Source organism: Panthera leo, chromosome C1 (genome assembly GCF_018350215.1).
Source record: "Panthera leo isolate Ple1 chromosome C1, P.leo_Ple1_pat1.1, whole genome shotgun sequence".
Taxonomy (NCBI): Eukaryota; Metazoa; Chordata; class Mammalia; order Carnivora; family Felidae; genus Panthera; species Panthera leo.
Genome location: NC_056686.1, coordinates 88,414,875 through 88,486,963, shown reverse-complemented (window position 1 = coordinate 88,486,963; position 72,089 = coordinate 88,414,875).

The window sequence follows — 72,089 nt, the reverse complement described above, 5'->3', positions numbered from 1 at the left end:
ACTATATCAAGTAGTTATAATATAGTAATAGCAGCAGTAATAATAATGAGTAGCAATAAAAGTCTAATTAATAAAAAATTAGAATTCAGTGTCTTATAACTTAATCTAATTTCAATCCTGCTGTTACCTTACCTCTACCAGTAATTCTAAGATATATGGACCTAAAGAGTAGCATGCTGACACATGGACAAAGGCCTGAGGAACCCACTCTGGCCCTGCTCTGAATATTTGACTCCTTGTAGAGAAAAGAGTCTCAAGAGCCAAGGGAATTTTCACCTGGATACCATACTCCCACTTTAGGCCATGTCCAAAGTATCTAGGCTCCCTTCATTGCTTGTCCAAATGACCCCAAGCCTACTTCCAGGACCTGCCCACTTCCCATGTTCAAATCACTAAGCATAAAAGCCAAACAAGGTGTAGTTACTTGCATGGGTATTGATAGAGCTTGGACTGCAGAAACAACGTAGCCATAGACATGCACATGAGTATAAATATGTACATCAAGATCAAGATGGAGTGAGGAGTTGGAAGACAAGAGTGGCAGACTTGGGTAGGGAACTGGCTCCCTCCGTGCAATAGCATACTAGTGAGGAAAACACAGGAGTCAAATTCTGCATTTTAACCTGGACTTCTTTTAGATGTTATAAAGAGCAATTTACCAAGGTCAGATCAGAACTTTTTAATATTTGGAAATATAGGATGAGGATCTTTATTGGCACTCTTGCCCTGGGCCCTACAAATACAGGTCTGGATTCTGATTGTCTATAATTGGGTCACAGTCTAGGTTATAGGTTCTGAAGTGATGATATTGTCCACACATTGAAAAACCAAAGAAATAAGAAAGTGACATACAGTGAGGTAGATGCCCAGAATCCATCATGAGTATTTCCAGTCAGCAGCAAAAGCTCAGGCATCGGAATGGCTGAAAAAGCTACACTGATTATAACAAATGGTCTTTTAATTTGCACCCTGCTTTTGAGGAAAGTCTGTTTTTTAAAACAAAAATGTAGTATTTTGTCACTTTGATGATTTCAACCATGATATGTGTGATCTTTTCACAAGTTAAGCTACTAATAGTCTATCACCAAATTAAAATAAATCTTAAAAAATTCAACATATGGAGGTGTTCATGGGAGACAGAAAGATAGAATGAGGAGTGCAGTGAACTGAAATCCTTTCTATGGGTGATTGAAATTCTGCTCCACAGTCACTGTGTATGGAGATATAATTTTGTTAGGAACATTTGGATTTGAAACATTCTTGTGTTTGTTTAAAATGCTGTTTCGAAATGTATTTATCCTCATTAAAACGTACAGGTTATGTTTTTAAATACAAACTAGATACAATTATAAGACTGGAAAAAAGTGTTGGGATTCTGCCAATATCCCCTAAATTCATGTGCTCATAAACTGTCTCCTGGCAAATAGGAGTTTAATAAATCCAAACTTAAGATAGATGAGGAACCCAAGTTGTCTTGAACATAACATAAATTGAGTGGACCCATATTTATTTTTTGTACTTGGCCTTTCCTTATTCATCAGTCCCAAAGCTCTCTTGCACTAGGTGGCCATATTCCTTATGTCTCTGTTTGTCTCCCATACTGGAGACAATCTTCCATTTTCCAAACATGTCTCAGAGTTTGTGCTAATTGCTAACCATAGGTCTTAGAGTCATCAAACTTTTGATGCTCTTCTGAGCATCTGAAATTTTAGAATTTAGAAACAGTGTCTGAAATCTGGTACAAGTATCCCCTCATGTTCAAAATCGGAAATCTATACCATGCTTCCCCAGAAACCCACAGTGGCTTAGTCTGACCTTCTTACCCCTGTAGTATACCAGCATTACTTATTTCTTTCTTCATTATATTGAACACTTGGAACATTTATGTAATTAGTGGGAAGTGAATCCATTAAATCATGTAGTTTTTGTGTTATCACTAGGGAGGATGGCTGAACTCATGGTCACCATGAGATCCGCCTCCCCCCCAATTTTGCTCAACGATTAAAGAACTGTTTATGTGTATTTAAAAAGTGTTACTATTGTCATTGCTTTAGTTCTTAAATTAATCCCATGTGAATTAGATATACATGAAATGGACTTCTGAAGTGCTATATACTTGCAGAAGGTGAACTACAAGTCTAACTGTAAGTCCTGTATTAATTAACAAAAGGGAGAAAAGATCATTTTGAGCCATAGATAAAAGCATCCATCCCCTAAAAATATCTAACACCTAGTCTCCAGTTTCTGCAGTTACATTTTTTAAAACACCCAAGATAAAGTAAGAAAATCCACTATTTTACATGCAGTACTATAATCAATATTTAAGATGTCTTCCAAAGCAAGGTGGGTGGTGGTGGTTAAATTGACCTCTCAGTAGCTTCTTATGACTCAATTCTTAGTCTCTTCAGGTCAATTTAGCAGTGCTGCTACATGCTTCTTTCTTATCTCCAAACCTTGGGATTAACATGGCCCTCTAATTCATTCTCCAGTAGGGGAAAGGAAAGCAATCTTAATTCTTAGATTAATGTGTGATACTTTCACAGATTAAGAGAATGCTCTATTTTTTTCTTCAGCATTCTCATCTATTCATTCATTTCATTAATGTATTTATTAAATAAGTGGTAAGTGAGTGTGTATGGACATTGTTTTAGACATGAGCAAAGAAAACAAAAATCCCTGCCCTTAGAGAGTTTGTGTTCTAAATGGGAGGTAGGAAGTGAAGTTGGGGATGAAATGCATAACAAACCCAGAAGCAAAATATACAGTTAATCAGATGGCAATGACATAAAATGTGACATAAATAAATAAATAAATAAACAAAATATGACATAAAATATGCAGAGAAGAGAAGTATAGAGTGCTGCTGTGGGTAAGTCTGAAGTTTCCAAAACTATGGTCAGGGAAGTTCTCATTGAAAGGAGTAACATGGGAGGAAACATTTTAAAGAGTAAATGAAGTTCAGAGGGAACAGAGGTAGGTAGCAGCACAGAAGTAAGCAGGAGCTAGATGGTATAGGTCACTGTAAACATTTTGGTACTCACCTGGATAAGAAGTTGCTGAAGTAGTAAGGAGTCAGAGTATGAGAGGAAGATGGTCACCTGGTGAGATAGTGGATAAAAATCTGTGTGCCAGAAACTGAGATTATGGAACAGTGCAAATATTTTAATGACCAATTTAGGACATCATTATAGATAGGACTGAGTAACTCAAGCAGGTTATGTAACTAGGACAATGAGTAAAGAAAATGATGTGCCTGGATATTGAAATTGAGAATTATGGCAAGTTTGGTATCAGAAATAAATACAGAGCCAGCTACTAAAATCTTCATGGAATGAAGGGAAGTCCTGGTCACTTAGTCAGAAATAATGCTATCAGAATGCTAGTAGGTGATATGGTGTGATGATGCAAGATTACAAGTGAGGAGACCTCATATTGCACCCTGGGAGACAAGATCACAAAAGAGAATTAGCCATATAGGGATTATAAAACTGAGTTTTTCAGAATAATTGAAGTAAATGAAAAAATATTGTAATAGCTGAGGTAAATTTGATAAAGTCTGAAGTTACATAAATATAAAAGAATGAAAAGAAGATAGTAAAATGTATATATTTAAAAATGCACTTGACAAAATTATGTGACAGAATTGAATATGGCTAACTAGAGCATGATGAATAATCTGTCCAACTTGGGACATGTCTAAGATGCCTGTGGTACATCCACATGGTAACCAGTGCATAGCCTGAAACATGTCTCTGGAGCTCAAGCAGGTGATACAATATTGGGAATCAGTGGTTATAGCAAACCAGAAACACCAATGGACAAATCTTTAGGTGAATCATGAGCTGTGAGGCCTTAGCAAAGAAGAATGGCCCAATAAAAATTTTGTTAAAGTAATTCCTACTATTAAAATAATATCAGTAGCAATTGTGGTCCTGATATACAGGTAGTGACTGGTACTAGTAGTAATGAAAATAAAGTACTCATTATAAAGAATTTTAAATCAAGAGCTATTATTGACAGGTTTATTAAAAATCATGTCCTGTATTTTATTCAATTGTGTTAATCTTAATACCAAGCACATTGCCTGGCTTCCAGCAGGCATGCAGTAAAAAATTGTGGAGTGGAAAAAAAAAATCTGAATATTTTTTTCCTGAATGAGCTGACCAAATTTGTGATAACTGAAATAGTTTAAATAAAGTTCAAGAATCTTTTACCTGACTCTTTGTCCCAAAGTTATGCCATTTTATGCTTAGAGTGATTTAGCAATCTGTATATGGCTCAGATCTTTCCTATTTTCTTAAAACCAATCACTAGAATGATCAGGACCATGTAAGGGAGCTAGACAAGAAGACCAGGGTAAAAATAACAAAGATGTCAAACCCACCATTTTCTGGTTGTAACAATTGTAACTAAACAAGTCCACGTGTCTAATGTCCTTCTACAATTTGTCCTATATTTTTCCTTATGCTACATCTCCATACCTATGGAAATCCCAGTAGTGACTAGTTTTGGCTCAAGACGAAACTCTCAGCACATGCAGTTTGCAGATGGGGAAAATCAAATTCAGAAGAGTTGCTACTTATAGAGAGCCAGATAACAAATAAAATTGTGGAGATTTGATTTTCAGTTATACTTGCTGACATCAAAGCACAAGTTTTGTCAATAGAATACATGCATTTAGAACTAAACAATATTCTAAAATATACCCAATTTATAGTGACTTAAAACTTTCCTGATTTTTTTTTCTCAAACCATAAACCTAGCAACTCTGTTGACGAGTAGCACTAAGTCATAAAGAGTATAAGCTGAGTGTAAATTATCTAAGTTCCAGGGTATGAAACCATTTTAGAAATCCTGCTTTTATGCAATAGGATTTATCATACAAATTATGCCCATGATAGAATGTAATGAACTGACATCAGTAATTAGGAAAGGATACAATTTTGAGTCAATTGTTCATGTTTCCATTTTGTTATATAATGTAGCAAACTGCCACAATTCAAAACAACATGCAAACTATGTTAAAGTCCTATTTAAATTAGATTCAAATTATATTATAAATTTATACTCTGCCAATATGTGTGTGTATGCTGATAACTTTTATTACCATCTACAACATACTGGATTTATCAGAGTTTAATTCATTTTTAAGAACTATTAAGAGTGTAGTTAACTGGGACATGTTTTAAACTGTTTTGATAAGATGTTTTAGATTGCTTTTGAGAGACATTTCACAAACTAAAAACAGAAAAATGGCACTGATTATAATAATATTAAAAGAAGCATGCCCTATATGCAAAAACAATTTAATATATAAAATGAAGTTTGCTATCCATTTGGCATTTTTTAATATTTATTATTAAAACTCATGGAGATAACCTCTAACCTTTATATCATGAAAATGAATAAAGGAAACCTCATCAAAAATGGGATCAGGAAGTCCTAAAGGGTGTGCACTCACACATTTCTACTACTCAATCTCAAACAAGAGGAAGGTTGCTTTACACAGTTTAGCCAGAGGAAGAATTTCTCCTTGCCCAGCAACAGCTCAACCAATGAGAAACTGCTACACTAGGCCAATGAGAAGCTGTCACCGTCCTGAACTCTAACAGCCTCTCCCAATTTCCTCCTTCCTTCCATAAAAGCAAGCTCCTATCCTCTGTTCTCCAGATTTACCTATGGTTTGCCATAGTTTGCTTGTCCTGAAATTCAATTCTCTGCCATCTCCAAATAAACTCATTTTGCTGGTAAAATAACCAGCTCTTTTGTTTTCTCAGGTTATCACCACCTTGACAAAATTCTGCTCCAAAGAGTGCTACTTTGGTTTTGATAAATTATTAAGCAGACTTCTAAAACTTGGAGAAAAATATCCAAGAGGGTTACCCCAAATCAGTAAATTAAGTATTATCTATATTTAATATCTAGGGGAATAGTAGATAAATTCATTCCTCTTTTTCCCAACCACTATAGTTTGGTTAATTTTCTGGTATCATATTTCAAAATGGTGACATTTCTTTTCCAATTTATATCAGGCCAATCCAGGTAGTCTAATCTATCACAAAGGTGTTTAAAGCCAATGGGTAACAACTGGATGGATTGAGATAGAAGGGAGGGGAAAGGATCTGAAAGGAGTTCCAATTTGATAGATGTTGGAATAAAAACTTCTTTAAAATCTGAAATGTGCAGACATGTTTAAATGGAGTAGCTTTTATAAATGAGTGTGGTGATGTGATTGAACACAGTGGGAAAACACTGTTCTTTTTATTATGATCCTCATTAGAAGGAAAATAGCAAAGGCTGTTACCTGGTAAAAATATATCAAACACATGTGCCTCTGTAAGTTTTTAAACTTGATAAGGGGGAAGGAAAAAATATGTCAGTAATGAAATGAATCTTGAACTTTGACAAGGAAGGTAAATTTGATGCTTTGAATGAACAGACATCTTGTTTGACTAGAAATGATCATGGTTCCAATTGCTTGTCAAACATGTTAGCTTCTTGCTGTCAGAGAATGCTATTCCATTTCTGATATTTCAGCATCAGTCTTTTGCTATTACAAAACCAATGCCGTTGGCTGTCAGGACTTTCCAGTTTCAATTGGCAGACTTATCTGTCTTCAGCAGGATTAGACAGAAATATTTCTCATTCAGAGGCTGCTCCTGTGGAAGACAGCAGCAGCCCCAGGAAATTTGAGTACATTAGCTTCAAAGGACCTGTCTGCCACCCTTCTGACAGTACGCTCTGCAAAGTACCTTCCAATCTCCTGCTCCTTGGGCGGTTTTCTCTGCACTTTAAATATGTATTTTTGGCATTAGATAGAAACTTCAGCCATTTCTATGTTGTAATATTATTTACATAAATACAAGAATAAGCCATAGATTTTCACTCAATTGGTACGAGTCATTTCTGGTAAATTGCATTAAAAAAAAAAAAAACATGAGGAAAGATGATAGACAATGTGTCTCAGATAAAATTAATGTCAGTAGAATAGATTTAAAAAACCAGAGTGAGTGAGAATTTTATAATAATGGCTTGCAGCTCTAAAATCATGTTCTCATTTAAAAAAATGTTAAATAGTAGCTTCAATTATTTAATATTTACAATACAGACGAGTTGTCAGAAGAATTCGTGGTGCGTTAGTTACTTGGGGAAAAAAATGGTAGTGAATTCTGTTCCTCAGAAAAGGTGCTAACTGCTTCCAAGGATCATGTCTATATTTTCCCTTACTCTTTTGTCCCTTCTTCTGCTTGCTCCACTCCCTGCCCCCCCCAAAAAAAAGACCAATGATGCTGCTAGAGTGTGAGGGTGTGCATACATGCACATGCATTTTTCCTCTTCCCAATAGACTACATCTCTTGGTATTTATATGCCTCTAAAATTGTATCAAGTACTTTAAAATCTATTTATGGGATATTTTACTATTCCATAAAATCTGCAAATATCTTTGCTCAGAAAATCCCAACCCTTTCATTAGCATGGGAAAATAGCTTGTAACATTGAAAAATGTCAGTGACCACAACTGAGTTAGCTATTTTTGTGAAGGCAAATAAAACCTATAGCGAATATTCCTTTAATTCTCATTTTTAACATACTGTGTCAGTAAATCTTAGGATTTATTTGGTTGATTATTTTTGCTATTATTTTGTTTGCTTGTTTTGACCACCACACTTTCAGGAGGATACCAACTGATGAGTAGGTAGCCTATCTCACTGTCTTACTCAATGTCTTTGACAGAAACAGTTAAGGTTCTTCTTTCCTTGTATGGATATATTTTAAATAGCTTTTAAGTTGTAACCATAAAAAGCAGTTCATGGAACAATGATAATCAGAAGCTCTTATGATAGGAAAAAAAGAGATCATTTTGCATCCCATAAGCTTTGTTTCAAAGAGAGGCAAAAGATAGTCTTTTAAAATTAAGACATAAGTTTAATAGCATAAGATATACTACGATCTATAGATTTATAGCTTAAATTAAATGGAAATCTAACAAACAACTGCTTAATTTGATCGATGAAAATAACTATCCTGGATAATTGTTATTTAACACTGATTTATTTCTCACAAGGGTCCAAGAAAATATATAATGGAGACATGTGGCATTGTCTCTAAGGGCTTACTTCACGTTCACAGATTTGATTATTATTAAGTACCTTGCCCTCACACACATTTGTAGTTATCCCCACTAAAACACAGTTGCTAATTACATTAGGCTTTTCTCATAGGAATTTTGTTTCTAATTTTATAATTATCTTTAGTGCTTTTCTCTGTCAAAGTCTTACACAGCTCAGTCAAGCTGCAGATGCTAAACTAAAAACAGCACAGTGATGTCATCATCATACTGTCATTATGAAGTTTTCATATCTCTCTCCATTGTGTAACATGGATCCAGGTGACTTATTGTGAAAGCACGTATCAAGTTTGGTTGCTGCTAGGTACCAAGTATTCTGTCCATTTCTGTAAGGAGCTCACAATTTGTGAATGAAGGAGAACATACAATGTCTAATTGTCATAAGGTTTATGTAAAACTACCATTAGGAATTGTTGGGAGCAGAGAGGGACACCAATGCATTCTGAAAGGGTTTGCAAAGTGTTACACAAAGTGCTATCTTAAAGGAAAAGTATCAGTGAATTTAAAGTGGTGTTCTATCTTTGTTTGAGTGAAATTCCCTTAAAATAGAATTTCTCTTTTTTCTGATTTTATGTGTGTGTATTCAAACAAAAAATATTATTGAACAAGAGATCTAAGAAAAGTATTTTTTTCTTTATGGACCATAAATAGGTTGTATACCTAGTATCACAAGAACAGTGGCTTTAGACTGAGACCCTGGTACACTTTTTTGTACTCCTAGATAAATAATCAAGGAATCAGTAGACTATCCAGTAAGTGGGGCAGTGGGATTTAATAAAGCACCAAATATTCTGGAAATTTGACACATTTAACTACTTCATTTATGTTTCCCTGAACCTACTACAAATATGTTTACTCAAACTCATCATCAGGAAAGAAAACACAAATGAATTAGAGGTGTTTCACTCTCATGTTTATCTAAATGTTCTATGCTTGATTACAGAAAAGCTCAAATTCAAAAAATTAAATATTTATCAATCTGAACATTATAGTATGCATACTGCTAAGCTTGCTACTTTTTATAACCATTTATGTTCATTGCCTTTGATTTATATACTTCTAATTTGTCTATTTTAGAAATTGACATTGCAGTAAATTAAATCTTTGGGTAGGATGGAATAAAAACTGAAAAGGAAGCAGAGTTCCAGTATTATCACAGAAAATGATCTATTTTCATTTATGACATGATGATCCAATTTTTCCCTAAGTATCATTCTCTAAATAGTGAAGCATCTTATTCTCTAATATTTAATGCCTCTCTAAGTTGTTTCTTATTAGAAATTGTATTGCTTAAAACTGACATTTTCCTAATAGTAGTATGGTTTTTCCTACATTTTATGTCATTAAAATTATGCATGCTCCAACAACAGCATATCCCAGTTGAGTCATATCAATGTAAATAAAAATGCAAAGAGGCAAAGTCGATAATATTACCAAAAAATTGGTGTTTAGGGTATAATATGAAGATTCATGCTGCACAGATGTTCAGCAGAAATGAGATCCGCACCTCAATTGAGTAAGAGTATTACCTGTTTTATTGCTCTGCCTGTGTACAGCAGGCAAGGGTAGAGAGACTGTGACCTTGAATGCAGTGCAAAAGAACATGCTGCTTCAGAAAAAAAAAAATCACTGCTCAAAGGCAAGTATGTTCAAACGGTAAGAAGAAAAGTAATATTAAAAAAAGGAAAAAAAAAGGTAAAAACATTAAACTAACAAACAGCAATATATAGTGTTTGGATCTATGGTTAGTGTTTGGATCTATGGTGGCAGCTGTGAATGCATAAATTTATCAAGATAAAAAGAGTGAAAGACAAGATATTTTATTTCTTCAGTGAGACTGGGTATTCAAAGAACATACTAGTCCCTATAATTTTTACTATTATCCACAATGTGACTATTGTCCTGTTTGTCTGGAAAGGTCTGATTTTGTTGAGTTTATAACCAATTTTTTCTTCCTGATGTATTTTTATCTCTCTCTCTCTATATATATATATACTATATTACTTATATCTATACCTATCATCCATCTATCTACTTCAAGTTTAGATCTCTTAATTGCTAACACTTTGAATAGAAACAATAGTTGCCAATTAACTTCAAAAGGGAAAAATCTAATTTCTATAAAATTTGGGTAACATCACCACCACTACTACCACACACACATGCACACGCACGCACACACACAGACACACACATGCACGCACACACACACACACACACAGCCTCTGGTATTTCCCTAAATCAAGAAAGGTCACCTTCCCAACCTCCCTTTTTTATTTCAACAAGCCCTTCCTTTCAATAGCTAGCTATTTAAGGGAAATGTTGTATTAATTGGGTCTTAAAGAAAAATATTTCCTTCAATTTGGCATCTCCTTCAATTATAGATATAGGCTCGTCACCAATAGACATATAGACATGACCAATATTTTTATATTACAATACAGATATATCTTGCCAGAATGAGAACCGAACCCAGGTATCTTCAACCAGAAATCAGACTTTTTCTTCCTCCCCCCCAAAATTTATTTCAATAGCTATAGTTGTCTAAAAGAATTTCAACAAATATCTTACATATTTCCTGCCTATGTGAATATAAATAATAAGAAAGAACTTGTCACATCATCAGAATACGCAAATGTAGTTTATGATGACACACCCCAATGTGACCAACTTTAAAACCTTCCCTAGCCACATCTAATCTCCTTCAAATGTAGAATTTGAAAGAAGGTCAGTGTTCCTCTGAATATCCTCTCCTTTTCTCACACTTCTACCATGATGTGTCAGTGAGCCTGATCCTCACTTTCTAGAACAAATTAATTTTGTTGATTCAGTTCCATGTGAATATAGGCTTGTCAAAGCAACTTTAAAAACAGACATATTTCTTCCTACCATAAGTCTACATACTGTTTGATAAGAAATGTTTTTTTCTTTGTCCATAGTTTTATTAAAATTTTATGTATTAATTTTTATTTATAAAACAAGTATCTCCAAGGTATTATAGGGATCACATATGAATTAATCAAGGCAGGCTTCGAGGAGTAGGCCACACTTAGGTTCTAAGGGTTAAAAAATAAGCGTGATTCAGTAACTGGAGAAGCATTAGCCAAAGGCTCAGTTCTGTGTGGCAGAGAATTAATGTAGAAGGATCCTAGGAAATATGACTGGATGGAATGCAAGATTTGGACGACAAATTTGAAATGCAAGTCAGTAGAGACCTATAGGATAAAAGAAAATACATAACTAATTTATCTCTACGAAAAGTAAGTGTCTGCTGTTTGTGTATAAGATTTATTAACTGGAAAAAATGCAAAAATACCAAATAAAATGTTCCAGAAGGCCTTTCTGAGACACCTGGGTGACCCTGGACAAGGAGGCATGCTAAAATCCTTCCCCATCCATGTGATGAGTTCCTCTGGGCACTCTTAGCTCCAATGCTGAAATAATTCTATGTATTAGAAATAGCAAATACATGAGGACCCAATTCAAGATAGTTTTTCTTCATTCTCCCATTCCTAGTACAAGAATGAACGTCCCCAAAGTCTATATCTTTACCTTTAGCATGTGTAAGGCAAGATACATGTGATGAAGATGTGTATGTATAAAAAATATATATACATGTACATGTATATTATACACATATGTATTTTTACATATTTTATGTGTATGTGTATGATAAATACACACACACAATGAGGGAAAGAAATAGATGAGAGAGAGAGATTTCTGGTTCTTTTGCTCCTGCTTTGGGCCAAGCAGAAAAAACAGGGACTAGATTTATTTCCCATCTAAAACAACTAAAAGCAGTAGCAAAATATATAAAACACTGATTTTCAACATCAAGCATCAAAGCAGTGATCCCTGAGAGAAGCAATCTCGATGAAGCCTGTAATTACCCCAGCTCACTGCCTTGATTTTCCAGGCCACCGCACATGGAGGAGGAATCTATTCCTAGCCCAGTGAACTCCTTGAATGAAGATGGAGCTAAGTGTCTGAGGAGACCAAAGCAGCTAGAGTAGACCAGAGTTAGCATGACAGACTAATGGAGAAGAGAGCTGCAGAGAAAGAGAACTCCAGAGATCTACAGAGAGACCCCCACAAGTATTTAGCCAAGTACTGATCAGTTTGGACAGGTGAGAACAAATACCTATGGCTAGGGAAAGAACAACTACACAACAAACAAATATTTGATAAGCTGAATGCTATTAAAACTAGACCATAGAGGGGCGCCTGGGTGGCTGAGTCGGTTAAGCGACCGACTTCAGCTCAGGTCATGATCTCGCGGTCTGTGAGTTCAAGCCCCGTGTCGGCTCTGTGCTGACAGCTCAGAGCCTGGAGCCTGTTTCAGATTCTGTGTCTCCCTCTCTCTGACCCTCCCCCGTTCATGCTCTATCTCTCTCTGTCTCAAAAATAAATAAATGTTAAAAAATTAAAAAAAAAAAAACAAAAAAAAACAAAAAAACAACTAGACCATAGATTTGGAGAACATATTCACAGTACTTATACCTAACACAAGATTTATATCCAAAATAAACAAAAAATTCTGTGAATCAATGGCAAAAACTCAGAAAAGTGTATTTGAAAATAGGTAAAATATTTGAGAAGGCACTTTACAAAAGAAGTAATAAATAGCCAGCAAACTTGTAGAAAATTTAGCAAAATCATTAGTTATCAGAGAAAGGGATATTTGCACAGATATGCAAAATAAAATATGTTGTGATTCCATTCACATGGATACCAAGATACATATTCTTTGAGTTTTAAACTTAGTGTTAAATTTTCTGACTCTGTTAAACTTCAGTATTTTACTGAAGAATATTGGGAAAAATTATTCTACTAGAACAGGAATTTATTAAACAATAAAGGTAATCATAACATTTGAACTCTGATGATTGTCAAATACTAATGAGAATAGAATGCTGTTTAAACAAGTGTACTTAAGGGTAGGAGATTTCTAGTAATGGAAGAAGGAGGAGGGGAAGAGCAGTGGGAAGAAGGAGGGAAAAAGAAAGAAGGAAGGAAGGAAGGAAGAAAGGAAGGAAGGAAGGAAAGGGAAAAGTAAACTCAAAATATATAAATAGGCAAAACAATCCTGATTTAACAGAATGTTCCTATTAGAAAATACACATTTCAATTTCCTTTGAGATATTTTGGGTCTCTTTATAGAGTATGCCAAATCACTGAAATCATGATTTCTCTTGCTCTCGATGTCTTAAGTATGATCTTTTTGTATTACACTTGTATTATATCATCCTCATGCACAGACATGTTTTTGTCACTTTTAGAATTTATTCTTTGGTCTATATTACGGTTATGTATAGTTTGGTAATTGTAACTAGCTGGATATTTCCTTGAAATTTTTATGGATGAACAATTGTAACACTGTAGCTAGGAAAAAAATCATAGCACTTTAAAAATGAACCACAAAGTTGGACCACAAAAAAGTCTAAAAACAAAATGCTAAGTTTGTGCTTGACAATTTACCATTTCTGCCACAAATAAAACATTACTTACATGCTTATATACGTTCAGAATTTGTTTACAAATTCTAAATAACACCTGGACACAAAATGCATTTTTAAACTTCAATCCTTTATCTATTACTGTCTCCTCATGCTTTGAATATCTTATACATCCTTTTCATCATATTGAATTTCTATTCATTATTCTATGTCTAGTGAAAGTGCTATTATCGCTATGAAGTCTTCATTGAAGCTCCTGTCAAAATGAATTCCTCTCTCCTCTGGCTTCACTCAGCGTCCTACATGTGTCCTGGTTCAGCATTTATATTAATTTGATTTTTAATTATTTTATTTATGTATATCTCTGTGTCTGTCTCATGTATTCAAAGATAGTAGGATTTATCATCTATGACTATTTTACATCCATTATTCATACAGCATTCAGAATATGTTTTTAAAATAGATTTTATTTTTTAGAACATTTTCAGATTCACTGCAAAACTAGAAGTACAGCACATTCCCACATATTCCCTGCTCCTCTCACACACAGCATCTCCCCACCCACATCCCACATGAGTGGGACATTTGTTACAATCTACGAAACTACATTGACACATCATTGTCACCCAAAGGTCATAGTTTACATTAGGGTTCACTTTTGGTATTGTACTATCAGTTTTGACAAATGTGTAATGATATACATTTACAGTATAATACAAAAATAGTCTTACCTAAAAATTCTCAGTAGCCAGTTTATTCATCCCCCCAAACCTGTGACAACCACTGATCTTTTTACTGTCTCCATAGTTTTGCCTTTCCACCATGTCATATAGTTGAAATCCTATAGTATGTAGCCTTTTAAGATTAGCTTTCTAAAATATCCATCTAAGTTTCTTCCATGTCTTTTCATGGCTTCATAGCTCATTTTTTTTTTTCATTACTGAATAACATTTCATTACTTGGATGCTCCAAAGTTTATTTATCCATCTCTTTGCTGAAGGACATCTGGTTGCTTCCAAGTTTTTGACATTATGAATTAAGCTGCTGTAAACACTCATGTGCAGGTTTTTGTATGGACGCAAATCATCGATCCATTTGGATAAATACCAAGGAGGTGACTGCTGTATGTTATAGTAAGAGTATGCTTAAGAAGCTGCCATACTGTCTTCCAAACTGGCTGTACCATTTTTCATTCTCACCATCAATGAATGAACATTCCTGTTATCCCATATTATTGTCAAGTTTTGGTGTTGTCAGTATTTTGGAATTTAGCAATTGTAATAGGTTATCTAATAACCTACAATAATGTTATCTTCTTGTTTTTTAATTTGCAATTCCTTAATGAGATCAAAAGATGTTGAACATCTTTTCACATGCTTATTTGTTATTTGTAAGTATTCTTGGTGATGTCTCTGTTCAGGCCATTGGCCTATTTTTAAATTAGGCTGTGAAGTGACTGGGTGACTCCATCAGTTAAGCATCCAACTTCTAATTTTGGCTGGAGTCATAATCTCATGGTTTGCAAGATTGAGCTCCATGTCTGGCTCTGTGCTGACAGTGCACAGCCTGGTTGGGATTCTCTTTCTCCCTCTCTCTCTGCCATTCCCCCACTGACTCTCTCTTTCTTTCTCTCTTCCTCTCTCAAAATAAATAAATAAACATTAAAATATAAATTGAGTTGTTCATTTTATTACTGTTAAGTTTTAAGAGGTCTTTAAGAAATTTGAATAAGTCTTTTATTAAATATTTCTTTTGTAAATATTTTCTCTCAGTCCGTGGCCTATCTTTTCATTCTCTCTCTTTTTTTTTTTTTTTTTTGTGATTCTAATGTGGTTCTCAAATTTTTTTTTCAATATATGAAATTGATTGTCAAATTGGTTTCCATACAACACCCAGTGCTCATCCCAAAAGGTGCCCTCCTCAATACCCATCACCCACCCTCCCCTCCCTCTCACCCCCCATCAACCCTCAGCTTGTTCTCAGTTTTTAAGAGTCTCTTATGCTTTGGCTGTCTCCCACTCTAACCTCTTTTTTTTTCCTTCCCCTCCCCCATTGGTCTCCGTTAAGTTTCTCAGGATCCACATAAGAGTGAAAACATATGGTATCTGTCTTTCTCTGTATGGCTTATTTCACTTAGCATCACACTCTCCAGTTCCATCCACGTTGCTACAAAGGGCCATATTTTATTCTTTCTCATTGCCATGTAGTACTCCATTGTGTATATAAACCACAATTACTTTATCCATTCATCAGTTGATGGACATTTAGGCTCTTTCCATAATTTGGGTATTGTTGAGAGTGCTGCTATAAACATTGGGGTACAAGAGCCCCTATGCATCAGTACTCCTGTATCCCTTGGGTAAATTCCTAGCAGTGCTATTGCTGGGTCATAGGGTAGGTCTATTTTTAATTTTCTGAGGAACCTCCACACTGTTTTCCAGAGTGGCTGCACCAATTTGCATTCCCACCAACAGTGCAAGAGGGTTCCTGTTTCTCCACATCCTCTCCAGCATCTAAAGTCTTCTGATTTGTTCATTTTGGCCACTCTGACTGGCATGAGGTGATATCTGAGTGTGGTTTTGATTTGTATTTCCCTGATGAGGAGCGACATTGAGCATCTTTTATGTGCCTGTTGGCCATCCGGATATCTTCTGTAGAGAAGTGTCTATTCATGTTTTCTGCCCATTTCTTCACTGGGTTATTTGTTTTTCGGGTGTGGAGTTTGGTGAGCTCTTTATAGATTTTGGATACTAGCCCTTTGTCCGATATGTCATTTGCAAATATCTTTTCCCATTCTGTTGGTTGCCTTTTAGTTTTGTTGGTTGTTTCCTTTGCTGTGTAGAAGCTTTTTATCTTCATAAGGTCCCAGTAATTCATTTTTGCTTTTAATTCCCTTGCCTTTGGGGATGTGTCAAGTAAGAGATTGCTACGGCTGAGGTCAGAGAGGTCTTTTCCTGCTTTCTCCTCTAGGGTTTTGATGGTTTCCTGTCTCACAGTCAGGTCCTTTATCCATTTTGAGTTTATTTTTGTGAGTGGTGTGAGAAAGTGGTCTAGTTTCAACCTTCTGCATGTTGCTGTCCAGTTCTCCCAGCACCATTTGTTAAAGAGACTGTCTTTTTTCCATTGGATGTTCTTTCCTGCTTTGTCAAAGATTACTTGGCCATACGTTTGTGGGTCTAGTTCTGGGGTTTCTGTTCTATTCCATTGGTCTATGTGTCTGTTTTTGTGCCAATACCATGCTGTCTTGATGACAGCTTTGTAGTAGAGGCTAAAGTCTGGGATTGTGATGCCTCCTGCTTTGGTCTTCTTCTTCAAAATTACTTTGGCTATTCGGGGCCTTTTGTGTTTCCATATGAATTTTAGAATTGCTTGTTCTAGGGGCGCCTGGGTGGCGCAGTCGGTTAAGCGTCCGACTTCAGCCAGGTCACGATCTCGCGGTCCGTGAGTTCGAGCCCCGCGTCAGGCTCTGGGCTGATGGCTCAGAGCCTGGAGCCTGTTTCTGATTCTGTGTCTCCCTCTCTCTCTGCCCCTCCCCCATTCATGCTCTGTCTCTCTCTCTGTCCCAAAAATAAATAAAAAACGTTGAAAAAAAAATTAAAAAAAAAAAAAAAGAATTGCTTGTTCTAGTTTTGAGAAGAATGCTGGTGCAATTTTGATTGGGATTGCATTGAATGTGTAGATAGCTTTGGGTAGTATTGACATTTTGACAATATTTATTCTTCCAATCCATGAGCAGGGAATGTCTTTCCATTTCTTTATATCTTCTTCAATTACCTGCATAAGCTTTCTATAGTTTTCAGCATACAGATCTTTTACATCTTTGGTTAGATTTATTCCTAGGTATTTTATGCTTCTTGGTGCAATTGTGAATGGGATCAGTTTCTTTATTTGTCTTTCTGTTGCTTCATTGTTAGTGTATAAGAATGCAACTGATTTCTGTACATTGATTTTGTATCCTGCAACTTTGCTGAATTCATGTATCAGTTCTAGCAGACTTTTGGTGGAGTCTATCGGATTTTCCATGTATAATATCATGTCATCTGCAAAAAGCGAAAGCTTGACTTCATCTTTGCCAATTTTGATGCCTTTGATTTCCTTTTGTTGTCTGATTGCTGATGCTAGAACTTCTAGCACTATATTAAACAACAGTGGTGAGAGTGGGCATCCCTGTCGTGTTCCTGATCTCAGGGAAAAAGCTCTCAGTTTTTCCCCGTTGAGGATGATGTTAGCTGTGGGCTTTTCATAAATGGCTTTTATGATGTTTAAGTATGTTCCTTCTATCCCGACTTTCTCAAGGGTTTTTATTAAGAAAGGGTGCTGGATTTTGTCAAAGGCCTTTTCTGCATCGATTGACAGGATCATATGGTTCTTCTCTTTTTTTTTGTTAATGTGATGTATCACATTGATCGATTTGCGAATGTTGAACCAGCCCTGCATCCCAGGAATGAATCCCACTTGATCATGGTGAATAATTCTTTTTATATGCTGTTGAATTCGATTTACTAGTATCTTATTGAGAATTTTTGCATCCATATTCATCAGAGATATTGGCCTGTAGTTCTCTTTTTTTACTGGGTCTCTGTCTGGTTTAGGAATCAAAGTAATACTGGCTTCATAGAATGAGTCTGGAAGTTTTCCTTCTCTTTCTATTTCTTGGAATAGCTTGAGAAGGATGGGTATTATCTCTGCTTCAAACGTCTGGTAGAACTCCCCTGGGAAGCCATCTGGTCCTGGACTCTTATTTGTTGGGAGATTTTTGATAACCGATTCAATTTTGAAGTTTATTTATTTTTAGAGAGAGAGAGAGAGCACGAGCAGGGGAGGGGCAGAGAGTGAGGAAGAGAGAGAGAATCCCAAGGAGGCTTCTTACTGTCAGTGTGGAACCCAGTGTGGAGCTTGAATTCATGAACCATGAGATCATGACCTGATCTGAAATCAGGAGTCAAATGCTTAATTGACTGAACCATACAGGTGCTTCTATCGGTGAATATTTGATGTGAGCTTGAGAAACACAAGTATTCTACTGTTGTTGAAGTAGTTCATAAATGCCTTTATATTCAGTTGATTAATGTCGCCGCGTTCAACTATGGCCTTGCTGATTTTCTGCTTAATGGATTTGTTCATTTCTGATAGAGGGGTGTTGAATTCTCCATCTATAATAGTGGATTTATCTATTTCTTCTTAAAGTTCTATAAATTTTACCTCACATGGTTTGACTTACTGTTGTTTAGCACATACACGTTAAAGATTGTTATGTATTCTTAGAGAACTGAGTCCTTTATCATTATTTAATACCCTTATTTACCCCAAATCATTTTCCTTGCTCAGAAGTTTGTTGTCTCTGAAATTAATATAACCACTCCAGCTTTCTATTAGCATTAATATGGTATATCTTTCTCCATTCCCTTACTTTTAATCTATGTGTTTTTATTTTTAAAGTGGTTTTCTTATAAACAGCATACAATTGGATCTTGGTTTTTTAATCTACTCTGACAAATTCAGTCTGTTAATTTGTGTTCAGTCAATTGACATTTAAAGTGATAATTGATGCTGTTGGATTAATATCTACCCACTGTGTTGTAACTGTTTTATATTTGTTACCCTTGTTCTTTGGTCTTATTTTTGTCGTCCATTCTTTTCCTGCCTTTTGTGGTTTTAATGGAATCTTTCATATGACTCCATTTTCTCTCCTGTGTTAGTATATCAACTCTACTTTAAAAAAAAAAAAAAACACCTTTTTTTTTTTTGATGTTTACCCTAGAGCTTTCAATATATATTTGCAAATAATCCAAGTTTACTTGCAAATAACATTATACCACTTCACAGGTAGTGCAAGTACCTTACAATAACAAAGCATTTCTAATTTCTCCCTCCAGTACATTTATCATTGCTGTTGTTCATTTCTCTCATATATAAACATAATACATATCCGGGGTGTCTGGGTGGCTCAGTCGGTTAAGCGTCTGACTTCAGCTCAGGTCAGGATCTCATGATTTGGGGGTTCGAGCTCCACGTCTGGCTCTGGGCTAACAGCTTGGACCCTGGAGCCTGCTTCATATTCTGTGTCTCCCTCTCTCTCTGTCTCTCCCCTGCTTGTTTTCTGTCTCTCTCTCTCAAAAATAAATAAATATTTTAAAAATTAAAAATAACACATATCCAAATATATCATCGCTATTTTTATTTATAGCAAACTGTATCACTGGATCAATGAAGAATAAAAAAAAATAAAAGTTTTATTTTATTTTCATTTATTTTCTGATACTTCTTCTTTATGTGGGTCTTCTTTTCTTTATGTGGGTCTGAGTTTCTGACCCATATCATTTTATTTCTCTCTGAAGAAATTATTTTAATATCTCTTATAAATCAGCTTTCCTGGTGATAAATACCCTCAATTTTTCTTTGCCTGAGAAAGTTGTTTTTTTCCTTCATTTCTGAAGGATAACTTCATAGGGTACAGAATTCTATATTGGTGATTTTTTTTTCTCTCACTTTTTAAAATATTCTATTCTACTCTCTTCTTGCAGGCATGGCTTTGAAGAGAAGCTGGATGTAGTTCCTATCTTAGGCCCTCTATAGGTAATATGTTTCTTTTTTTCCTTTGCCTTCTTTCAAGAGTTTTTCTTTACCTTTGGTTTTCTGGAGTTTAAATATGATATGCCTAGGTGTTGTTGTTTTTTCACATGTGTCCTGCTTGGTACACTCTGAGTTTCTTTTACCTGGAATTTGGTGTCTGACATTAATTTTGGGGAGATTCTCAGTTGTTTTTCTTTCAAATATTTCTTCTATTCCTTTCTCTCTTTTTCTCTTTCTGGTATTCCCATTATACATATGTTACATTTTTTTTGTTTGTGGTTGTCCCACAATTCTTGTGTTTTTTGTTTTTTGTGTGTTTTTTTTCTTTTTTTAAGAATGGCAGACTGCCACATGCAGCACCTCATTTGGATGTGTCTGGAGTCTTGGAAGCTTGGCTAACCTACATTCTCCTACAAATGGAGCTTGGGAGCTTATTTGGAGGTTCTAGCAGAAGAACGCAGCTCCTCATATACTCTTGCTGAAAAAGAGTCTTCCTCTACCAGGGAGGGTGATCCTCTTTGATGAAGCATGCAGCTTTTGGAAGGGACACATATGAGGTAGTGAGGGAGGAAGGGGATGCCCACCTAGCCAGCCAGATCAGCCAAATCCATCTTGGTGATCAATGGGTGACAGATGTCACAGCTGGATCACCTTCAAATCTATGTTGTTCCTTTTTTCCCCTACTCTGTGTTCTGTTTGCTTTTCAGTTTTGAAAGTTTCTCTCTACCTATCCTCAATCTCAGACATTCTTTCCTCAGCTATATTCAACTTACCAATGAGCCCACTAAAAGGCTTTCTTCATTTCTGTTACATTTCTTATTAACTTTTAGTATTTCTTTTGATGGATTCCTTCTTATATTCTATCTCTCTGCTTATAATATTTATCTATTATTGCATGTTGTCTACTTTGTCCATTAGATACCTTAACCTGTTAATCATAGTTATTTTAAAATCTTGATCTGATAATTCCAAAATGTCTGCTGGATATGACTAGTTCTGATGCTTGCTTTTTTACCTCAAACTGTTGATTTTTGCCTCTTAGTATGTCTTATAATTTTTTTTATTGGAAATCAGACAGTAGGTATTGGGTAAAATAAACTGCACTAAATAGGCATTTGATACTGTGGCAGTAAGGTGTTAGATGGGAAGTTTTCCATAGCCTGTGATTAGGTCTCTGTATTTTAGAGAGTCTATATCCCTAGACTGTAAATTTCACAAGTGCTGCTCAGATTTTTGTCCCTTTAGGTGGGACAGAATGGTCAGAGAAGCTTGAGTTGTGTATTTCTTTTCCTCCACTTGGAAATCTGGATCCAGCCAGAGCTTCCCTCAGGTCAGTTCAGCTCTGATTAAACTCCAATAACGTAGGCTCTGTTAACATAGTTTCTCTTTAGGGCATTTCTTGTTAACAAGAACAGAAAGCTCTCGGGGGGTTCAAATTAGCTAGTTTCCCTCTCCCCCTGCCAGAGCATGAGACTATAGTAGAAATCCAGGAGGTAAAACTCAAGAGTGTGCTTGCCTTTCCCTAATAACTGGGCTCCTATAATTCCCAACTCTGAGACTTGTCTGCACTGACACCCCAGAAATTCAATTGTAGATCAGGTTTTCCTACTTCAGGACTGGTTCCCACACAGGCCTCTGCCTGTGGCTCTCAACCCTGACAATTTGTGAATTTCTACACCTACCTGCCTGTCTCTCTAGTTTGAGGAGCAGTGGTTTTCCCTGTGACCTCAATTTTTTCCAAAATCTAAGAAGAGTGTTTATTTGTTTATTTAATTGTTTTTCTCAGTTTTCTCAGCTGTTTACTTCCGAGATCCTTACGTGCCAACTGGAAACCAGAAATCCAGAATGATATCATTAATGTACAATAACTGAAAGATACTTCTGTGCATCAAACTCTTCACGGTGTCTCCTTTCATCAGAATAAAATCTGAGACCCTAAACAATAACTTCAAAGCTTAACATGTTCTGTTTCTTGCTTAATGCTGTAATCTCACTTTCCAATCTTCAAATAAGCCGGTATCTTTAATACATTATGGCCTTTGCATGGGTTCTTGATGCTGTCTTCAAAGTTCTTTCTCCTTATCTTCAAGTCTTCTTCTTTTAATTCTTGCATTCGTTCAAATACCAGCGCCTCAGAAAACCATCTGATCTAACATACCACTCACTCAGTTTCTGTCATACTAATCTGTTGTATATCTTACAGCATTTATTACTGATATTTTGTTGTTTATTTTTTTACTGAGTTTAATTACTAACATATAAACTCTATTAAGCAAAGATCTTTTCTCTTCTGTTTATTGCTTTATCCTAGTACCTAGAGTTGACACTCAAAGAATATTTTCTGTAAATTAATTAATTAATTAATAACATCACTGTGGCAGATTTATTTCATTAATGGTCTAATTTCTTCAGTCTCCCCTCTATTTACACCATTTTCATGTGATTCAATGCTTCTTATTGATGAGACAGGGTTTATTTCCCTCCCTTTGACTTTGGTCTGATCTTTAATATACTTTGGCCAATAAAATATAGGACTCACTGTACCAGTTCTAAGCCTAGGTCTCAAGAGGCTGTGTGACTTTCTATTTGATTGATTTTGTCCATGCAGCTTTGCCATAAGGACATGCCCAGACTAGGCTGCTGAAGGATGAATCACATGGAGCAAAGATGTGTCTCCCCAGTTGTCCTGGCTACGGCCACCTTAGACCAGGCAACAACCATTTAATTGCTAGAAATTTGAGAGTCCAGTCAAGGTCAACAGAGGTTGCTCTGTAGCCAATTGCAAATATATGAGTGAGCCCCACCCATATTAAAAGAGCTACTCAGCCAATCTACAGATTCAGGAGCTAAATGAATGACTGTTCTAAACCCCTGAATTTTGAGGTGGTTGGTTTTAGAGAATTATGGCAAGAGATAACTCATACAATCATGTACCACGATATTTTGTATATCATAGATTCTCAATAAGTATTTATCAAAATGCCTCTACGTTCTCTAGATATAACTGGGCTAAACCTATTCCTTTAGTTAAAATTTTGCATGTCTACATTGACTGCTGTATTTCTAAACTGAAAGGAACATTTTCAGCAAAGTCAGCCTCTTTCCTCCATTTACATTTCTTTTAGCACGTTATTGCCTCAGGCATTGATCCAAACATAGTAATAGCATTCACTTCTTCTTTGTTATCTCCATATTCAATGTCACTATGTTTTATCAATTATTCCTACTTGGAAACGTTCCAATCCATACCTTCTTATCTACTTTTATTGCCACCATGCTACTGCAGTGCCACCAGATATCAAACTTAATAGAGGGTAAATAGTAACATACTGCGCAACATTTTACAATTGTCAAAGCATTTTCACACAGTGTTCTATTTAATGGTTGCAACCATCTTATGAAGTGTTCCACACAGACCCTCTTATCTTCATTTATCAAGTTCTAGTTCAGAGTCCTTTCCACTGTGCTGTACTGTATGTTGCCAAATTCCACAGTCTGCTAGCTTATCTACCCGGTTACCCTTTCTATTCATTCTGCCTACAAAATGTCACCAGATGAATAGCCCTCAGAATACCTTTTCATTTCCCTGTTCAACAACTTAAATTAAATATCCATTATCTGTAACATTGAGGTCAATCTTCTTAACCAAAATTTAAGGTTCCCATTATCTGTTTTCATTTTTCCTAGTGACCATCAAGATCTCAAGAATCATTACACTAAAATATGTCTTTCACCTTAATAAGATATATTTTACCAAACACTGCCAACACTTCTATTAATGGTCCCTTTTATCGATGCTTCCTTTTTTAAGTGAGCTGGGAATGTATCTTGGTTATAACCATAGCACATGATTCCCCTGGACCTATCTAACATGTTTTCCTTAAATCTTTCATTTTTCCTTCTCCTTTGTTGCTTCATTCTTAAAAAAATGTATTTAAATGGAACAAAACACATATTGAAGGACCTGTCTCAAAATTCTAAAGACTTTGTTTTCTGTTTTCTAACAGGCCCTTACTAAAACACTGCCAAAGATGTCTCTTTAGTTCTAACTCTTTAATGAGGAAATTAATATATATTACGTTGAGAACTCAGGTACCAAATGTAGGAGAAGTCATGAGAAGTGTCAGAGTTAGTATCTCTTTTTTTTATTTCAATATTTATTTATTTTTGAGAGGCAGAGACACAACATGAGCCGGGGAGGGGCAGAGAGAGAGGGAGACACAGAATCCCATGCAGGCTCCAGGCTCTGAGCTGTCAGCACAGAACCTGATGCAGGGCTCGAACTCACTAACAGTGAGATCATGACCTGAGCCAAAGTCAGATGCTTAACTAACTGAGCCACCCAGGCACCCCAAGGTTAGTATCTCTTAAAGGTTAACAGTAAGCTAGAGAACATAGATGGCAAAATCTATAGGTTGCAACTTTCCTGGGCACATAGTAGAGCAGAGAAGGATGAACACATCAGAGTGTAAACATGAAATACCCAACTCAGCTTACCGTTTTTATAACTTGGCATCAGTTCTTTTTTCCTTTCATCTGAATTATTTCTTTTCAGAACATGGAGAATACCGAAAACGCTTCAGCAACTATGTCATCACAGATAATACCAATCCAGTCACGTTTCCACACCAACATAAAATGTGCATAGTTGCCATATTCCAAGTTTCTGTAACGTATTTGAGGTTAGGATGAGAATTATAAGCTCCTTCTTCCATATACGTCCAGGGTTCCTGAACAAGCACCTCACCAGCTAGGATTTTACCAGAAAGATTACCCAAAGGTCTTTAGAGATCCTGTCTTTATGAAGTAGTTACAGTCTTCCAATGAGTTTGTTAAACATGAAATATTAAGCAGGGCCCTACTGAAGCCTCAGAGTTCTAGACATAGTTCTTATTGCCTTCAGTGGGGAGTATCCACTCAATTTACTCTAGATAATTGAAACAAATCACCCAACTTTGCATAATAATTCCTTTTTATGATGGTTGGTTTAAAGATAGGAGATGTTCTTGACTTGTGGACAATCTCAGCTTCTAAATAGCTGTGTCATCACTGATGTGCTATTCTCTGAGAACAAGGACACCCAAACCAACCAAGCTCCAGTTTGCAGAGAGGAGAAACAACCATTCCACAAGGAATTTTTAAGTATAATAATAAAAGGAGGAGCTCCCAGAATATGCATGTTTTGTGTATGGAAAAACAACAACAACCCAGCACTGTATGTTGACTATTGATTAAAAGGAGATACAATATTCTGATCTCATACAGGATCACTATTAAACATCTAATAAGCCATTCTATCATGTTATCATTTCAGTCTCTTCCCAGCAATGGAGTACATGTTAAGACAACTGAAGTCCATGGGCCTTAAACTGAGTCTCTTGGTCTAAAATGAAGTTGCATAGAGCACCATGACTATGAATAGGACAATTTGTAAACACATGATATTATTGACAGGATTGTTGCAGACAGGATTTTTTTAATACATATCTATAAAGTGACTATCCCCTTCCTGAAGAGGCCCAATATAACTATCTTGGCTTTAGCTTTCTGATCCTCTCCAGGAGTAATGCTATTTCACTGACCTCTGAAGGCTAAGCATGCAGCAGATCTAGTAGCTATATTAGCCTGGATGAGAGGAAGTTGAGGTTTTCAAATGCGTACTTTGCCTCTACCATCCCTGTTGCAATGGTCATTCTGTACATGAGTCTTTGATCAAGCACCAAGTTGATTAAAGAAAGATCCTGACTGACAGCTATAAAATAGCTACCTAATCACTGACAGCTCCCTCTGGTATGCATTTACATTGGACCAAATAACTTCAGGCTTTGTGCCTATTCCAAAGGTCTTTCTTCATAACTGTCCCACAGAAAACACTGTCTCCAAGTCTGCAAATCTTGTTCTTTCAAAATCCCAGATGATGGCAGGCAGGAGAGCCCAGATTGTGTATTCCACAGAGGCCAACTTTCCCAGGCACAGAGCAAACCATAGAAGGGCAAACATAGATTGGAGAATGAGGTAGGATGGCTGGAGGATTTTAAAAAGAATAATCACAACAGCAAGTAATTGCATTTTCTTTACCCCAAGGCTAACCTCTACTTCTGCTTAGTTCAGGCCATACTAAATTATATTGCAATGAGTAAGACTAATAAGGTGGAAAATCAGCCCAGGTTATCCCCTTCTGGCTACAGGTTCAGTGGTCTTTTTCTTTCTTTCCTGTAGTTCACTTCTAAGTGACTTAGCATTAAGACATTTTAGATATCAATCTATACATTTACTCCTAGCAGCATCCTACTATTTCTATGACTTAAAAATTTTAGACCCTTCAGAAAAAGTTTTTGGGAAAAAAAATTCTTTCAGGCATTCTTTATTTTCTTAAATGATTAAAAATATCACTCCCTTCCCTTAAGTATTCACTTTCATCTGCATTTGCTAATTTTGAGGAATAGCAACCACTAATTGAGGGATTTCTAGGATTCTTAGAATGATATAAAGGTAGGCATAGGACTACAGAGAAGTTTGCACATAAATCTTTTCTCTTTGAGACCTTGACTGCTTACTGAAATGGTTCTCAACCAGGACTACACATTAGAAGAAACTAAGGAAATATATATATCTATCTATATATAGACATATATATAGATATATATATGTGTGTGTGTGTATATATTATATTATATTATATTATATTATATTATATTATATTATATTATATTATAATCTGATTGAACCATAACCTCTGGAAATGGAATCAGGTGACAGTATTTTTAATAATTACCTAGGATTTTGAAATGTTTGACATTATTGATCCATTTAGAAACCTTCAAATTCTCTAGTTCATAAGCTAGGCTTCTCAATTCACAAACTTATTTCTAAATTTATTTTCTATGTATATATTGTATATTTTTGCCTAAATTATGATGTTCCTAAATTACATCCATAATTGTATTACACAAGCTATTGACTCTTTAATTTTACAAACTGATCTTCCTACTTGCATATACTCTGATGTAATTTCTGGATAGAAATATAATGACAGTTGTAGAAAAATGATAATTTACTTATGGATGATGGCAATATGTAATTTTCTTTAAAACTGATGAAATTCATGATAAATATAATTATTAATTTGAACTATAATGTACATCATGGATAGATTATTTTCCTGAGATATGTTAACAATTAAAAGTTCCTAATTCTCTTTTAAATGATATATTTAAAATGTTAAAAGTTTAATCTTTAGGTTAAATATTTTTACCATAACTTAAAAAACTCATAATTTTTATTATAAATATAATGATTGTTTCTTAAAAAAAACATGAAAAGCATAAGAACCAAAACACACAAAAACCATCCAAATTTCCAAAATATACAAAGACATTTTTATAAGTTTAGTATAAATTATTAGAATATTTTAATTAGGTGATAAAGTTCCTAAAACCTCTAAAAGTTTTTCACAGGAGTAATTACTAAAGATTTAGAAAAGTATTTTGACAAATATATCCCTACCAAAGCTATTTATTCACATCATTGGACTCTAGTCCTCATTAACTCTTTATTCAGTCACCAATGACCACTCTCTGGTAGTATTCTATAAAAGTCCTTGGTTATTTTGATAACTGCATAGATAATCACTTAATACACTGTCTTCTCAGATACTTAATCTCTTCCAGTCAACCTTTTCTCACCTTTCCGCACTCATTCATTCCAATGCCCATATGCTAGACCTCATGACTACCGATAACTACAACCCCTTCAACATATCAGTTTTAAGTATTTGATACATAAGGTACCATCTCCTATGTTTCCATTTTTACACTTTCTTGTAGCCTAACTCCAACAATTCTTCAACTTTACCAGGATCTATATTCCAGTGATCTACCAATTTTTATATTGTACTAATTTTTGTTCATCCTGTTTCCCTCATACACTGAAACACCTATCCTCAACTCCAGTGCTCCTGACCCACTTTGTACTCACTTGACAGAAACCCAATATGTGTTAATTACCATTTCCCTACACTTATGCTTATATAGTTAACTCTGCCTATGAGGGAAAAATACAAACATGCTGACTGCTCTGACTTTGAATACATGGTGGTCTAATCTCAGATTGTTCCTCAAGACTGTCTGGCAGTCCTATCCTATTTCCTCATTTTATTCACACTCCTATTCTCCTTGATTATTTCAAATATCCTATCTCTCTTCAAATGTCCCATACCACCTACCATGCTCATTTTCAGTTCCTAGTTCACTAGAAGACCAGAATTATTTAGAAGAGAACACAAGCAATATGATTTTCACACATCTGCCTATCTGTATGTGTATCCTACCTCCATTCTATTACCATGAATTAACTGTCTTTCATCTTACCTAGGACCATATCCTTACTTCACTCTGGATCCATCCTCTATTATATTTGCAAGGGCTTTGTTTCTGAAACTGTGCCCACGTGGACCTGAATCATCAACGTTTATTCTTTTCTTCTGATTATTATAATCAACATTCAAGTATGTGGTTATTATCTGTAAAAGACTCGGTCTTGACCCCACTTTCTCCTCCAGTTACTAGCCCATTGCCTTATTTCTTTTCACATATACATACACACAAAATCTACAAAGAATTTCTCTTGTCTATATCTCTACTTATTTCACCCTCTTCTCTCTTGAACCACACTGGTCAGGTTTTCACCTTCCACTTCACTGACATTGCATTTGTAAATGTCACAATGGTATTCCCTGCTAAAATCAGTAGGTAGTATTCAGTGCTCATATTACAGAGGCAAGAAAGAGTTTATTTAATATTATGATGGGAAAGAGAGAGACTGAACTCTCTAAACTCCACTAAAATGAAAGGCAGGAGAAATTTTAAACACTGGAATGAGCTAGTGGAAAAGTACTAGAGGACTTTGCAGGGGAGAGATGGATCAATGGGATGTGCCTAGCACACTGAGTTATTCTTGAGTTTGCAAATGTTTTTATCTGTGATTAGACCAGTTGTATTTACTAATTGGCACCTATTGAAGTTATGCTCCTACACTCCCACAGACACTGGGAGATAAGGATGCCATATCTTCTGATATTTATATTTCAAAGAGATTTTTCTCAGGTTCTTTACAAAGGCATAGTTTACAATATTACAATATTGGCAAGAAGTTGGGAGAATAGCTACATATATTTCAAATGGGCAGAGAAAGAAAATGTAATTTCAAGTTTTCTAAATTAAATGTTATAAGAAAAGCGAGATTGAAGGTTAGACAGAAAGAAACCTGTCTAAAATTTAGTCAAGCTGATGGAAATGTTAAGGCTATCTTGGTCAGTTGCTATTATATAATGGGCACAAAAAGCAATATTTTTTTGTACCATAGTGATGTTTTGAGCTCATTTTGATATTCCTTGGCCAATTTTGATAAAGGACAACTGAAGAATCTCAGACCCTGCAGGCATAGAGCTCAAATTTATGACACCAGATAAGCTATCCAGAGCAGCACAGGTGCCAGCTAGAAAACAATCTAGAATGGATAAAGAGAAGGTTAATAATTAGGATCTATTGCATCTTTGAGAACAGCAACAGAACAGGACCATAATTTGTCTCACTAAACTTTCTATTACAGAATTTCAGGAGTCTGTGTTCTAGACATGGCAACTTGCAACATTGTTCAATTTTCACTGTTTTCTTCACAATTCCAACTCTCCTAATATTATCCATATAATAAGTAAGAATATTCATCAGAATACTATTTTGATTATGGATTTCCTTTGTTTAATTATTTATATTAATTCTTCACTGTATAGAAGATTGTATTCAAATTCCTTCACTAAAACTGAGGTTCTCATAGTCTGGTGCCTTGTTTTGGAAGTCAACTTCAAAATCCACTATTTTATAACCATGTCTTCTACTTTAACTTTCTACTTTAATTTTCACCATCTATTCTTATATATCAAGGTCATCTCTCCTATGCAGTTACGACTTTGTTTATGATGATTACTCTGGGAAAACACTCAAACCTATTCCTTTCTTGACCCTGTCTATCTTTTATTAACCTTCAAATCTTTTATTAACCCTCTTTCATTATAATTAGCTAATAGTCATTCTTCATTTTACTCACTGTTCATGATTACCATCTTTATTATTCATTAATCCACTATGAGAAACAATAACTGAACATCTTATACACAACTATTGCTTTATTAGATGGAGTGAAAAAATAGCTCAGTCAAGAAATATAAAACCGTTTATAAATAGCATAACTTTGTCATTAACATTTTTAGTTAGCTCATGGTTTGTACTATGCCATTTCTTTTCTAAATTTTTTAAATCTGCATGAATATTAGATTTCCCAATGTATTAATAATTACTTTAGGTGCAATAACAAATATGATCTCTCTCTCTCTCTCTCCCACTCTGCCTTACTCTCTCTACTCTTATGAAATTACATTGACCCCAAAATATGCATTCAAAAATTGTTTGTTGAATTGAACTGACAGAATATAAACTAGTTTGCATAATATATTTATGTTTTATTAAGGAAGAGGAAAATAATCCTATAATATAGCCACCAACAACTTTTTCATGTATTAAAAAATTAAAATTAAAAATAATCTATGAAGAATATGCCTAAAGGCTCCTTATGATATAAAACTGAAAATGAGAATCAGAATAATATAACAATAGTCAGAATTTGTTCTCATAAAATTTGTTAGGTATAGAACAAGATGACTGTCACCAAAGATAAACACCTTTTCATATTGCAGATATTTTTTACAGTGCTAGATGATGCCATTTCAAGTTTTATCTTCAATAAAAAAAATAAGTACAAGAACTGAGTGTCATCAATAAGTTATATTCCTTCAACCCACCAAAGACTATTCTAAATAAGATGACAAGACATAAGGTAGCAGCAGCAAAAAAAAAAAAAGAAAAAAAAAAAGAAAAAAATTTCCTTAGTGCTTACTTCACAACTGATCAAGCATGTTTAATATGAACTCCCTAAACAAATATTTTACTATCATTTCTACTACATCACTATGAAAAAAGTAAATTTATTTGTAACAAAAGGAGCAACAGAAAAAATAATAAAAAGAAGAATCACCAAAGGAAGGGAGAAAGGAGAGAAGGAAGGAATGAACGGACAGGAAGGAAGGAAGGAAGGAAGGAAGGAAGGAAGGAAGGAAGGAAGGAACAGAGGGATAATAAGAAAGGAGAGCAGGAAGACAATTGCAGAAGGTTGACCAGCACTAAAACTTCCCTGGGACTGCCAGGAATATTACTTAAGTTGATCAGTGCATTCTGTGACTTTAATTCTTAAGATGAATATAAAGGAGTACCAAAGAAATTCACATTCTTTTTTTTTTTTCTATATAATGAGAAGCCTGACTACATTGTTTTTCCTGATATATCACTGCTGACAGTTTTTAAGCCTCGCCTCTCTCTGTTCCCCTTGTGTCTCACATCTGGACACTGGGAAGAAAGTCTAGGTATCCCCTCCCTCAGCATGGTTAGGGTTAGGTACTTTAACTCCAGCTGTGCTTAAACTCTCTTACCTGACCCACCTCCCAACCATGATGAAAACCCAGACCAATTTCCTTTTTTTGCTGGCTCAAATCATTTAGGGCCAGCTTGTGAAGACTTCCCTGCTCACCCCTGAGACATCCAGTATAAAATGTTTTATACCTTTTTGGTATGTGTTGCTTCATCAGTCTCAACATCCAAACCAAACCTTGGGTAGGGGCCCATCTGCCTCTACATGTGCCCATGACATGCTGCCACAAGTCATGTTTTTCTTTGCAAAATTTATGGCAAATATGCTCAAAATGAATTGTGTTCACATTTTCTAATAAATTAAAATGAGGACAGACACTCCAGCTAGGGATTAGAAATTTGGATATTTATGAATCTTATCTACCCTGAATCCTTAACAACTGATACATGACTTGATATTTAGTTTTGTAGTCTGGTAACAGCTAACCATGTTGGGGCACTGAGTACATGCAAACACTGTGCTAAGAACCCTGTGCATATTATCTCACTTCATCCTGTGATAATCTTCCTGTATGGTAGTGTTATTCACTATTTTCATTTCCTGATGAGAAACTGAACCACAGATAGATTAAGAATTTGTCCAAATACCCTGATCAGAGATTATGTAATTCATTCAAGTTTACCAAACTGGTTAAATTTTGCCTTCCTGACTTTAAATTTTATGCTATTAGTCACTCTGCTTTGTTGCTTCACCGTAATCAATAGATAGTTCAATAAACATCCAGCAATACAGAATTCTAGGGATATTTATAAAGTCACACATTCATATAAAGAATTGATATATTTTTCAAAAAATACCAAAGGCTAAATGTACTCTTTTTATTTATAATGATGCAATTTAAATATAGTCAAAAGCAAAATTCATGAAATTAACAGATACATCAGTTCCTATCCATATTTTAAAAGTCCTCAAAGAATCATAAAGTTTTAGGATCATAGTAATCACCCTGTCTGTCAACAAAAATTTCTTTTGTTGTAAGAAAGTCTACTAAACATAGACATTCACAATTGGATTATTATAATTCTTTGCCTTAATGTCACCAACAATACTATTTCTGTTTTTCTAGATGACTAGCATTCTTTAAAACACAATCTTTAAAAAGGATTTTTTTTTCCCATAAGAAACAGAAGCTAATATTTACTTAGTACCTGCTATGGGTGTTCACACTGATATTTTAAATGTTAAATTCATAAATTGGAAAACAATAACATTAGGTTTTACTCACAGTAAGAATGTCTTTTATTTATAATATGTGTTAGTCAACAGGTCTTTTGATAGATCTTAATAATGGAAAATTTATTTACATTTAAGTTTAAAATTGCATTATTATATAGGTAAGCAGTTGAAGCATCCTCACTAATTCTTTGTAGATATGTTTTAACTTTTTCAGTTTTTGCTGTTTTAGATCTATTTGGAACATCATCCAACACAATTTAAATGTATTTTTATAGTTACATTAGGTTTTGTCACCAAAAGTATTTATGTACATCCATATTATAATTCAAATTATGCATGTACTTCAAGGCAAGGAAACCAGAAGTCAAAACTGATTACAAGGTGAGGATTATATCAAGGTCACTGTATTTGTACCTGTTATGAATTGTTATATGATGCTTTCTTTTTTTTTGCTATTTTGCCTTTTCAATTACTGAAAAACCACATTTTCTGCTATATTGCTTGCATCTACAGTAATCTCTGTCTTATATTTGCATAGTTTTTTCTCTTGATGTGCCTTTGCATAAAAAACACAATTTTTCAAATCAGGCAGAAATTAAATTCAGGCTTCAGAAATAACATTTGTGACTACACATTTAAAAAGCTTTATTAAACATTTAAAAACATGATTTCCTTTGGGAGTAAAAAAAAATAAACCTGGAGAATTCAGACACTTTTGTAAATCTATCTATATTATTTTAAACTAATCGAAGGCTTTGTTATAAAGTAGCAGAGAAAATTTATAAAAGAGTATAACCTGAATGTATTTTCCAGAGTGCTCTACAAAACCTATATTAGAGAGGAATAATCATACTTTTTTCTAAGATTAACAGTGTAATTTAAAGAAGCTCTAATACAGCATGATTTGGTAAGTCTATATTTTGTTTTGTCTTAAAAAATAAATATGTGTAAGACTTAAAATAATCCCTAAATTAAATCCAGATCAGATTAATCTGTTCATATTTTATGAATTATTTCACATATGTACTCAGATATGCATGTACATAAATACAATTTGTGAAAATACCCAAAATCCATTTCTACCTGGTATGCATGTATGTGTGTGCTTCCTTTTTTATTTTATTTTATTTTTTGATGTTTATTTATTTTTGAGAGAGAGAGAAACAGCAAGAAGGGGAGGGGCAGATAGAGGGAGACACAGAATCGGAAGCAGGCTCCAGGCTCTGAGCTGTCAGTACAGAGCCCGACACAAGGCTTGAACCCAGGAACTGTGGGATCATGACCTGAGCTGAAATCGGACGCCCAACTGACTGAGCCACCCAGGCGCCCCTGTGTGTTTGTTTTAATAGGCACATTTGTACATGTTTGTGTATGTATCACAAGAAGCAAAAATATATACATAACTACAAATGGAAAAATGACTGCATTCTCTTCCCACCATCAGAAACTGCAGACCTTTGACTAATTACCAAATATTTACAAGCAGTAATTTAAAGAAGTTGGGGTCTTTGTAACAAAGAAACCAGTTATTACAAATTAATTTGAATCAATAATGGATTTGAATTTTTCTTCTTTCTGGCACTTATATAAGGACAAGATCTGAAAGCAAAAGTGAAGTTTCAAAAAAGCTAACTAAGTAGTTGGGGATTTTTGGTCTGCCTAGCAGTAAGTCCTTTTGAAAGCTGCCTCATCTCAAAGCTTACCCCAATTCCACCATTTGGTGGGGCTGACCTCCCTTTTCCTGCCTCAGGGGCATAAAAAATAGAATTGCCTAATCTAAGAAGTCAAGGCCTCAGACATAGCAATTGGTTCATAAATCAATGCAATCCAAGTAGAAATAATAAGGGATATTCTTAAGAACTTTTCTGGAGCTGTATGAAAACAAAATACTGACCTTTCTCCCTTATTATTCCTGAAGTTTTTTGTTTTGCTTTGTTATTTCTCATTTAAGATTCTGACCTGTAAAGATGATACAGGTTTGGGAATTTCAATGACCCTATAGCCCTGATAAAGAAGGGAGCCTAAGAATAAGCTGAACAGGAAAAGCAACAGCAAAAGAAAAAAAAACTGAGACATAAACAATCTCAATGACATTTATGAAGATTGTATCTTGTCATCTTTAATCATACCCATCATTTGAATTTCCCAATTTTATAACACAAATGAAATTCAATAGAGAAGTAGATTATGGATGATAGATGATAGATAGATAGATAGATGATAGATAAGGACTGTATGTTTCCTTTAGGTATCTATAATTTACAAAGGTCTAATTAATGGGAAAGAAAAAAAATAAGTGAGCTACATAAAGAAATATCCAATGCTACTCACACTATAAAAAATGAGTTTACAAATATTAAGAAGATATTTCCTATTTCTGTTTAGGGATTTAGATTATACTGTCTCTGAGTTAACATTTGTCTTTGGGAAATATATGATGTGAGCATGTCCTTAATTAATTAATTTTTTATATAGCAGAAGACTAGGGAATAAACAAAGCATTTCTGGAACTGACATAGGGAGGTCTGGAGACAATGGACTTAGGATGCCTATTGCTATCTTCACGTATGTTCTAAGACCTGGGTATATCACACTTTAAGGATATTCTCTTGGACTTTAAGGGTGAAAAGTATATACCACAAAAATGAACTTCCTATACTAAAGTAGGGAGTAAAGTTTTCATGATGACATGTATTGCAATTCTCTTTAATTATATGAATAATTAATTGAAGTCTGATATATTTGTCTAACATCTGTGATGCTTTTGTGTTCAACAGCATAACCTTCTAAAGAATGGAAGTATTTTACCTGAAGAATGTGCAGCATTTAGACGCAGGAATCAGGAATCTATGTCATAAACAGATTAAAAAAGTGCTCTATTTCATTCATAAACAGAGAAAAGTAACAAGCACTGACTGACTGGAGCAGAGATATGTGTAATATCCATTGAGTCATCTTGAATATAAGTCTTAAACTAAGAATGTATATGTCCTTCAACTCAGCAATTTCTTTTTTTTAAATTTTTTTTTATTACATGTATTTATTTTTGAGAAACAGAGTGAAACAAAGCGTGAGCAGGGGAGGGGGGCAGAGAGAGAAGGAGACACAGAATCTGAAGTAGGCTCCAGGCTCTGAGCAAGAGGTCAGCACAGAGCCTGATGCAGGGCTCGAACCCACGAACTGTGAGATCATGACCTGAGCCGACATCAGATGCTCAACTGACTGAGCCACCCAGGCACCCCAACCCAGCAATTTCTGATAGGGAAAGATTTTCAAGGCACACACACACACACACACACACACACATAATTTGGATATATTCAATATTGGAAAAGTTGGATATATCTTGTGCCTGTCAATTTTTAAAATTGTATACTTTTTCTATTTATTGTCTTATGCATATATTACTTTTTCGAAATAAATTAAATTTTTAAGGGAAAGAAAAACATAGAAATAGGATGGATGTTGTCTTGGAATAAAAAAAAACCCACCAATCAAGGGCTCTTTCTCACTCTCCTTGAAATAAGGAGACCACTATTATTATTTGTGTATGTTTTTTTTTGTCAGGCTTTTTTTTATAGGCATTTGGAAACTCTGTTACTTATCTTTTAATGTTTTTGTGATTTTTTTTCTGTGACACAGAAATTTTCATTTGAATAGAGTATAATTAAACACTAAATTTCTGGACCTTTTAAAATAATATTGAGTTAAAATATATTCATTGCTTATTATGTTCAGTAATTGTATATGCATTAACTCCTTTAATCCTTGATACAACGTATACTAAAGAATTGATTTGTAATCTCATTTTATACATGAAGAAACTGAGACACAAAAGGATGAAAGAACTTGCCCATCTTCTAAGAGCTGCTGGGTGGCCAGGCAGAGATTTAAACACACAAAATATTTTATTAGATGTCCTTCTAATACCTTATACTTTTGTTTGTATACATTTTCTTAATTTAAACAACTTGGAATTTATTTTTGTGAATAATGTGAAGAGATTAGAAGTATTCTTGTGATCAGTGCACCTGGGTGGCTCAGTCAATTGAGTGTCCTACTCTTGATTTCAAGTCATGATCCCAGGGTCATGGGATTGAGCCCCACATTGGGCTCTGCACTGAGCATGGAGTCTGCTTAAGATTCTCTCTCCCTCTGCAACTCTCCCTTGCTCGTGCACTATCTTTCTCTGAAAAAAAATTCTTTTAATTAAAAAAAAAGAAGTATTCTTGTGATCAATGAGTATACTTGCAACTAAATACTTTTATCACAAAGCCCATTTAAATTATTTCTTCCAAAATTAAGTTTGGAAAGGAGCTTTGCACTCTACATAAATTGCCATATTCTCTGATAATGATATTTTAAAATTTTAAGACCTTTGAAGTGCTCAAATAATTTGAAAAATTCATTTATAATATTTACGTTGTTTCATAAGTTGTGTGTGTACTTGTGTATGTGTTTCAGAATTTTGGCTGATCTTGACTACCTATTATATTGGGAGGTATATGAATGAACATAATCAGCTGTTCATTTCAGGAAAAGTAAGTTAGAAATTAACACTATGATTTGATGATAAAAGCATGGGATTTAACTAAGATAAAGCTAGGTTTTCATCCCAGTTCAACCTCAACTTACCTATCCAACTATGTGTATTCAGGCTCTCTAGAAGAAGATTCCAAGACAGAATTTGACTTGCATGATTACTGAAGAAATCACCTTAAAGAATAAAGGGGAAAGGAGGCAGGAATAAGCAGGAAGAGACTCAGACTATAGTGCAGATCTCATGACTACTTAAAAATATAGTGAAAGATGAAAGCCATAGAGAGATTCAGATTACAGTGTAGCTATAAGAAAGTTTTCACCAGGAGGACGGGCAGCCCCCAAACAAAGCTCATTAGAGGAGTCTCAGGTAAAGGTATGGATGGCTGGTTCTAAGGCCAACTCTTCACCAGGGTCAATTCCTTCTGCTGATCTATGAATCTTCTTTTCCAGAACACAAGGAATCCAAATGATATTGGCAGCAGCCTGAGCTTGTATTTCAATGGGATCCTATCTGTGTCCCCCCTCAAGAATGTGCCCCTGTATGGGGTGCCTGGGTGGCTCAGTAAGTTAAGTGTCCATGATTTCATGGTTTGCGCCCTTCTTGGGCTCTGTGCTGGCAGCTCAGAGCCTGGAGCCTGCTTCAGATTCTGTGTCTCACTCCCTTTCTGTCCCTCCCCAGCTCATGCTCTCTCTGTCTCTCAAAATAAATATACAAACATTTAAAAAAATGTGCCCCTGTGGTGACTATGACTTCTAACCTGATAGAGCTTAGAAGTCTTCACCTGAAACTTCAGGGACAATGATATGTAAGATACTCCTACCTCTACTTCTTGTTCCTTAACTCATATGTCCTTCTTTTGGGGGACATAGAGCCATATAGAGGTCTCTGGTTTGGTGCATATGCTGTGTCCTGAAGGATGACAACAAACAGTTGCAGGGTATTTTGCTCCTGAGCTGGAACTTCAGCTTGCCTTTCATAAGGCAAACCAATTCTCTTAGGCCTACCCCCTATGGCTGGTGCAGCATGGGATGTTATCAGCAGATCCCATGATATTAGCCCATCCTCATACTTTTTCACTGTGAAGTGGGTCTTTTTGTCAGCCGCTAGGCTGTGTGTGATTCAATACCTGTGTGTCAGACAATTCATAAGCTCTGGGATAGTGTTGCTGGCTGAGACTATGTGAGTGAAGAAGAAAATTCTGTATCTGTAATATATTTCTATCCTGGGAAGAACTAACTGCTAGTCCTCTGGGATAAAGGAAACCCAATATGGTCAACTTGCCACCAGGTAGCAGGATGCACTCCTGGAGGAATAAAACCAAATCAGGGGCTCAGAATTTGTCTCTGAGATTGTCAGGTTGTACATTTGATGGCAGTAGTAACAACATTAGCTTTGGTAAGTATAAATCTATGCTGTTGGCATCATAGGTGGCTTTTTTTCTCCACCACTGTGATCATTCCATGCATTTACCCTCCATGCCATTTCTGGGGTGGCTTTGTTCATTGTTCCCTCCATCATGATTGCTTTCTGGTGGCATTAACATTTAATTCAAAAATCTGTACATCCATACCTACTCCCATATATGTGTTCATACACACACATAGCAGACCTCCTTGTTTCAGGTTTTCTAATCCTTCTATTCATAGACCCCTGACCAGCAATTCTCACAACGCACCACTGTTCCCTCCATACAAAGTAGATACCTTGCATGCAGCTGCACCTGATGAGAAGATTTTCTTTGAGGCCTCCACTGAGTGTATCTCTAATGCAGCCATTTTCCACTTTTGCTTAAAATCACATTCCAAGTTGACCTCAAACTAGGCTTGAGTTTTCCTCCTCTTTCAGTTGACTATGCCAGATCCTGTATATTGTCATAGAAACCTAAAAACATTCTATTTACACTGCTCTTAATATATTAATTTTATTCTATCTTTTATTATGGTAAGTTTTGTATCTCTCTTATCTCTAGATATAATCAATAATTGAGGTAATATCATGTAGTCATGGTTATGGAGTCAGACTTGTGCATAAATCTCAGCTCTACCCGTTTCTCAGTATTTAAATAAGAATCACTTTCTTCACCTGTGTAGAAAATGCCCTATAATGAGCAGCATCTGAAACTGCCCCAATGATTCCGCCTCCTTCCATTCACCCTCTTGAGAAGCTCCTTGGTTGGATCTAGTGACTTGCTTCAAAGGAGAAAATATGAAAAAAGTAATAGGATGTCACTTCTGAAAATATTCTTAAAGTGACTGTGGCTTCTAGCTTATTGTTCTTTTTTACTCCCTTCTTGTCTTCCTCACTCACTCCGAGTGAAGCAAATAGTGCTCCATGGTGAACTGCCTGAGAAGAGGCAGCGTAGTAAGAAGCTGATGTTCCACAGCCAGCAAAGACCTGAGACCTGTCAATGATCAAAGCCAGTTCTCCTCTAGCTGAGCCTTGAGATGACTGTAGCCATGTTCCACAGCTACATTACAGCTCTGTGAGAGATCCTCACTGAGAGGCAGATAGCTAAACCATGAACTGTGCCCAGATTCCTGATCCATAGAAACTATGATGTAATATATATTGTTTCAAGTGCTAAATTTTAGGGTCATTTGTTAAGCATCAATGGGTAACTAATACAATACCTATCAAAGTGTTGAAATGATTAAACAAGTAAATTATACAGAATAATACACATCTGTTTTTATTTACTTAATTTACTTAATTGTATTAGTTTTGCTTAATTTCCAGGTACTAAACTGGTCATAAAAACAGTTTTGTTTGCATAAACTGTTATCCCAAAAGACTATATATCTATATCTATATCTGTGTCTATATTCATATCCATACAGTATTATTTAATAATGTAATATAGGCATAAAGTCACATTAAAATTACTTTATTCTTAAATATAATGTATTAATTAGCACAAACATTTAATATACACTAAAATCCTTTCTAATGTTTGTCTGAGATTCATATTTCAGGTGCTCTGAATTCAAATAAAGGGACTTCTATTAGTGTTTCTGTCAAACTTTAATGAACAGGTCCAAGAAAATCATATAGTGTACAGTAATGTGTCTTCCTTAGCGATATTTTCCAAAATATGCACATAGCAACCAAGAAGGCATTAGAAAAAACACTGATTAGTTCAGAAGTACTTTTCTTTTCTCACCACTCCTGGTTGTGACCTTGGGTAAGTTAAATTATCTCTCTTATCTCAGTTTTCTCATCTATAAAATGGGAATAATAATTGTACCTTATATTGTTGTGAGAATTAAATGAGCAGATACATGTAAACTGCTTAGAATACTATTAGATAAGTAGAATGCAGTCAATACACATTAACTGCTATAGTTGTTGTTCTTTGTGTTATTATTATTGTTATAATTGAGAACTAGGAAACACTTGTTCATGTGTATAAATATGACAGATCTCATGTGCCAAAACGAGTAATCATATGTCAAGTGAAAAGAGCATCTGCTGATTTTGTTTAGTTTGTTAAATGATCTGTTTGTTATTTATTTCTGATTATGAAATAAAACAACTTTATTGGGGAAAAATCAAAATGTATAGAAAAATAAAAAGAAGGTAATTAGTAACATGTTTTAGCACTTTTTTCCAAATTTGTTAAAGTCCTCAATGTACTTTTCTAACATATTTGTATGGATTTTTATAATATTATTGCATTTGTATACCACATGTTTTATATATGATACATTTATAATGAAGAATGAAGTAAATGCAATTTTGTCAAAGCTTAGTCATATTTTCAGGATATGTTGCTAGTTAAGAGAGGAGTCACTACTGTATCTATAGTATGAAATACATGAATTAAGGACAAGTTCATAAACTCTCCTTCTAATCCATAGCATTCACCTTTCAAATTTTATATAAAATTTAAATAGAGAAAAATTAAATTATTATTTTTTGTATGAAAATAAAGTACTCCTTTGAAACCTTATATCTTTAAGGAAAAAATTACTATGGTTGCAAATATTTACAAGTTAATGTTTAAAGTGTTTTGACTCTGTACTCAGTTGGCACGGATTATTATTTTCCAAGCGCTAATGAAAAAATGGAATTGTTTGATTCTAATTAAGTAACGCCCAAATAAGAATTCTCTGCATAAACACAAATGCCAGATGTTTGAAGAGGCTTATAATCCCTCAAAAAGCAAACATTAAGTTGTGAAAAGTCATTAAAATTATTTTCTTGGGAGTGATTTTAGATTTTCTCTTTTTGTGTTACATTGATAATTGTTTTTGAATAAACATTTGTTATTCAAAGTAGACATTAATGTTCAAATTTACTTTGTAAAATATGCCTTTTACAGGAGTATAAATATCTGAGAAGATCACTGATGACTTCCAAGCAAAGTTGAAGTCCTACTTCTTTTGGCCATTGAACTCTACTATGCTGAGTATGCCACCAAATGTCTAATTAAGCAGGAAGTCCAGTGTTTACCTGTTTGAACAAAACCAGATTTATACTGCCCTTAAATTTGAAACCCTAAGGACCTGAAGAAAGGAGAATGTAGGTGGGAATTTTCAAACATTTAAAAAAAATATTCATGTGGTGCATGGTAATGATATCATCACTGGTTTCCAGATATCCTTTTCCTTTTGTAAAGGGACTTTGACTCCTCCCACCACTAAGAGGAGCCCTCTTTGCTAAGCCCTGAATCTGAGCTGTCCTTGTGATTTCTCCTGACCAACAGGACACCACAGAGGTTATGGCATGACATTTCTGAACCTGAGCCTCAAAAGGCGCTGTGGGATTTCATTCTCTTTTGGAACTCAGCCTTTGCCATGAGAACAAGCCCAAGTCAACCTTTTAGAAAATCAGACACTCTGTGCAGTGGAGACAGCTTGCTTTAGTTAACCCAGCCATGGGTTAACCATGTGTGATAGTCTAGCCAACATCAGCAAAACTGCCTAGCTGACTTGTGGTTGACCACAGATGTGAACAAAAGCTTGGTCCCTGATGTTAGCGGAACCCATCTTTCTCTGGTCAGCAGAATCTCCCAGCTGAGTTGTAAACTTGTGAACCAAATAGATGTTTATTGTTTTTTATGCATTTAAATAAATGCTTGCTGTTTTATTGGAGCGTTTTTTAAAATATAACAATGTCTGATATACTTTATATAAAAATGTTTATGTGAAAAAAATTAAGTAGAGACCTTTTTTTTAATAATTATGATTTCTCTTTGGAAGCACATTTTCAGTGTTCAGAAAATAGTTCCATTGTGATGGTAAATGTGCAGTAATAATTTTTTATTATACATGGGTTAGTTTCTGTAGTATTTTAAAGAGAACACAACTTGTCTATTACATGATATGTAGTGTAGCCAAGTTTTACTTTTATATCTTTCCTCGAGAAGAAAATGTATTGTTTACAGAACATCCAAGACTTTGTTGGGAAAGTGGGTAGCCAGTCAGTTATAAATTATATAAAGTACCTGAAAATGAAAATGAATTCAAGGACATGGTGACTATGAATCCTAGGTTTCTAAATCAGTGGTTCTTAACAAAGGGAGTTGTGACTTTACCCCCTAAGGAACATTTGACAATGTCTGGAGACGTTTTTTGTTTCCTTAACTGGGGCAGGGTGTGCTGCTGACCTCTAGTGGGTAGAGGTAAGAGATGCAGCCAAACATCATACAGTACACAAAACCACAAGATGACATGTCTGGGAGAGAATAACCAAGTAGGAAATGGGTAGATGATAAAGTTAGAGATGCAAAGAATGATAAGGAGATTTGATTGTAAGGTCCTTACAAGGGGGACTTCAGATTGTATTTGAGGTAAGAAAGAGCCACTAGAGAGTCATGAGCAGAATGATATGATTTAATTTCTATTTACACCGTATCATTTTGTTAGCTCTATTGAACAGATCATCAGAAAGACATGACTTTCCAAGAGGCGATTCCAATTGTCCAGGTCAGAGATGATGATGGCTTGGGTGAGCATGGAATCAGAAGAATTGGTGGGAAATGATCATTTTATATTTTGAATAGAGGGTTAACAGAATTTCCTATCATATTAGGTGTGAGACAGTAATTAAGAATGACTCTAAGGCCATAAAATCAAAGAGAATATAAAGTAACTTACTGAAACACAATAAACTGAATTTACATGCAATATGACACTTTAAAAAATATTTTCTAGCATGTATTTATGTGACAGCCATTGGTAGTAGTCTGTGTGAAATTAGAGTTACTGCAGATAGAAGCTGATAGATATTTGTAGAATTAAATTTAATCTTGGATTGGAGGATTTTTTTCCATAGTCCCCCAGGCAGGCTGGCATGGTAAATTTAATAACAGAGTTAGAGAAATTAATGAATACAATAAACCCCTAAAAGGTAATTTATATTGGAAATCTGGAAGCAGAGTAGGAATTAATTTTTGTTACCCATATATTTTTTTCTGAATCATTATTTTAACCTGTTCAGATTTTGAGGAGAGCAGTACATGTTATTCTGCACATGAATGAATGTATTTACCATATTATAACTCACACTGTCCATGTTTGCACTGATGTTCATTCAAATGTACTTCAATATTCTTCAATTACATTATCTCTATCTAAATAACATAATTGCTATACTTACAGGGCTGTTGCTGTCCCCTTCTTATTTTTTGACTCTTAAACATCTGAAACCATCTGACCGATCAGTGTGACAGTTGATGCACTGCGTCCTTGGCCCACGACAGCATTTTGTTTACATTGCACAATCACTGCACATACTGTTTTCCTGCAGAAAGTAAAGCTTTCACTTACCAAGTGGTAGTTTAGTAATATGTGCGTATGTATCAAATGATATTGCTAATCAGGAAAAATTGAGAAATAGAATAAAATATATCTTTTCTGAAAGTTTATTATTATTGAACAAGAAAAAAAAATAGTATGGATGTTAATTAGGAATGAATTATAGTGTGACATAACAAAGTCAGACTTCCCTTTGAGTTTTTCCTGGGATTTGTATGTAGAACTTAAGCAGATTTTTCCATCCGCCTGCTGTTCATTTAAATACACCAGCTATCAGGATTTTTGTTTTAGGATCTTTGCTCTTGAAAGTCATGGTGAATAAAAGAATGCAAAAGTGATTTTGATTTCAATAATATTTTGTGGACTCTTTACCCTTAGTTAGAGGTAGAACATTCCACTCTGTATTTTAATAGTTACTACAGAAATACAGAGCATCCAATCAAAGCTTTCTTCACCACATCACTTATTCTATCTCAAAATGTTAATTCTGATGTTGAAAGTTTTTGCATAGCCCAACAGCAAGTCATATAGATACCACACACTTTAAACACATGTACGTACTGTGTCCATCTAAAGTATAAACAACTAACGTATTAAATAAATCTTAAGCAAAAGTACTTTTTAAAAGACTCACTGCTTACGTATATAATTCCAGCAATATTTTTCACTTTGCTTTTTTTATTCCTTCTGGATTATTCCCATCCATACACAGCATATGCTAACACACTCCTAAATGAAACACACACACACACACACACACACACACACACACACACACAGACACACACACACACACACACACACACACTTCTGACCTCACGTTCTTCTCCATCTACCTCCCCAATCCTCCATTCTTACATTCAATAAAATTATTTAACAAATGTGTCTACATTTATTGTCTACTATCCCTTTCACTACCTTTACTGCTAACGCCTCAGTCTAACAGTGATTTTCGGTATCCTAGACTACTCTGAAAGTGTCTCAACTTTCCTTCCTATTTCAAACTCTGCTCCCCTACACCTGTTCTCTCCACAGAAGCCAAAATGACTCTGATATTCCTTTAAAAACAGAAGTCATGTAATGTTTCTACTCAGGCACTTCTAAGTCATTTTATTTCACTCAAAATAAAACCAAACCATTATCATTTTCGTAAATTAAAAGGCCACCAGGTATCCCCGTGGCTACTCCTTTTTAGGTTCTTTGGCCTCATTTGCAGTTTTTCAGACATGCCAAGCACTTCCCCCTCCAAAGTACATTCATCTACCTTTCCCTCTGCAAGCACATACTCCAAGGGCTCAACCTTCACCTCATTCAGGGCTCAAACGTTACTGTATCAAAAGATTTTCCCTAGCATCTGATATAATACAAAATTTTCCTTCCTAAAACATTGGCTGATTTATTGTTGCTAGAATGAATATAAGCTCCATGAAAACAAAACAAAAAAGGTTTGTCTCCCTCCCTTTTTATCCCTCTCCCTCTCCTTATTCGCCTCCCTCCCATCCACTGTCCGCTCCCCTGTCTTCCCCTCTGCCCCCCTCAATCCCATTTCATAATATGCAATCATAATTAGTTATTGCATCAAACAGGGCTTTTAAAGGTTTTATCTATTAAATCTCTTTTAACAAACCAGAACATAAAAGGCACAACTCACAGACATTTATGCACATTGATTTGTATTTCCAGAGATTTAGCATTCTGTGGAAATTCTCTATGGGTTCTCTTTGTTATTTATTTATTTATTGTTTGTTTGTTTGTTTGTTTGTCTCTTTGAAGACTGAATTGACACTTTGGGTTTGGTTTCCTTATATTTCTCCTTTATTCAAGGCTTATCTTTTATCACCCTGTACTGATTATGCTCATACACTCCTGGCTAATCCTTCTTGGTCTCCTTTTCAAATTCCTCTTCAGCTACTTGAAGAGTGAACACAATAATTCCTCTAGGCATTGCCTTATCTTCAGTTCGATGGCCCTTAAAACAGTATTCCTGGCCCAGAGCCCTCCTCTGATTCTAGACCTCTGCATGCAACTTTCAAATATTTCAACTTGGATTCCTCAAGGCTGCTTCAAAATTGCACACAGACCTGTAATCACAGCACTCACCCCACAAAAGAAACCCTTTGATTTTTCTCCAGTGTTCAAAAACTTAATGAATAGAATCCGTGTAAGCAAGGAAATTAGAAGATACAATGTCCTAATGTTAATTTTAACTTCTAATGATGCATCAATCAATCCTCTTTTCTCTCACATGCTTCTTTTCAATGTAATAGGTTTGGAATATCTTACTGCATGACTTCGGATCAGGACGTGCCACAATCCCTCCTCTCTCCAAACAATTTGGCCCTCTGCAGCCAGAGTTGCTCACCTTTTCTTTTTCTTTTTCTTTCTTTTTTTTTAGATTAATTTATTTTTTGACTGACATCCAAGTTAGTTAGCATATAGTGCAACAATAACTTCAGGAGTAGATTCCTTAATGTTCCTTACCTATTTAGCCCATCCTTCCTCCCACAACCCCTCCAGTTACCTTCTGTTTGTTCTCCATACTTAAGCGTCTTTTATGTTTTATAGTATTTTTGCTTCCTTTCCCTTATGTTCATCTGTTTTATATCTTAAATTCCTCATATGAGTGAAATCCTATGATATTTTTCTTCCTCTGACTGACTAATTTCGCTTAGCATAATAACCTCCAGTTCCATCCACATAGTTGCAAATGGCAAGATTTTGTTCTTTCTGATTGCGGAGTAATACCAAGTAATACTCCATTGCATATACCACATCTTCTGTATCCATTCATGAATCAATGGACATTTGGGCTCTTTCCATACTTTGTCAGTTGTCAATAGTGCTGCTGTAAACATTGGGGTGCATGTGTCCCTTAAAAACAGCACACCTGTATCCCTTGTATAAATACCTGGTGGTGCAATTACTGGGTCACGGGGTAGTTCTATTTTTAATATTTTGAGGAACCTCCATACTATTTCCCAGAGTGGCTGCACTAGTTTGCATTCCCACCAGCACTGCAAAAGAGATCCTCTTTCTCTGCATCCTCGCCAACATCTGTTGTTGTCTGAGTTGTTAATGTTAGCCATTCTGACAGGTGTAAGGTGGTATCTCATTGTAGTTTTGATTTGTATTTCCCTGATGATGAGTGATGTTGAGCATTTTTTCATGTGTTGGTTGGCCATCTGGAGTCTTCTTTGGAGAAGTGTCAATTCATGTCTTTTTCCCATTTCTTCACTGGATTCTTTGTTTTTTGAGTATTGAGTTTGATAAGTTCTTTGTAGATTTTTGATACTAACCCTTTATCTGATATGTCATTTGCAAATATCTTCTCCCATTCTGTTGGTTGCCTTTTAGTTTTGCTGATTGTTTCCTTTGCTGTGCAGAAGATTTTTATTTTGATGAGGTCCCAGTAGTTCATTTCTGCTTTTGTTTCCCTTGCCTCCAGAGACGTGTTGAGTAAGAAGTTGCTGCAGCCAAGATCAAAGAGGTTTTCGCCTTTCTCCTCAAGGATTTTGATGGCTTCCTGTCTTACATTTAGGTCTTTCATCCAGTTTGGGTTTATTTTTGTGTATGGTGTAAGACAGTGGTCCAGGTTCATTTTTCTGCATGTCGCTGTCCAGTTTTCCCAGCACCACTTGCTGAAGAAACTGTGTTTATTCTGTTGGATATTCTTTCCCGCTATGTCAAAGATTAGTTGGCCATACATGTGTGGGTCCATTTCTGGGTTTTATATTCTGTTCCATTGATCTGAGTGTCTGTTCTTGTGCTAGTACCATAGTGTCTTGATGATTACAGCTTTGTAATACAGCATGAAGTCCGGGATTGTGATGTCTCCAGCTTCAGTTTTCTTTTTCATCAAGATTGCTTTGGCTATTCGGGGTCTTTTCTGGTTCCATACAAATTTTAGTATTGTTAGTTCTAGCTCTGTGAAGGACGCTGGTGTTATTTTGATAAGGATTGCGTTGAATATGTAGATTGATTTGGGTAGTATTGACATTTTAGCAATACTATTTCTTCCTATCCAGGAGCATGGAATCTTTTTCCATTTTTTTGTGTCTTCTTCAATTTCTTTCATAAGCTTTCTACAGTTTCAGTGTATAGATTTTTCACCTTTTTGGTTAGATTTATTCCTAAGTATTTTATGGTTTTTGGTGCAATTGGAAATGGGATTGATTCCTCAATTTCTCTTTTGGTTGCTTCATTACTGGTGTATAGGAATGCAACTGATTTCTGTGCATTGATTTTGTATCCTGTAACTTTGCTAAATTTATGGATGAGTTCTAGAAGTTTTTTGGTGGAATCTTTTGCGTTTTCCATATAGAGTATCATGTCATCTGCAATGAGTGAAAATTTGAACTCCTCATGGCCCATTTGGAGGCCTTTTATTCCTTTGTTCTGTCTGACTGCTGAGGCTAACTTCCAATACTATGTTGAATAACAGTGGCAACAGTGGACATCTCTGTCGTGTTCCTGACCTTAGGGGGAAAGTCCTCAGGTTTTCCCCATTAAGGATGATATTAGCTGTGGGTCTTTCATATGCAGTTTTATGATCTTGAGGTATGATACTTCTATCCCTACTTTCTTGAGGGTTTTTATCAAGAAAGGATGCTGTACTTTGTCAAATGTTTTCTTTGCATCTATTGAGAGAATCATGTGCTTCTTGTCCTTTCTTCTATTGATGTGATGTATCACATTGATTGCTTTGCGGATATTGAACCAGCCCTGAATCCCAGGTATAAATCTCACTTAGTTGTGGTGAATAATTCTTTTAATGTATTGTTGGATCTGGTGGCTAGTATCTTGTTGAGGATTTTTGCATCCATGTTCATCAGGGAAATTGGTCTGTAGTTCTTTGTAGTGGGATCTTTGTCTGGTTTGGAATCAAGGTAATTCTGGCTTCATAGAAAGACTTTGGAAGTTTTCCTTCCATTTTTATTATTTGAAACAGCTTCAAAACAATAGGTGTTGACTCTTCTCTAAATGTTTGGTAGAATTCCCCTGGAAAGCCATCCAGCCCTGGACTCTTGTTTTTTGGAAAATTTTTTATTACAAATTCAATGTCTTTACTGTTTATAGGTCTGTTCAAATGTTCTCTTTCTTTGTGTTTCAGTTTTGGTAGTTTATGTGTTTCTAGGAATTTGTCCATTTCTTCCAGATTGCCCATTTTATGGTGTATAATTACTCACAATATTCTCTTGTTATTGTTTGTATTTCTCCCTGGTTGTTGTATTCTGTTGGTTGTGATTGCTCCTCTTTCATTCTTGATTTTATTTATTTGGGTTCTTCCTTTTGCTTTTTGATCAAACTGGCTAGGGGCTTATCAATTTTGTTAATTCTTTCAAAGAACCAGCTTCTGGTTTCATTGGTCTGTTCTACTGTTTTTTTGGTTTCAATAGCATTGATTTCTGCTCTAATTTTTATTATGTCATGTCTTCTGCTGGTTTTGGGTTTTATTTGCTGTTCTTTTCCCAGCTCTTTAAGGTGTAAGGTTAGGTTGTGTATCTGAGACCTTTCTTCCTTCTTTAGGAAGGCCTGGATTGCTATATGCTTCCCTTTTATGACTGCTCTTGCTGCGTCCCAGATATTTTGGACTGTGGAGTCATCATTTTCTTTGGCTTCCATGTACTTTTTAATTTCCTCTTTAACTTCTTGGTTAGCCCATTCATTCTTCAGTAGGATGTTCTTTAGTCTCCAGGTATTTGTTATCTTTCCAAACTTTTTCTTATGGTTGATTTCAAGTTTTGTAGTGTTGTGTTCTGAAAATATGAATGGTATGATCTTGATCTTTCTGTACTTGTTAAGGACTGATTTGTGTCCCAGTATGTGATCTATTCTGGAGAATGTTCCATATGCACTGGAGAAGAATGTGTTTTCCACTGCTTTAGGATGAAATGTTCTGAATATATCTACTAAGTCCATTTGGTCCAGTGTGTCATTCAAAGCCATTGTTTCCTTGTTGATTTTCTGTTTAGATGATCCGCCCATTGCTGTGAGTGGGGTGTTGAAGTCTCCTACTATTATGGTATTATTATCAATGAGTTTCTTTATGTTTGTGATTAATTGATGTATATATTTGGAGTTCCCCTTTTATTACAGCAAACACCAAAATATTTAACATTGTCTACAGTGCTCTGTATGATCAGAGCAGAGCCCTACTCAGTGTTGGCATTCCCACTAGGTAGCTTGTTCACAGGAAACCCTAAAGCAGTGGCACCAAAAATGAATTTTCAAAGATCCTCATATTTAAAAAATTATACCTATCTAGCCTCTTAGAGAGAATTACATTTTTATAACTCTTGTTTATGAATTGCTGTATTTGGTGAAATATTTGAGAAAATCGGATATTATAATATCTTCAGAGTTTAGGCCCTCTAAAGATCTTAATACAAATGGGTATGTCTATTTTTATTTTCTTTCCTCCCCCTCTCCAACAGCACTAGGTTTCTGTTGCTGCAAAATAGCAATACATGCAACAGTTACCATAAGGCCACGGCCCTATTATTCTCTCTGTCCACGTCCTTTCTCCTCCCTCTCCTCCCTTCTTTATTAGCCAGTAAGTGACCTCAACTATCAGCTGTCAACTAGAGTCACTTCTTTAGGTCACCTTTCCTGACCTCCAAAGACTGATTCACATTCCCTCTTAAATGTCTTCATGGCACATAATGCTATGCATATATCTATCTCTATAATTACACAATTATCTGTTTAATAATTTTATTAATTTTAATTTCTTCAGTTAGATTGCAAACCCCATGAAAGCATGTCACATAGTTGGTGCTCCATATTTGTTGCACAAATGAATAACCCTTTCTGTCAAGAGATAATGGATTTGATGATACTTCTCTAGTTGTAGATTCTTTTAAACTTCTAAGGTTAACTATTGAGTTCATTAAACCTTTCTTTGTCCTCTGTCAATATGTTAACATAGGTAATGCTCTGCCTTCTCGAACACAGCTGAATTCTCCAGGGCAAAATTTATTCTTGCTCTGCCAGCTGAAATACAGATTCTATGACCTTCTCTTTCCCCTAGTGACTTGGACATTTATTTAGTCATTTATGGTTATTTAAGTGTCAGATTATATTATTCTCTATATTTGCCCCACAGGACATTGCCAAAGATACTTCAGGATCACATTTCTAAAGGAATGGCAGCAGCATTTACAAAATCACAAAAAACACAAATGGAGAATGCATTACAAAAATCTTATTTCTACTACCATTTCTACTATAAAACAAAAAGACCTTTATAACCAGATTTTTGCCTAAATGAAAATACATTTTCATTTAAATGAAATAAAGTAACATTTAAAAATATGGAGAAAACCAATATGTATTTTGACCTAACATATAATATGTTTTGTACCCCACACAATTATTAATGAAATTTATTATAGAATATAAAAATATAGCATAAAACAATAAGAAAATACATTAAAAGCTAATGAAAATATATTCATAAATCCTGGCACTTTTCTTCCAGATTATTCAGATGGCTTCAATTATTTTTACCATGTGAAAGAATAAATTTAATAATATACACAGAATACTCCATGAAATTTGTTTATCATTGCTGAAACGTCTAATAACATATCAATGTAAAGTAATTCCTGAAATAGACTAAGGAAAATCCTTATGTGCAGTCAGTAGTAAAGGATTAATACTTATGTGCAGTCAGTAGTATAAGCTAAGCATTTCTCTTTATAGGGATCGGCTTTGGAAAATGGTTTCTGTGAAAATAGGTGCAGCCTATAATAGCTTTCCAGGAAACCAACAAGCCCTCACAGGGATCTCTCCAATCGCCTAGTCCACCCCCTCATGTTACAAATAAAAGAGGACCTTGAGAGGTCTCACATAGTCTCCGGTCAGTGGTCCCTAATATTGCAAGGGGGATGGGTTGTCGTGGGAGAGCCATGAGAACTGGGCCTGCCTGACGCACTCTACTTGTTTTATAATTCAGTAAAGCCAAGAGCGGAAACCAGCCAGAACCAATTTCTCACTTCATCTAAGTATGATGTTAATTCCCACTGAAATGGTAAATAATAATTTTTTAAAAACCTCCTATTGTGTATATTTACTAATAAAGTTTCAGTTGCACTTGAGTTTAAAGAAAAAAAAAAAGGCAACTCTTATTTGCAAGTTCACAGGACTGGTATCTATGCAGAGAATGATCACTTCATGCAAAAAACAAAAAACATTATTAATAGCCATCTTTTGTATTTTATTTTAACAAATGTAGATATTGAATCCACACTAAGGACCATTCTGAGACAAAATTATAACTGTGACCTGTGGTATGGTATGGGAAAGACACATTATTATGCCATATTTTCCAGAAGGAAATGAGGTACCCCAAGATTAATCTGTCAAAAATCACACTGCTAGCAAGCAGTATAAATGATGGAAAAAACCAGAAAGTCTTAAGTGATTATAATGTGCTTTGTATTATGCAGTACATCACTATCAAAATATAAGAGAAATTATACCAAAATTGTTCTAGGAGAAATGTGGTAAGCAGCCTCTAAATGACCCCAAATAATCTCCACCACTTGATGTTATCTCCTGTGTTATCCCCTCTCCTGAGTGTGGGACAGATGTATTGACTCTTATAATGTCTAGAACACAGCAGAAGTAATGGGATGGCACATCAGAGATTAGATTATGGAAACTGTGGCTTCCATTTTCGGCGCTCATCCCCACCTATTCTTACATGCATTCGCTCTTTTTTTTTTTAAGTTTATTTATTTTGAGAGAGAGAATGAGCTGGGGAGGTGCAGAGAGAGGGACAGAGGATCCCAAATGGGCTCTGTGCTGACAGCAGAGGATCCCAAATGGGCCTGATGCAGGGCCCAAATTCACGAACCATGAGATCATGACTTGAGCCAAAGTCACACTTTACTGACTAAGCCACCCAAGTACCCCAGATTCATTCACTCTTAAGAGAGCCAACCTCTCTGTTCTGAGGTCCTCTGGAGAGAAACTGATGTAGCAGGCTTATTGAGAGAGGCTCTGGGAAACAGTGAGAAACAGAGGTTCACAGCTCTATAGCCTGAGGCTCTCACACTAGAATTTGGTGCTCATGAGACACTGAATCCTGCCAACATCCACATGACATTGGATCCAGGTCCTCCCCTAGTCTCCCATCAAAGCAAACCAACTGACAGTGACTGATACCTAATGAGAGACCCTGAGCTACAGGTATCCTGATAAGCCATGTCAACATTCCCAATTGATGGAGACAATAAAAATAATGCTTGTTGTTTCTAGCCATGAAATTTTGGGATAGTTAATTATGCATCAATAGAAAACTAACACAAGAAATTCTTTTTGATTTCACATAAACTTTTACAAATCAAAGTATGGATACTTATAAACTACAAAATATATTATTACAATAATATTATCTAGAAAAATATATCTGTATCTTTTTTAGTTATCAAAAAGGAAATATACTATGATATTTACAGATGTCATAGGTTATCAGTTGTATATACCTCCTCACTAAGAGTCATAAACTCTGGAAGGACAAGAATGAGGAAGCTTAAGTCTTCTAGCATTCAAAAAGCATGAAAAATGTTTTCATGCTTATAAAGACCCTCTAGTATAGCCTATTATCAATGCATTATTAACCTAACAAGACATCTCACTTGTCACTCTTTGTCATAACAAGGAAGAGAAAAATAAAGAAGGCAAGAATAAAGGGGGAATATATCTTCACATTCCCATAAATGTAACCATGCCCATGAGATTTAGTTCCCAAATGTATAACATACAAGAGGTTCAGAAAAACCGATCCATTAAAGAAATCTTCAATGACTGAGCTGGATCAAATGTAAAGGAATTTTTGAAGGTCAAATTTTTAGGAGATAAGCAAAACTTGCAATGGGCAGCTATCCTGAGAACAAAAAACCCATTCTTGTCCTAGTGCCTCACATAAGATTAGGTCCCAATTGTAAATATTTCACTGAAATAATGACCTCTGAAAATATCCCAGTGGAGATAAGCATCTGTGCCAGTTTATCATAGTCAAGCATTCTAAAACTATGGTAAGGAACAATGCTTATAATGATAGTGTCCTAGCTTAGTAAGTAGCATTGATGACCCACAGAAGGATAGTAAGAAACCCAGTATGAAAGACAGAGAAATATAAGAGAGAGGGGGGGCCTTACAGCTTACAAAAGGCAATTGTCTCCTGCAGTGGAAGAGTTGTTGTAGCTGACCAAGAAACACAGAATCTTATAGTTATGTTATAGCCACAGATTTCTAGAGACTCCAACCAAGGCAATCTATTACACTAACATCAGTATTCTGATGAGGAAAACCCAGTATCCTAAAATCTGAAATGGATATATTAGATATATTATGCAGGGTAAGGAGATCTATTAGAGGATCATATTCTAAAGGATTATGTCCAGAGGACACGCCATCTTCCAAGGTCATCGGAAATGGGCTGGTGAAAGGCACACCAGCAGCAATAAAAAGTGATGGCTCTCTTCTACAGGCTAGAGATGAAAAGAGAAGTAGTGACCACAGACCTGGTTATATTAATACCAATGGAGATATGTGGCCCCAAAGTAATAGAGGCCAGGTTTTGATGCATAACCTCCAGAAGTCAAAAACCACAATTACTCTTAGCAATCTGTAAGGTCAGAGGAACAACCAAGGGCCCCTGACCTGCAAGAAACTGCATAGACTTAGTATATTATGGAGCCACATGGTACAGTCTACAAAGCAGCTGAGGAATATGTATAACCGGAAAAAAGAATAAGAGTGAGGAATCAGGATACTAAAGGTAGTTGTTACCCCAAATTATTATCTCTTGCTCAATTCCTAAATATTAGCCAAATTTTAGCTTCAGATCCCATTGACTAAAATGGTAGTCAGATTCCTAGGAGGAAGTATCCTGCATCACTGTGGCAGGTATAAGCTTTAATGATTCCTCCAGTTCTTTCCTTAAAAACATGTAGATGTTACTGAAATGACTGAACATTGGGTAAAGGAAAATGGTCAGAACTTTCCAGGGATTGAGTTGGCATTGCTACCCACAGCCTCAAAGTGTCTTCACAACTCCCCCTGCACATTAAAGTTAAGGCTTAGGAGAAAAATTATTAAGTGCACTTCTTGCTGAAACTTAGCTTATAGAGGACTCCTTAGGTCCAGAGATCCAACTATTGGTAATGTCTTCAGTCCCAAACTATAATTTGATTTGATATACTTGGCAGTTGGAGGAATCTCCATATTGGGCCCTTGGCCTATGGGGTAAGAACTATCATAAATGGGGAAGGCTAAGTAGAAATCTCTGAAACTGCCCCAACCCCTGACCAAGATGGTAAATTAAAAACAATATTGCATCCCTAAAGGGATGGAGGAAGTTAGTGCCACCACTAAGGACCCAAAGTATGTACGGGTGGTGGGTCCTTTCATTTCTCTATCATTTACATCCCCTGTTTAGTCTCTGCAGAAAATAGAGATCTTGGAGAACGACTATAGAGTATCCCAGGACTTCTCAGTTGCAGCTAGACTGACAGATGAGCTATCATCGCTAAGGCAGATTAATAAATCTTACACTGATATTTTGCAAATGTATTCCTTTTAGATTATAATTAGATAAGAGAATCAGAAAGAGTTTGCACCTGTATGGGATGGAAGACTCTCATTTACAGTTTTGCCCAAAGTCATGTTAAATCTACCACCCTCTGTTATAATGTAGTCTGAAAAGATCTTAACGGCCTGGGCAGCTTACTGAATACTAATAATGTTAATAACTAATATTAATCTATTACATACTGATTGATGACATCATGGTGATTACAAAGAATTAGAGGTGGCTGATATGATAGAAACCTTGGGAAGACATGTGTGCTCCAGACAGTGAGAAGCAAACCCTATGAAAATTCAGGGACCTATGACTTTGGTTCATTTTTAGACATCTGGTAGTCAAGAGCATGCCAGCACACTTCCTGCAGAGTCAAAACCAAATCGCTGCATATTTCATCCCCTACCACAAAAAAAAGGAAGAACAGCAACTGCTAGACCTCTTTGGGTTGCACCTAGGAATAATGAATCTGACCGACACACTGGCTAGCTAGTGGAAGACTGCCAGTTCTACATGGGGCCTGAATCAAGAAAGGTTTCTGCAGCAGGCCCACATGGCAGTGCAAACATCCCTGCCACATGGACCATACAGTTTGTCAGGCTCCATGACACTGAAGGTGTCAGTGGTAGCAAATGATGCAGGGGGAAGCATGAAAACATGCCCCAGTGGGAGAATCACACACAGACTCTTAGGTGTATTCATTAAAGAAGTATGTACTTTGTTTTTTTAATGTTTATTTATTTTTGAGAGAGAGAGAGACAGGCAGAGCACGAGTAGGAGAAGGGCAGAGAGAAAAGGAGACACAGAATATGGAGCAGGCTCCAGGCTCTGAGTTGTCAGCACAGAGCCTGACACGCAAGATCATGACCTGAGCCAAAGTCAGACACTTAACCAACTGAACCACCCAGGTGCTCCGAGAAGTATGTACTTGTAGATAAACATATACTCTATGTCATGTGATTCTTGTAGATACAGAATGTTTGAACATAGAGCACTATGTGAAAATGTGTGCAGAGCTGATTATTTGTGAACTTGTTTTATTGGACACATCAAGTGATAGAGTAGAATGAGCCCCAAAACAATTCATTACAAGATGGAAATGGTACATCTGGGTGAAAGCATGAGTAGGAACAGCGGGCACAAGTAGCTGCATTAGCAGGTGGCCCTCACTTCCATGTTTCTAACTTCAACTGCATCAGTGAGAGAGTCAGCCTAAAGTGCCTAACAGATGGCTAACAGAGATCTGCACTTTAAGGACATTGCTGGTGAGGGCTCAAAAGAGAGTGAGGAACTTGTTATTGAAACTCAAGGAAGGAGAGATCCTGGTCATGTATGGCAGAAAACTTCCCAAAATTCTATCTTGTAGTCATGTGGAAATTAGAACATGTAAGTGATGGACTTGGTTATCCAGCTAAGATTTCCAAGCAGTGGTTTCTTCCCACTTAACAGAAACTGTGAAAGGGAAGACATAAATTGAGGGAATAACTGTTTAACACAAAGGAAACATGGCTTGACAATTTTGAAAATTCTCAGCTTCCCCATACAGCAAACGAGCTTAAAGTCAAGAAATGGTTTCCAAACATTAATAAGGAAAGCAGAATTGAGATCATCCCTAGTTGAGAGAAAAAGCCAAGGAAGTGACTATATGTTTTGTGAAAATCTTAGAAAGCTCAAAAGATCAGAGTATTCAGTTACACAGAGGACCCATTAAAGAGATAAAAGAGATAAATGGAGCTTCTCAATCCATCAAGAGGGACTGTAGGAAAAATAATCCCATTGTTTTTCAGTCCTCTTAGCAGCAGGTCAAGGTAGAGAAGGGCTGACCTCTAAGAGCTCTTGTCTAACAGAGTGAAATCCACAGACGATCCACAAAGTTTTTGAGAAAGTTATTTCAACCCAAAACAAAACAAAACAACAGCAACAACAACAAGACTGAAAATTTGGACTGAAAAAGAAAGAATACATGATGAAAAGAGTCTGCTGGACCCTAAAATTCTATTGTCAAAGGTAGATTGATGAAACCACTCAGTTGCAAATGAACGTTACTCTTTATGGAAAAAAAATGATTCAGAGGATGAAACCATGACAGGGAGAATTATTCCCATTAAAAAAACCTTTAAAACCTAATTAAGGAATATCCAACTTTTGTCCAGCTGTATTTCAAAATGATTATAGACCAATGACTCCTTTGTATGTTTCATGTCCACATTTTTTAACAGGAACAGCTGTGGCCATTTTCCTATGTGTGGAGGGGAAAAAAACTTGTCTTTTAATTTTACACATCTATAGATCAAGAGGAACCACACCCAAGAAGCTTCATCCACATTTGTATCTGATTCAGATGGTGATAATCTTTGAGCAGATGTTGTGATGGATTGAGATACTTAGAGACTTTGAGAGAAGGTGAATGTATTGTTCAGACGGAGGGGACATGAATAATTAGGAGTCATATAGGTGGACAGGCTCTAGGATAACCCCCAATTATACCTCCTTGTATCACATCTTGCATAATTCCCTCTTCTGTAGTGTGGGCCAATCTTATAAGTTATTTCTAATCAATAGGATACTGCAGAGGTAATGGGATAACACTTGCATAAATACATAAGATTATATTACATAAGATTATAGTCCATCATGCTAGTGGACTCTCTCTCTTGCTGGATCTGATGAAGGAAGCTGTTATGTTTTGAGCTGTTCTATAGAGAGACCCACATGCCAAGGAAATAAAGGAAGCTTCTATCCAACAGCCAGGAAGAAAATGAGATACTCACTCATTTTAAACGCAAGGAATTGAATTCTACCAACAATAACAACAGGTGCTTAGAAGTGGATCCTTCCTCAACAGAACCTTGAGGTGAGACTGCAGCCCTGGCTGACACCTTGTTGCAACCTTGTGAGACCTGAAGCAAAGGTCCTAAAGCAAAGAACTCAGGTGTTTTGCCCAGACTCCTGACCCAGAGAAACTATGAGATAATAAATATGTGTTATTTTGAGTTACTAAGGTGGTGGTAATAATTTCATTTTTCTACTATAATTATTTGTTCTTTAAAATATTTTATCCATTGGGACCCCTGGTTGGCTCAGTCGGTTAAGCGTCTGAGTTCGGCTCAGGTCATGATCTTGCAGTCCGTGAGTTCAAGCCCTGCATCGGGCTCTGTGCTGACAGCTCAGAGCCTGGAGCTTGTTTAGGATTCTGTGTCTCCATCTCTCTCTGCCCCTTCCCTGCTTGCACTCTGCCTCTCTCTGTCTGTCTCTCTCTCAAAAATAAATAAATGTTAAAAAAAAAAAGTCCTATGCTCAACCAGCTGAGCTACCCAGGTGTCCCTGTTCTTTGAAATGTTACACATTAAACTTCTTTTTATGAATACTATATTTTGAAATTTAAGTTACTTTTTCTAACATGGTCACAGATAATAAACTTATTTTCTCGAAAGTAAAATCGGGGGATTGGTGAAGGGAGACTCTTTTGCTGGTCATGCAGAGTTTATCCTCTTGGTAAATATTTGGTCTAATAAAGACACAAATTGTCTTTGAGGATAATTTGTCTTTTGCTTTTAAACGAGTACTTTGTTCAAAACAAACTCATGTGTTTCTTAGGAAAAATTTAACCAAACTTTGACCATCTGCCCCAAAGTAGTGGTTTTCTCTTTGTACATCTTAGAATGGGGAAGTCTGAGGTGCCTTTGATGTAAAAATGAGTCTGTGACATGTTAAGAGGATTTCATAAGTTTTTTATGTGAAGATGGCCCACAATCAGCCTTCTCTGTATTTTTGGTATTTCTCCTTATGGAAACATTTTCTTACTAATCGTTTCTGTGCTTTAAATTCACTCCTCACCATTTACCTGTGAACCCCATCCCTAGAAGGACACATCAGAACCCCAGAAAATATGGGATTATTTCCTGTTTCTCCCAAGGGCAGTGCTTCTGATGAGGAGAAGAGCAGTTCATCGTGATGGAGTAGCTGTTGGGCTTGATTTTTACTGGGAAGATTTATTGTTTCAATATTATTTTATTATATAATACACCTCTCATGAAAAGGGAGACTGAATGACTGTATTAATTTTCAGAAATGTTATAAGGAAAGAAACATTCCACATGGCTTTGAAAGAGATATGATAACCATAACCATGTCACAAGAGCTAAAATTCAGTTCTATGGATTGATTAGAAATACTGTTTCATTGGGGTGTCTGGGTGGCTCAGTTTGTTAAGTGTCTGACTTCGGCTCAGGTCATGATCTCATGTTTGTGAGTTCGAGCCCCACCTTGGGCTCTGTGCTGAGAGCTTGGAGCCTGGATCCTGCTTTGGATTCTTTGTCTCCCTCTCTCTCTGGCCCTTCCCCACTCATGCTCTGTCTCTCTCTGTCTCTCAAAAATGAATAAATGTTAAAAAATACTGTTTCATTTTTTTTACTGGATCATTAACACCTAAAACAATATTTGATACCAATTATATATTTGCTGACTAAATGAAAAACCTGGATGGACCAGAACCAGTACCTAACTCCTCAGCATTTGCCTTTACAACAGCCATACCAAGGTTGGCTTTGAAGGAACTTGAACTCCTTAAAGTCTCTAGCAGACCTTGCCCCAAACCATCCTCTGTACACAAACAAGCCAATTAAAATGAAATGCACCTTCAAGACAAGTCTCATAATGTCTCTTTTCAACCAAATCCCTGAATGCTCCTTATATAGAAAGTGCCTCCTCTGTCTCCACATGGGGCTTTTGTGCCCCTTATATTCAGAGCCACTTACCCACATTGCCATGTTCTATCAAAACTTAGGCTTTTGACATGAGATAAAGTTGCCAATCAAACTTATTCACAATAAGGTACATTTGGATTATTGTATTACCCCTTACAGTACAGGAAACTATGCTAAGAGAGGCTAACTGGAGAAGTTAATATTTAAGATAGAACTAAAAATTTGTCAGAAGTAAAATTTCCAATATCAGTAAAATGCTGAGGGGACAGGTCTTGGATTCATGCCCATTTAGTCACACATTTATACCACATTTTGTGTGAGGAACAAGAACTAAGGAGAAATAAAAAAGACTATATACTTGGAATTTAAATTTTGAGAAAGAGATGAGATGGGAATATAAAATAAACCTAAGCATCTTTATATTATATAGTTAGAAGAACAAATTGGGATAGAAGAGAGGTCATAAGTTCATGAGAGATGGGTCCATGGAGGGTATAGGTTAGTTGGTGCATGATGGGATGGAAAGAGGATAGAAGTGTCTTAGACATGCACATGTGGGATGAAAGTTCACCTGAAATTGATCTGAACTGTAATAGTTGCATATTCATGTTAAGTGAGAGAAAATAGCCATAGATAGAATGAAGAACCAGCTGTTGGAAAATTATGACAGTAATAGTTTAAAATATGTATTTCATCTAGAAAGTGAAGATGAGTAGCTAGATATCTCATTAGGTATCATTATTTCATTAGAGACTGTCATCTCCTTCTTTGATATTTCATTCTACCAATATTGAATTATCAATTATTTAATCATTTCCATTTAATATATCTTATCACAGAAAATTTCATCTAGGGTTTGTCCCTCTCCTTATTTTAGTGACTAGAAAGTGGACAATTACTCTAGCAACTAATGTCATAACAAAAATATATATTAAAATAGGAATACATAAACCCTAATGCTATAAAAGGCTTTTATTTATGCTGATGGCTTCCCATGTTCCTTAAAAGAAATGGTTAACACTGCCATTTTATGCATTTGTTCCTTTTTTATCCTGCTCACTAGAAGTTACAGGGAACATGTTTGGCCATTTTATACTGTCAATGAGGTCACTAACCCTCTCGCCAAATGGCTGATTTGGTATCACATGAAACATCACATAAGGTCAAAAGGTAAACCTACAACCAACAAGCAACAGGAAAAAGTTATTGAAGTCTACAGTCTCAAATAATGTGCTACATAACACATTTATAGATGACCCAGACAAAGGGCTTATAGTTGCTAAGGAAAAGAGGCAAGGGGAGGCAGAAATTTGAATATAAAGGATATCACAAAAAGTGAAAGAGAGATAATGCTTCAAAAATATCTATCACACCCCAGGCTTATGATATTTCTGGGAATATGTTATCAGATTAAATCACCAAATAACCTTCATTTTGAAATTTTCCCACATTATGAGTCCTGCACTGCCAGAGTATATGCCTCCCTTACCAGGAATCCAGGCATATGACCTAGGTTCCTCTATTCATAGTCATTCATGAAAGACTTGAATGTTGAGGGCAGCAAAGAAAAAAGTTGGTAGTTTTTTTTTCCAGAATCTGTCTGTCAAATACACTATTGAAAGCACCGTTTTTTCAGAGGTGAAGGTTGCAGATGTCCTGCCATAAATGTAAGGGATCATAGCAGTGACAAAGATCGTAATGTTTCTTTGGAGGAACTTTGAGGTGTTGACTGCGTGTTGTCCCTAGCTCTCTGCCTCTCAGGCCTTCCCAGGTTTCCATGAGATATCCAATATCCTTTCAGAAATTTCTGCTTCTCTATTTTTTGTGACTAAGATCAAGGACCCATATATAGAGTACTTTTCCTTGAATTTCTACTGTGAGACAACTACCATACTCTATTGAGAATAAAAGATGTAAAGATCGTTCATGACTCCTGGGAGCATACACACTGAAAAATACAAGATACACAAATTACTAGCAATTAGGTAGACCATGTTCAGGGTTGTAATAATCGAAGAAAGAAAAACCAAGGAAAAACGTTAAACGTTTAAAGAGGGAGGTCATGTTGACACTAGTGGTGGGTGATGGGCATTGAGGAGGGCACCTATTGGGATGAGCACTGGGTGTTGTATGGAAACCAATTTGACAATAAGTTATAAACAAAAACAAAAACAAAAAACATACTAGTGGTTGTCCTTAAAATTTAGTGTGGCATTACAGCTCTCTGAGATTTTAATGTAGAGTACAGATTCTCAGGCTCTACCACCAGAGATCATATTACAGATGTACTGGGGCTCAGGAATTTGCATTTCTATTAAGACTCCAGCTAATACTGGTGAAACTGGTACCCTAATCCACTTATTAAAAAACAACACATTAAAAATGACTAAAGAGACTCAATAGGCACTTTTCTAAGAAATACATCCAAATGGCCAACAGGTACATGAAAAGATGTTCAACACTGCTAATCATCAGGGAAATGCAAATCAGAGCCACAACAAGATATCCCTTCACACATGTTCTAATGACTATCATCAAGAGGACAAGAGATCATAAGTACTGGCAAGAATATGAAGAAAGGGAACTACACACACTGATGGTGGGAGTGTAAATTGGTTCAGCACTATAGAAAACAGTATGGAACATTCTCAATAAAACTAAAAACAGAACTACCATATGATCCACTAATTCCACTTCTGGGTATATACCCAAACAAAATTAAAAACAGGATATCAAAGAGATTTCTGGACTCCTACATTTATTGTAGCATTACTCACAATAGTCAAGATATGAAAACAACCTAAATGCCTGTTGACAGATGAATGGACAAAGAGGTGGCATATATACACAATGGAACATTATTCGGTCATGAGAAAGAAGGAAATCCTACCATTTGTGACAACATGGATATAGCCTGAGGACATTATACTGAGTGAGATGGGTCAAACAGAGAGAGACAAATACTGTATGGTATCACTTACATATGAAATCTAAAAAAACCCAGCTTGTAGAAAGAGAGGGCAAAATAATGGTTCACAGGATTGGGGGGTGTGGGGGAATAAGAGAGATGTTGTTTAAGGGTACAAACTTGCAACTCATAGTAAATAAATCCTAGAGATCTAATGCAAAGAATAGTGAATATAAATGACAGTATTGTATTACAATATTCGAACTTGTGAAAAGACTAGATCTTAGTTATTCCAACCACAAAAAAGAAATTGCAGTTATGTGATGTGATAGAAGTGCTAACTATTGCTGCAATGGCAATGATATCCAATACATAAAGGTATCAAGTCAACACCCAAATTAACATAATAGTATATGTCAAATATATTTCAGTAGAAAATTTCTATAAGGAATAACATTTAAATAAAACTATAAAATTAGTAGTAGGTGGTCAGAAAAGTTTTATGAAAAAATGTAATCCTTAAAAATCATGCTTTTTGAATGAAATCTTGTCATTTGCAAAGACCTTTATGGGTCTAAAGAGTATAATGTTAAGTGAAACAAGCAGAGAAAAACAAATACCATATGAATTTTACTCGTATGTGGAATTTAAGAAACAAATCAGTGAACAAAGGGGAAAAAAAGAGACCAAAAACAGACTCTTTGGGTGAGGGGATGGGTGAAATAGGTGAAGAAGATTAGAGTACACTTAACGAGCACGGAGTAGTATGGGAAGTGTTGAATCACACTGTATTGTACATCTGAAACTAATATAACACTGCATGTTAAGCATATTGGAATTAAAATCTTTTTTAAAAAATCATGCTTTTCAATTGTTCCAAGTTTTCTTTGATTTTTATGGCTTTCGTGTCTTTTCTAAATGTTACATGATTTTAAGTTTCCAAGTATTACATGGTATTATGTAAAATGATATCTAATGGAAACCTGGGAAGGCCTTAGAGAGAGGTGTTGTAAAATTAGAGAAAAAGAGAATGCCAGAGGATCAATTCAAAACAGTCTAAGCAATGTCATGCCTACAAAGTAATGTTTTTACATTTCTCTTTGCTTAACTCAATGCTAGTCCAAATTCTAATTATCTTCCATTAAACCAGTCAGTATAGCCCAAGTTGTGGAGGACTAAAAAAAACAACCTTCAAATCTCAGTGGTTTAATTTTTTAAAGACATTTCTCACTGATACCACATGTCATTTGCCAACTGGAGGGCACTATTTTGCGTGAATGTCATCTTTACACCAGAATTGATACTGGTAGGGCAGTCATTGTGAAATGGCAGAGGTAATGAGAAGTGGCAAAATATGTCCTGATTCTAAAATTTTCTACTCACATGATTTTTATTGAGGAGTCACGTGGCAGCTATAACTTCAGCTGAACAAGAAGTGGAATCTTACCATGTGTTCAGAGGAGAGAGAGAGAAGCATATTTGTGAACACCCCGTCTATCAAAAGGACTATTGCAAAAGCTTCTTAATTGATCTTTCTGACTCCATATTTCTCCTCCAGAATCCACTGTACAGACTATGGTCAGTTTATCTTCTTAAATTATAACTATGACCACTTTTTTCTTCCCCAGAAAACTTCAAAGTTCTCTTCTGTATATTTAACAAATTATAATATCTCTGAGGCTTTCGACACTGTGACTTCTCACTTATCTCCAGTCTAATACTTGAGATTTTTCTTACATGAGCGCTGTGATCCAAAAAATTTGTGCTACTGACCACTTCTCGAACTTGGTTTCTCTTTTCTAACTCCATGTTTTTACTTATGTTGTCCAAAAACCTGAATTAAGACTGAATTAGCATTTATTAGGTAGTGATTATATGTCAGATAAATCTCTTGTAATTATTTTGTTTTCATACCTATTTATCAAAGTACTAACCATTCTTGAATCTTCCTTTTAAACATTTCCTCTAAGAAGCTTTCTCTGATGTTCCCAATTAGTTGTGATCTTCAGCTGTTCCTAATCTTTATGGTCTGTGTATAAAGACTTATTGTATGATAGCACATGGTCTGCTTTGTATAAAAAATACTTGATACTAACCTAATATTCATATGAAAAGTGTGAAGCTTTCTGAGCTAGAAATTAAACCACTTTTAAGTCCTCTTCTGCACAACACTGCACAAATAATAGTATGTATTAAATAAATATTAAATCACATTATTAAATAAATACACATAATGACACCTGGACATCAACCAATGAAATATTTCACCTTAGAAATTAATCTGTGAGTGCTTTTTTTAAATTTTATCATTTGAGGATTCCTTAAGACACTGCTACAGGGTGATCATTCACATTTCCCCAATATAATCAAATATGTAAGCTAGTAAATATGAGTAGAAATACACACATATACAGCTAGTAGCTTTAATGTCTAATTTTCTCGAGTTTTTTGACAACAGTATAACACTCAGGGTATATTTAGTGTAGCTCTTTCAAGTTTGGTTAAGTAAGACTCTCCTTTGCAACCTGTCTGAAAAATTCTTCATTTACGTTTCAAAATAGTCATAAGCTGCACTTACAACAAAAGGAAAAGACAGTACGGTCAGCCACCAGATGGGAAATTATTTCAACTTGGTGTTACATTTATTCATAACATTCAGGTTATAACATAAAGCAAAAGTGGCCACAGAGGATTTTATTTTACTGCCTATAAGGAACTCCTCTGGTTTTTTGAGGATTATATTTTTCCCTTGGTGTATTTTAGGCATACTTTACCACTTAACAGGCTTTCTGTAGCTCATTCAAAGTACTTGCCATTCCCCCTTTTCAGGCACCTATTATTGAGGTTATCACTGGTAATAGTAGTCAGATTAATATATAATTCTCACACGTGCAATATAACAAATGAGATAGACTCACAGTTTTAGGGTCATGCTGTTCTAGAGTTGATGGTGTGATTTATATTTTCTCCCTAAAGTGTGATATCTATATTTACAGAAGGAACATCATTCAGTTTTTATTGAATAGAGCGGCTCTCCTGTCAAGGAGACTTGCATGACATCTCAGACCTCATATAAAATTTTATATTCTCTTAAAAATTAGTACTGTATTTTGGTAACTTATTCTATAGTATTATCTTCAAAGTTATTTAATAATGGCTTTTTATATACCATAGATTGTATCTATCATATAGATAAGTGTATACACACACACACACACACACACACACACACACACACACAAACTATGCACTGATGATGGATTTTTGTTAACCCAATTATGCTTATCTACAGCAGCATCCGCCATGGGTAAACAACATTCATTACCAAGCCAAGAACAGCTGTGCTAGAATCAGAGCTGGCACTATACTTATATATCAGATAAAATGGGGAGAAAAATACTGTAAGGAATGTGAAAGATGTTGAGAGATTCATGCACACATCTCCTTTTCTCACAAGAGAATCCCTCTTTATCCACACGGAAGCTTTCTTGTCCTTACACACTGCACATGGTAGCTAGGTTTAGAAGTGGCCACCTGTTTCAACAAGGCTTTCTGATTTGTTTAAACTGGAATGGAGGGGAAAAATGCAGATCCTATCTAGGGTAAGAAAATACAAAACGTGAAATCTGGTATTTCCCATGTTTCCAATTATGTGATCTAAGCCAGTAAGCTGTGAGAAAGAATGAAACTCACCAAAAGAAGCAAAGAAGAGAAACAGATACATTTCTGGCAGCATTGAATTACTGGATCCCCTTGTTCTCACAGATCAATTGCACCCTTTCCTTGGCTGTTAACTATTCTTTGAATTACATTAGCTAATGAAGTTCTCATTGTCAAGTTAGTTACATAGAAACCAATTACTCTCTGACTGGCATGAGGCAGGATCTGAGTGTGGTTTGGATTTGTATTTCCTTGATGAGGAGTGATGTTGAGCATCTTTTCATGTGCCTGTTGGTGCAGCCACTCTGGAAAACAGTGTGGAGGTTCCTCAAAAAATTAAAAATAGATCTACCCTATGACCCAGCAATAGCACTGCTAGGAATTTACCCAAGGGATACAGGAGTACTGATGCATAGGGGCACTTGTACCCCAATGTTTATAGCAGCACTCTCAACAATAGCCAAATTATGGAAAAAGCCTAAATGTCCATCAATTGATGAATGGATAAAGAAATTGTGGTTTATATATACAATGGAATACTACTTGGCAACGAGAAAGAATGAAATATGGCCTTTTGTAGCAATGTGGATGGAACTGGAGAGTGTAATGCTAAGTGAAATAAGTCATACAGAGAAAGACAGATACCATATGTTTTTACTCTTATGTGGATCCTGAGAAACTTAACAGAAGACCATGGGGGAGGGGAAGGAAAAACAAAAAAAAAGGTTAGAGAGGAGGGAGCCAAAACATAAGAGAGTCTTAAAAATTGAAAACAAACTGAGGGTTGATGGGGAGTGGGAGGGAGGGGATGGTGGGTGATGGGCATTGAGGGGGGCACCTGTTGGGATGAGCACTGGGTATTGTAGGGAAACCAATTTGACAATAAATTTCATATTAAAAAAAAAAGAAACCAATTACTCACAAACAAGAACATTTGCAAAGGCAAAACTTAGCAGGGCTGGAGGAAGCTGGATGGGGTAGGGACCTGAGGCAATAGCACTGTTTGAGCACTGATGCTGAAAAATCAACTAGGGGCACCTGGGTAGCTCAGTCGGGTAAGTGGCCGACTTCGGCTCAGGTCATGATCTCGCGGTCCGTGAGTTTGAGCCCCGCGATGGGCTCTGTGCTGACAGCTCAGAGCCTGGAGCCTGTTTCAGATTTTGTGTCTCCCTCTCTCTGACCCTCCCCTGTTCATGCTCTGTCTCTCCCTGTCTCAAAAATAAATAAAACGTTAAAAAAAATTAAAAAAAAAAGAAAAAAATGAAAAATCAACTAGATCAGATGGACAGATAATGAGTAATACAGGAGAAAGAAAGGATAGTGTGAAGTGTTGGATTATTGTTAAATGATAATTCCCTTTCTTTGGGGAAATGAACTATAGATCCCTGGCCTACTGCTTTGGCCTGTGGAGTGTGAGTGAATATGCTGTTACCAGAGATTTTGACTTGACTTCTTCTTTTCTGTAGAATCATGATGAGAAGGATATGCTTAATTTATCCTACTAGTCCATGGCCAGATGGAATCAGGTGGAGGAGACCTGAACTCTGCCCATAAGCTGAAGCAGAGCCATAAGTAAGAAAAGTCATGCTCATTGTTGCATGACTGAGTTTTGGGCTGGCTGGTTACACAGCACTAAAAACATGAGTAATGAGTTGAAGAAATTAGAGGCAAAGCAAGTACAAAAACGAGTAGAGAGCAACAGAAGGTAAAGGAGCAAAGAAGGAGAAAAACAAGGGAAACAAGAAATACTTGCAATTGAAAAAGTAGGCAAAGATGAAATACAACAAGTAGTAGGGAAGAAGAAAAGATGACATTTCAGGAAGTAAACACCAGTGAGCAGACACTTATAGGGAATAGAAGAAGCAGGCAGATTATAATACACTTCAGAAAAGAAAGAGAATATGGGATATGAAGCAGAGAGAGCAGAATTATGTGAATAGAGGCAAGAATAGCAGTTAGAGAGGACAGTGTTTAGCGCTTAGAGAAGAAGATCATGGGGCAGGCTAAATACTTCGGAAAGAACACACATTAAATTCAGAAGCCAAAGGACATGGGGAGAGAAAAACAGGAAAGAAAAACTGAAGCAGATTAGTATAAACCAGTTTGATTGCAATTACCTAGTTTTCTTTTTACTTGTTAGGATTTTGATCTGTAAAATTATCTTATACTCATGCCTACAATGAATATTCTGAGTGTTTTCAGAAAATGTCCTACCTGTGGCATCCGGGTGGCTCAGTTGGTTAAGTGTCTGATTCTTGATTTCAGCTCAGGTCATGATCTCATGATCAGGCTCTATGCTGAATGGAGGTTCACTCTGTTTGATGCTTGGGATTCTCTCTCTCTCTCTCTCTCTCTCTCTCTCTCTCTGCCTGCCCCTCCCCTGCTCACTCTCTCTCTCTCTTTCTCAAAATAAATAAAAATGTCTTACCCAAGTAAAATAGGCTAAACAATAACAGAATGTGTAGACTTTATTAAGAACACTCAAGACAATAGCACTGATGATTTAATAATATGTAAACTCAAGAGTTAAAAGAAAGGAGGGAGGATAGGAGGGGAAGAAACCAAGTCTCTACTGATCAGTGGTCAAAGAGAGTCCTTGTTGATTCATATACTATATGACTGAAAAATTACTTTTATTTTGGTCTCCAAGGCCAAGCTTAACTTGATATATAAAATCCTGATATATTAGATGTATTTCCATAAATAGAGTAGAGAAGTAAAGCCAATAATATTTAGGGCTTCTCTTTTCTGCCTGGGTTTTTAGGGAAAATTACCAAGTAATATTAACTGCCTAGTCCTTATAGAGTGGTTTCAAGGAAAGGAGTTGGTGAAAAGTTCCCTCTGTTTGGATTGACATGAATGGGAGAATGTGCACAGAGGTGTGAAATAGTGATTTTTAACACAGAACATAAAATCAGACTCTTGAATGTATGTTATAGTCATCCTGCATGCATGAGGCTCTAAGCAAAGTTTAAGGATAAAAAAAGATAGGGCCTAGATAGATTAACTGGAGTGTAGGAAGAATTAATAACGTTTTATCTTTTATCACATGTATTTCAAGAGGAATTGCGCCCCAAACTAGAGTATTCAGGGCAGTTCCAGAGAAACAGGTGCTTTAATCCATATATCCACTACCTAGGCTAAGCTTTTCAGTGCTGATTGTTGAAAAGTGCTTCTGTCAAGAGAACCATGTAGACAGTTAAGAGAATTGAAAGAGAATGTAAATTGTGTGTTCAATTTTTAGTATTTTCTTTAAAACTTTGTTACATATTGATCATATTTCTAGATTCTTTAGGTCAATAATAGCATGTTTTGAGCATATTAGGCTATTTTACATCATATAAAATATGTATCAGAGTTTAACATTATGGGCACTATAATTATTATTTTTTCCTCTACTTAATTAGATAGTACATTCAACATTTCCTTAAAAAAAAAATACATCGAAAGTAAAACTCAAAGATGGTTTGTGTCAACAATTGTAGAAAGTCTGTTTGGATATTAGATATTCTCCAATTAAAAAATACTAACTTGGGGTTTATGGAGAAGATGGCGGAACAGCATGGAAGTTTTTTGTGTGTCTCGTGTCCGTGAAATACAGCCAGACCAACACTAAATCATCCTACACACCTAGAAAACTGATATGAGGATTAACATAACAATTCGCACAACCTGAACCACAGAATTCAGCAGGTACTCGGCATGGAGAGGTGAACTTGGGGAGAGAGAAGCTGCAGAGGTCAGGGAGCCACTTTTGTGGGTGGAGAAAGGATGCAGATCGAGAGGGAGAATACAGGAAAAGCACTCCTCCCCAAAAGCAGCTGGGGGAGAAAGTGGAAAATTGGAAAAAGCTTTAGGGACTAAACTAAAAAGGGAGAAAAGAGAAAGGAGAAAGCAGAGGGTTTAAATTCCATTAAGACTGTAAACAGGGGGAGTACAGAGTCTAAAACTCTGCAGCACAATACATGGCAGTGCTCTGGTGGGAAGGGAGAATCTCCAGGAGCAGAGTGGAGTCCGTGGTTCTTCAGGCCACACAGGGAGAGGCAGTTCCCCTGCTGGAAGGACATTTGGTAGAGGCTGTGAGGCCAACTGGTCCCAGCAGACCCCAGAGAACAGCCATATTCACTGATGCTGGAGCAAGGTCATTAGGGGTGAAGCCTGTTACCAGAATTGTGTTGTGATTTTCCGTAACCGCTGAGGAGCTGCTGCTACACTGTCTCATGAATGTTTTCTGCGGTGGGCTGGTACCTGGCTGCAGTCTCTGGGCATCAGTAGCAGCATGGTCCCACAAGCAGTCCTGGGTGCAGGCAGCACCTGGCCATTGCTCAGTGAGACCCTCTGCAGAGGGGTGGAGCATGTCAAAGCTGCAGTCCCTCAGAAGTGGGGGGCCGGGGAAGGCAGCCGCATCTGAGACAAAACTCAGGAGGGAGGAGCTGCCTGGGGCTTGGTCATGGACAGTGTGGAAGTGGGAGTGGACAGAAGCTGAAGACGAAGGACAGGTGCATGATTGATGATTGGGGAGAACACAGTTCCTATACTAGAGACTGGGTAGGTGGGTGACGCCATTTTCATTGCTCTCACGCATGCACGTATGCACCTACAAGTGCCACAACAATCCACCCCAGAGGGCTAACAGTGCCATCTAGTGGAGAATGGGGCCATTACACTAAGGCCTGATCAATTGGGTCAACCTTGCTCTTCACCTGCTTAGTCTATGGACTATAAAGCAGTTCATAGTTTGACTTCTAGGGGAAAACAAAGTAATTTCAGTCATATTTCAGTCTGTTAGCTGGTCCAACCATTCAATTGTCTTTCATTCTTTTTTTCTTTGTCTCTTTTTCTTTTCTTTTTCTTGAATACAGAAAGAAAAATATTCATTATTTTCCATTTGTATTAAAAATATTTTTAAATATTTCTACTTTATTTTTAAATTTTGTATACATTTTTTTCAAATTCTATTTTACTTCCATCGTTTCATTTTAGTCTACTTCAGTGTATTCATTTTCAAATTTTCAAATGATTTCCTTTTTTTTTTCTTTTTTCCCCA